The 72,089-nt window shown below is 40.9% G+C and overlaps 3 protein-coding genes across 12 annotated transcripts; 2 read left to right on the top strand and 1 right to left on the bottom strand.

Moving 5' to 3' along the window:
- Positions 1–23,238: 23,238 nt before the first annotated feature.
- LOC135549043 (homeobox protein Dlx6a-like) lies at positions 23,239–25,704 on the top strand. The gene is made up of 3 exons (XM_064979113.1): positions 23,239–23,836; positions 24,502–24,695; positions 24,946–25,704. The coding sequence occupies exons 1-3, from the start codon at positions 23,524–23,526 to the stop codon at positions 25,186–25,188; spliced, it is 750 nt and encodes a 249-aa protein (XP_064835185.1). The 5' UTR covers positions 23,239–23,523; the 3' UTR covers positions 25,189–25,704.
- Positions 25,705–29,881: 4,177 nt separating this feature from the next.
- On the bottom strand, positions 29,882–31,897 carry LOC135549645 (homeobox protein Dlx5a-like). Its single transcript, XM_064979806.1, has 3 exons — positions 31,184–31,897; positions 30,611–30,795; positions 29,882–30,358 (listed from the first exon to the last, which is right to left on the bottom strand). Exons 1-3 carry the CDS (start codon positions 31,545–31,547, stop codon positions 30,047–30,049), a joined length of 861 nt encoding a protein of 286 aa, XP_064835878.1. The 5' UTR covers positions 31,548–31,897; the 3' UTR covers positions 29,882–30,046.
- Positions 31,898–42,286: 10,389 nt separating this feature from the next.
- Positions 42,287–63,579, top strand: LOC135549643 (protein argonaute-2). 10 transcript variants are annotated; one of them, XM_064979803.1, is made up of 20 exons: positions 42,287–42,556; positions 44,112–44,154; positions 49,426–49,626; positions 52,406–52,526; positions 52,772–52,953; positions 53,308–53,444; positions 53,775–53,909; positions 54,158–54,245; positions 54,489–54,636; positions 54,853–54,972; positions 55,200–55,322; positions 56,383–56,516; positions 56,734–56,918; positions 57,152–57,311; positions 57,806–57,896; positions 58,310–58,504; positions 58,826–58,960; positions 59,067–59,168; positions 59,491–59,690; positions 59,901–63,579. In XM_064979803.1, exons 1-20 carry the CDS (start codon positions 42,532–42,534, stop codon positions 60,007–60,009), a joined length of 2,634 nt encoding a protein of 877 aa, XP_064835875.1. In that variant the 5' UTR covers positions 42,287–42,531; the 3' UTR covers positions 60,010–63,579. The 10 variants fall into 10 exon arrangements, with proteins under 10 accessions (XP_064835875.1, XP_064835873.1, XP_064835872.1 ...); XM_064979801.1 differs by having other exon boundaries at positions 58,310–58,516; XM_064979800.1 differs by having other exon boundaries at positions 56,380–56,516; positions 58,310–58,516.
- Positions 63,580–72,089: the final 8,510 nt, after the last annotated feature.

The following is a 72,089-nucleotide window of genomic DNA, read 5'->3' as shown; positions in this document are numbered from 1 at the left end:
CACACACACACACACACACACACACACACACACACACACACACACACACACACATGATGCACACACACACACACAATGCACACAGGCATGCTTTCTCTATCTCTCTCTCTCCCTCTGTCTCTCTCTCACACACACACACACACGATGCACACACACACACGATGCACACACACACACGATGCACACACACACACACACACACACACACACACACACACACACACACGATGCACACACACACAATGCACACAGGCATGCTTTCTCTATCTCTCTCTCTCACACACACACACACACACACACACACACACGATGCACACACACACGATGCACACACACACAAACACACACACACACACACACGCACACACAATGCACACAGGCATGCTTTCTCTATCTCTCTCTCTCCCTCTCTCTCTCACACACACACACACACACACACACACAATCACACAATGCACACACACACACACACACACGATGCACACAGGCATGCTTTCTCTATCTCTCTCTCTCTCCTCTCTCTCTCTCTCTCTCACACACACACACACACACACATACACACACACACACACACACACACACACACGCACACACGCATACAAGTGGAGCCCTGCAACACATACACAATTTCTACACCACTCACATACACAGCATTTCATATGCAATAGGCCATGTTTAATCAGAAAGGTACCCAGGTTTCAGAGATAGGTAAAACATAACATTATCCCTGCGAAGGGAGAGGCTAGGCTTGAATTGGAATGCATTTGAGTGTCTTTCTGGTTCACACTGTAAACGTTATTTATATTTCAAAACTGTATTCTTACAGCATAACCTGTAAACCTGATTAGATTTAGGGCTGCACTCATCTTGCTCATAACTATGTATTTGCACAATATAAAGGGAAAACAAGTCCTTGACTTGAGTTTTCTGAACACATCTCCAAAACAGAAGCATCCTTGACAAGTGAATATTCCTCCTCCTATTCTAACGTCTTCCAGACATGAAGAAGACCAACATAAAAGGGGATGCATTAGAATATACAGTGTATAGTGATTTATTGATGTGTTACTAATGGTTACCTGTCAGAATATGGCAATTGATTTTACATCTAGTCTTCCCGCCCCTTTAAGACTTTATGTATTGGTCCCACTGCAAACCAACAACAACTTAGTTTTTATGAAGCCTTAATAAACCCTTCAAAAGACCTTCATAGATGCTACACAACTCATTTATAAGTAAATGTCATACTACATAGAGGGTGGAAAAGTTTTTTTCTGGAAATGTCACATTGAGCTGTGTTATATGAATACATGAGTGTGTAGAATTTTGCTCCTGTGTTAGTGACCGTTGAGTGAGTGCCACAATTCCCAGATATTATCCAGACACTCTAATGCCTCCATAAACCGAGACATAGAAAGCTGCTACTGGTATGTATATAAGACCACTTAAATAAACAACTTTTCACACATTATGTACAATTTGTCACCGAGAGACTCAAAGTCATGAATTAACTCAATACTAAAGTCATGCATTAACTCAATACTAAAGTCATGAATTAACTCAATACTAAAGTCATGAATTAACTCAATATTAAGTCATGAATTAACTCAATACTAAAGTCATGCATTAACTCAATACTAAAGTCATGATTTAACTCAATACTAAAGTCATGCATTAACTCAATACTAAAGTCATGAATTAACTCAATATTAAGTCATTAATTAACTCAATACTAAAGTCATGCATTAACTCAATACTAAAGTCATGAATTAACTCAATATTAAAGTCATGCATTAACTCAATACTAAAGTCACGATGTAACTCAATACTAAAGTCATGAATTAACTCAATACTAAAGTCATGAATTAACTCAATATTAAGTCATTAATTAACTCAATACTAAAGTAATGCATTAACTCAATACTAAACTCATGAATTAACTCAATACTAAAGTCATGCATTAACTCAATACTAAAGTCATGATTTAACTCAATACTAAAGTCATGAATTAACTAAATACTTAAGCTGTAAATGTGTTTCATTGCTATATAAGCCTACACGTTATCACTATATTGGATGCCAATATACCAAGAACGGTCATGGACACTATTAGGAAAAAAAAGGTGCTATCTAGAACATGAAAGGATCCTTGGCTGTCCCCTTAGGAGAACCTTTTGAATAACCATTTTTGGTTCCAGTTAGAACCATTTTGGTTCCAGGTAGAAACCTTTCTGGTTCCAAGTAAAACCCTTTTGGTTGCAGGTAGACCCTTTCCACAGGGGGTTCTACATGGAACCCAAAGGGGTTCTACCTGGAACCAAAAAGGGTTCTCCTACGGGGAAAGATGAATAACCCATTTGGAACCATTTTTTCTAAGAGTGTGGTCTTTAGACAAACCGTGGCACTTGTGACCAAGTTACCGTGCATCCATTCCATTCAAATAGCTTCTTCTACTTGAGTTTCAAGTTTATTTTAAGATACTATGACATAATGGTTTAATATTAGTAACATTGTTGTCATCAGCACAGTGCCGTGGCCTTCAAAGCACATAAAGCACATATTTTCCACACAGTGTTAATGAGTGTAAATGCATAAATGTCATCATGGCAAAAGCAGCATGATTACCTTCAGTATATACAGTACATACAAATTAGAAAAGGCTCTATTACGTTATTAAATGTATGGCTTTTCTTAGCTTTTTATGAGCCACAGTATAATGCAGCCACAGCTCAATTTAAATCTCCACCCAGCTATATGTCCTAAAGCTCTCTTCATTTAGAATAAATAATTAGCTGCTGACTGCTGCAAACTTTACTGGAGACATTTGAGCGATGAAAAAAATAATTATTCTTAAAGGGCTCCGTCTGTGTTGGTCAATAATCCTAACAGAAATCCATAAAAACAGAATTCCTCACACAGTCTAAAATATGATTTATGACACTTCGCCACCTAAAGCCTCAGACCCTTCGTCTTTAAGTTGAATTAGCAAGAGCCGGTAGCTTGAAAGTTCTCTGCGCAGCAGAAATGGTAGCCTTGCGGCCTTGCGCTCCTTCTATTTGTTTTGAGTGTCAAAAAGAGTGTTGTCGTTGATGCCAGACCCTGAGACATGGAGAAGAAGGGCTTGACCAAACCATAACATGGACCTGCCCACTAATCACAGGGTGCTAAACCAGTTCTTGATAGCTGCTGTATTTATGAACAGGCCAAATCAGCAGGGGACTTAGAAAATAGTCTGCTACCAACTAAGGCCGTCATGCCTATTGTGCTTCCCTTGGTTAACATAAGGCTTCATGGTTTTCTCTCTGTTTCTTGGACTTGTTTTTGGAAGTTGCATTAAAAAAATACTGTATGTCACTCTCATGGTCTGATGTTTCTCCTGACCGTGTGATCAGACCAAGAAAGACTCATGGCTTTAGTTATAGCCTTTAACTGGAGTTTTTCTTAGTCAGGTCAAGTGGCCAGGACATTCCCAGACCCCGATTCATTCTCATTGGTCCGATTTCTACACTCTATTGTCTACCATGGGTGAATGGGTGTGCATTAAATTAAGTTTAGATATTTCAAATGTCTCTTGCATTAAATCCAGATGAAACTGATACTGGTGCATTAACACAGAGCTTTCTCTCACAGCACTTTGCACTCTATTAGTGCACTCTGCCGCTCCAGGCCTGGAAACAACTGTTAAACATTCTTTTGGCTGGCTACTGTCTCTTTCTTTACACACGTTTTCAGTCCAGACTAGACCACTACCCAAGCGGCTCCTCCCATTGCAGCGCTCACCGCTCTGAGGTAAAGTTTCCTCTTCGTACAGTTCTAGGATCAGCTTCCCCTCCCCCAATCCTAACTGATGACCTTATTATCCCCTTCTGTCTGGGCTCCAGTCAGGTGAGTGTGGAGTGGGATGAAGTTGCTCCTAGATCCTAATATTGGGTCAGTTTTGCATTTCCTCCACAAATGGTTATGGTTTGGTTCGGGGGAAATGCAAAACTGATCCAAGATCAGCAACTTAATCCCACTCCTCACTCACCTGCCTGGAGCCCAGTCAGAAGGGGACAATAAGGTTATCCAGAGAGAAAGAGAGATGAGAGAGAGACAAAAAGAGAGTGATAAGAAGATGGACTAAGGAGAAATATAGGACAGAAGGCAGCCAGAATCATCATAATTAGTAGTCAGTGCCCCTCAACCCCTGGTCCTTGGACTACCTCTGGTCCTTGGACTACCTCTGGTCCTTGGACTACCTCTGGTCCTTGGACTACCTCTGGTCCTTGGACTACCCCTGGTCTTCTGACTACCTCTGGTCCTTGGACTACCTCTGGTCCTTGGACTACCTCTGGTCCTTGGACTACCTCTGGTCTTTTGACTACCTCTGGTCCTTGGACTACCCCTGGTCTTTTGACTACCTCTGGTCCTTGGACTACCTCTGGTCCTTGGACTACCTCTGGTCCTTGGACTACCTCTGGTCCTTGGACTACCTCTAGTCTTTTGACTACCTCTGGTCCTTGGACTACCTCTGGTCCTTGGACTACCTCTGGTCCTTGGACTACCTCTGGTCTTTTGACTACCTCTGGTCCTTGGACTACCTCTGGTCCTTGGACTACCTCTGGTCTTTTGACTACCTCTGGTCCTTGGACTACCTCTGGTCCTTGGACTACCTCTGGTCCTTGGACTACCTCTGGTCCTTGGACTACCTCTGGTCTTTTGACTACCTCTGGTCCTTGGACTACCTCTGGTCCTTGGACTACCTCTGGTCCTTGGACTACCTCTGGTCTTTTGACTACCTCTGGTCCTTGGACTACCTCTGGTCCTTGGACTACCTCTGGTCTTTTGACTACCTCTGGTCCTTGGACTACCTCTGGTCCTTGGACTACCTCTGGTCCTTGGACTACCTCTGGTCCCTTAGATGTTGCTGATTAGTCCCTCAGGAGGCTAGCTGTCACCAGTTGATCCAGTTCTCAAGTACTAGTTTTAATCCAAGCTGTTATCAGAACAGTACAGTATGTACTCAGCTACTGTATCTTACAACTATTAACACTGTTCCTGTCTGGCAGCAACTCCAGAAGAAGTATTATGGTCGGGCTCCAAAATGAAACACTCCCAACTCCAGTACTTCATCAATGGATTTGATTGATGGTCAACTCTACATCAAACAAAGATTCAGTCTGCAGGTTTATGAAGCATCTGATTCTGATAGGATGCGGGTGAACCCTCCCCCTCCTCTGGGTCTTTTGTTGATTAATTAATACCACAAGTGCAGCAGGCCACGCTTCAGTAGATTTATTCAGCACAGAAGGCTAATAAACATATTATTGAGAAGACAAGGTTGACAAATGGCAAAGGGACACATCAGGTTTGTTTTGGCCTGGGTGGCGCTTGTTCCATTCTCCAGAGAGCTGCAGATTACTGGTCTACCGGCCGCCCTTTATTGACTATTCAATGTGGGGGGGGAAATGGCTTTCTATAATAACTAACCAACCCTATGGCGGAAAGAAATGTTGGCTGCTGTTTTTGTGCAGAACATAAAAAGAGAGAGAGAAAGACAGAAATAGAGAGAGAGAAAATGTTTCTGACCGCAACTCATAAACTTCACTTAATTTAGACTGACTCGTACACATGATTTGTTCACAGGGAAAGCTTTCTGTCTCAGGGAAATATGTTCCAGCGTTTTCAGTTATCTCAGTGGGGGAGGCGAGGGGTAGTAGGGGGGTGGAGGAGGAGAAGTGAAGGGGTTGGTTGGATGAACTCTTACCAGGTGTTGTTGCCATGGCATTCCATTAGGTGACTCCATAGAGCCTCATCAATAGCTGAATGCCAGAGGGAGGGTTCTGAGGAGGGACTGAGTGGTTCTAGAACATTCATCCTCATCTTCTGGAGCAGTGCATCATGACATGTGATGGCTGGATGAGGCATCAGCCACTGGAGGGTTGGCTTCTCACTGATGTTAGGTGTGTCTCTGTCGATTCTCCACATGCTTAGGAGGATGTGCTGCTGAATGATGCTTGTGTTTGATTGGGTTTGAGCGTCTCAATTAGATCAATTATGCACTGTGTGATGGATTGTGGGTAGGATTGTCTGGATGTATAGGGCCAAGGCCATGAAAGTGAAAGGTAGTATGGATTTAGCTTTTTATGTCATATTTTTTTGGGGTGCAGCATTATTACATGTTTGGCAGGATCTATTTTACATAAAGCCTATGCCTCAAATTCAAAATATCAGTTTCACTTTGTTTTAATAATTTCATTACCATGCATGATACGCTAAAACATTATCCAGATGAAGATTCAGATTATCAAACCCTTAGTCATCAACAGTATCTCCATAGTCTTCAAGTTTGGGGCATATCATGATAATTAGAAAATTATGTGAAATTGTCACGAATGTGATGATAATTGATATACAAAACAGACATATTAGTTCTATCCACCTATTTATACTTCCTCAGGTGATATAGCAATAACTGTGCATATTACAAAAACTGAATAAGCCTCTCTCATAGCTAGTCTTAGCAACTGTTGCTACGTGTAACATTGTTGACCTCCATCTCTCCCTCACACTTCAAATGAGGAGGACAAGCCCATCGTGTAACGCTGTTGAAAGCTTTTCCGCCGCCAGGCCTCTGGAGCCAAGCGATGACCTCTGACCCTCTTCTCCATGTTTCCTCATTACTTTTTAATATATCCACACTTACTTTAGCTACCTTCCACACTATTCTCCCTGCCTGGTTGCCTAGATCTTAATGGGAGGAAGCACCTCGCTGTTCTTCCTTTGCACAGGGCCTACAAGCAACACACAATTTGTGCTTCATTTTTATTAACCAAAACAGCTCGCTTCTGGTCTGCGCTGCCAAAGCTCACCCCAGGCAGACTGCCGCCCACCCTATTTCCTGCCTGGTGATGACAGAATAAGCCCCTGCAACAGTAGGAGACCAGGATGCCTCAGAGGCCCTGGGAAATGCTGCTGTCGTGTGTGAGTGCATGCGTGTGTGTGTGTGCGTGTGGTCTGTGAGATAAGGAGTGTCGTCTCACCAGCGGTGGTGTTTTGAGCTCTCTGAAATGCATTCACTATCATAGCGACGTCGTGTTTACCGCAGTGGGAGGCAAACACGGAGTCACAGAGGAGAGCCGGGGAAATGTGAGGCACAGTAAAACGAGCAAAATACATACATTAAGACTCTCTGTATTCACTCCAGCACACAACAGAGATAAAACTAATTTCAATATAAATGGAAGACATGTGTGGCTTTTATGTCGGCTTTTTGAACATTTCTTATGCTCACCAAGGAAATCTCAACTAGCAGAAGCTTAGTTTTGCTTGGAAGTCAGGATGTCAATGTTAATTCTCTCCCCGTTGCTAAGGAGACACTCTCTGAGAGGGCGATGATTTCCTCCCCCTGGTCACCGAAGCTTTCAGTCAAAGGACCCTTTCTGTGGACAGTGTTCTCAGTGATGCAGAAATCTCTGTCTCTGTGTTGTGCAATCAGATACAGAGGAACATCTCCAAATCAGGGGTTCTCTCTGTAGGCATTGAGACCCGACACAGAAGGCCGCTATTGATTTTCTAATGGTGGAAAACGTCCCCCCTGCAAGCCTATTTAGGGTAGTTACTTTACGGAGTGCCTTCTCACTGGGACAAGCCTATTTAGGGTAGTTACTTTACGGAGTGCCTTCTCACCGGGATTATCATGCCGGTGTAACTATGGTAGGCTATAGTTATCGTTTCCCCTTACATACAGTAAGCAACGGCTCAGTTTCTTTAAGTTATCGGTATCAAAATGCTGACAAGGAGAGAGACACATCAGCGGGGAAATTGTCAACTTCAAGACAAGTTGCTAGGGAGCTATTGTAAACACTAAACATTTCAGGCTGTCAAACGTTCAAAGGTGGAAATCAGTGACACAAATAGCTGTTATGCACTGCCTTCAAATGAGCCCTCAGTACTTCACCTCTCTGACTGCCCCGAGCTGCCACTGAACATTCTGTAAAGGTCGGAGTTTGGGGAGGCTGGAAATTACACATGGCATAGCACGCATACTTCCACTCTCATGAATATCAAGAGAGTTGTTCTCCCTCTACAGGGATAGAGGAAGTCATATACAGTAGATCTCCATCTTTGTGTGTACCTGATATTGATCTATCTTCGTTGTTATGTCTCTACCATTGGTATGCATAATGTTTGGTACCTTTGGAGTTGTCCTTTGTTCCAGTCAAGAGTCCTCAGTCTGCTTCCATTGCCCCACTGTTGTCTTTGTTCACGTATAGAACCACAGAACACACGGACCCAACATGCCCAGTCTTAGTAAAGAGAACTGAGTATCACATTATTTTCTGAACTATTTATTTAGATTTAATACTATTAGATTGAAATATTAAATATTACATTCAATGCATTTCAGGAGATGTAATATTATTAAAAGAAAAAGCATGTCTGAAAATAGTGTGTCTTCATTCTACACAGACCTACACAAATAGATTGAAAGTATATGTGGTAGTAGAATAGACGCAATATTGCATTCAAATGTGTACTGAAATAAGGATATTTGTTACTCGTTATTCATGGATTCAATACTTATCCTTTCACTGTGCAAATCATTTTATTTTTTACTAAAATGTTCATTTTTACAAAGAATAGCATTGCACCTAACCCAGGAAGTACTGGAAGCAAAACAGCATATAAGACGAGACCTCAAGTGATGTCAGCTAAGTCCATATGCAAGTGACAGAGAATTGAGAAAGAGAGTGCGGCTAAGCAAAGGACAAGACAGAAATGACAGGGAATTTTGCGCCTGAATCCTTTTAGTAGCCCAGTGACACATGAATGAGTGGAGAAAGAAAGAGAGAGAGGAAGGACGGAGAGGCAGAGAGAGAATAAGTGAGAGAAAAAAAGTAGACAACCAATTTGGGAGTAATGCAACTAAAAACAGACAAGTGTAATTTCATCCATCTGGGCTGATGTGTAAAAGCGCTGCTCCGAACATTCCCCATGATTCCCCCTGATTGATCTCCTCCCGGATTGAAACGCCTATTATTAGCCACGAGCCTAATAGCATCAGGATGGCCCGCCGCTCTCCGAAGGGCCAATTCTCTGGTCGGTCATCTCTCCCCTCACTCTCTGCAGCTGTGGAAACCAACAAGAGAGAGGGGGGGTGGGGGATGGAGTGAGAGAGCGAGAGAGGGAGTGAGGGGCGAGGAGGTCTGGGTGAGAGTGGGAGAGAGAAAGAGGGGGCAAGGTGAGGAGGAGGAGATGGAGAGGGGGGTGAGGGGGTGGTTGGAAGAGAAATAGGATGGAGATGGGAGAAAAGAGAGGGATAGGAGGATTGGGTGATGAAGAGAAAGAGAAATATAGGGTTGGGAGTGTGACAGGCAGTGGTGGTGGTAGTGGGGTAGAACTAATTATAAACATTCCGGGGTTGAAACGGAGAGAAGAGAGAGTGGAGAGATGGTGAAACAACAATGAGGAGAGGGAAATGCAATACAAACAGTTAATCATACAATTTGATTGAAGTATTTGCCATTTATCTTCTTATGTCATGATATTGAAACAACAAAATGTCTTTGTTCCATTTCAATCATTGAATTTCCTGTAACGATTTCACCCCTCATTGTTCTTGTTCAAATTCAAGTGGAGTTGTGCTCAATATTTATTTTGTAAAACGGTCAATTCATTTAAGAAAATGTGAAAACACTCTGACTTCTAAAGATTTCATGATTGAAGCTGCAATTGGACGTGATTGCCATCATGATGACAGAACTCACGTGACAGGAAAAACAACCAGCCCTAATAAATGTGGTTAGACATTGCTTACTCCTACTCCATATCAAAAGTTGGCTGGCTTTCTTTACATCTAGCTGGACTGGTATTAGCTTTAAAGGTTATATAATACAGTATACCCCACTCTGAATACAAGGACAAATGGTCACCAATTTGTTGAATGCAGCAGGATAGTATCTAGTTTGCAGGTTGATCCAATGCAACCACTCATGTTTCAACCCAATGGAGACCAATGGTGTCATAGCTACATGTATGTAGTATTGAAATATTTGATATGAGAGAGGTGTGTGAGTCATTTTTGGTTGTTGTTGCATCATTGACTTTTGGGTAATTGTAGTCATGATTTAAGGTCTTTGGTCCTTAGTTGAGCACCCATTCAGTCTCTTTTGAGTATTTTGAATTAGCCCTTTGGTGAGGTTTGTTGCATTTCAAAGCACACTGATCACAATGATTGGCTAGTTGGGTCAAATGGCCAGAAGTCTAAAAGTCTAAAGCCCTCAACTTGAAAATGGCAGTTGGAACTAATGGAAATATGAGCTTGGGTACTAAGGCAATGCATTAATAACTAAATTATTAATACAATACAAATTATGTTCCAGAGTGACCATAAAACTAATGCTCTCCTTGTTCTGTGATCCAGAGCTCCGAAAGTCAAATGTAGTTTATAATGGTTCAATCAGTAGTAAGGCTGGTTGGAATGGCTAGCTCGCTTTAACTTCATACAGTAAGGCAGGTCTGAATGGCTAGCTCGCTTTAACTTCATACAGTAAGGCTGGTCTGAATGGCTAGCTCGCTTTAACTTCATACAGTAAGGCTGGTCGGAATGACTAGCTCGCTTTAACTTCATTCAGTAAGGCTGGTCTGAATGGCTAGCTCACTGTAACTTCATACAGTAAGGCTAGTCTGAATGGCTAGCTCGCTTTAACTTCATACAGTAAGGCTGGTCAGAGTGGCTAGCTCGCTTTAACTTCATACAGTAAGGCTGGTCTGAATGGCTAGCTCGCTTTAACTTCATACAGTAAGGCTGGTTTGAATGGCTAGCTCACTGTAACTTCATACAGTAAGGCAGGTCTGAATGGCTAGCTCGCTTTAACTTCATTCAGTAAGGCTGGTCTGAATGGCTAGCTCACTTTAACTTCATACAGTAAGGCTGGTCTGAATGGCTAGCTCGCTTTAACTTCATACAGTAAGGCAGGTCTGAATGGCTAGCTCGCTTTAACTTCATTCAGTAAGGCTGGTCTGAATGGCTAGCTCACTGTAACTTCATACAGTAAGGCAGGTCTGAATGGCTAGCTCGCTTTAACTTCATACAGTTAGGCTGGTCTGAATGGCTAGCTCGCTTTAACTTCATACAGTAAGGCTGGTCTGAATAGCTAGCTCGCTTAAACTTCATACAGTAAGGCTGGTCTGAATGGCTAGCTGGCTTTAACTTCATACAGTAAGGCTGGTCTGAATGGCTAGCTCGCTTTAACTTCATACAGTAATCATCGAATAGTCCCCGCGAAAGCATCGAATAGTCCCCGCGATATGCAACTGTTCAGGGAAGTCAGGAACCAATACACGCAGTCAGTCAGGAAAGCTAAGGCCAGCTTCTTCAGGCAGAAGTTTGCATCCTGTAGCTCCAACTCCAAAAGGTTCTGGGATACTGTGAAGTCCATGGAGAACAAGAGCACCTCCTCCCAGCTGCCCACTGCACTGAGGCTAGGTAACACGGTCACCACCAATAAATCCATGATTATCGAAGACTTCAACAAGCATTTCTCAATGGCTGGCCATGCCTTCCGCCTGGCTACTCCAACCTCGGCCAACAGCTCCGCCCCCTCCGCAGCTCCTCGCCCAAGCCCTTCCAGGTTCTCCTTTACCCAAATCCAGATAGCAGATGTTCTGAAAGAGCTGCAAAACCTGGACCCGTACAAATCAGCTGGGCTTGACAATCTGGACCCTCTATTTCTGAAACTATCCGCCGCCATTGTCGCAACCCCTATTACCAGCCTGTTCAACCACTCTTTCATATCGTCTGAGATCCCCAAGGATTGGAAAGCTGCCGCAGTCATCCCCCTCTTCGAAGGGGGAGACACCCTGGACCCAAACTGTTACAGACCTATATCCATCCTGCCCTGCCTATCTAAGGTCTTCGAAAGCCAAGTCAACAAACAGGTCACTGACCATCTCGAATCCCACCGTACCTTCTCCGCTGTGCAATCTGGTTTCCGAGCCGGTCACGGGTGCACCTCAGCCACACTCAAGGTACTAAACGATATCATAACCGCCATCGACAAAAGACAGTACTGTGCAGCCGTCTTCATCGACCTTGCCAAGGCTTTCGACTCTGTCAATCACCATATTCTTATCGGCAGACTCAGTAGCCTCGGTTTTTCGGATGACTGCCTTGCCTGGTTCACCAATTACTTTGCAGACAGAGTTCAGTGTGTCAAATCGGAGGGCATGCTGTCCGGTCCTCTGGCAGTCTCTATGGGGGTGCCACAGGGTTCAATTCTCGGGCCGACTCTTTTCTCTGTATATATCAATGATGTTGCTCTTGCTGCGGGCGATTCCCTGATCCACCTCTACGCAGACGACACCATTCTATATACTTCTGGCCCGTCCTTGGACACTGTGCTATCTAACCTCCAAACGAGCTTCAATGCCATACAACACTCCTTCCGTGGCCTCCAACTGTGGCCTCCAACTTAAACGCTAGTAAAACCAAATGCATGCTTTTCAACCGATCGCTGCCTGCACCCGCATGCCTGACGAGCATCATCACCCTGGATGGTTCCGACCTTGAATATGTGGACATCTATAAGTACCTAGGTGTCTGGCTAGACTGTAAACTCTCCTTCCAGACTCATATCAAACATCTCTAATCGAAAATCAAATCAAGAGTCGGCTTTCTATTCCGCAACAATCTCACTGATCATCGCTAAAGCCAACACCTCATTTGGCCGCCTTTCGTTCCAGTACTCTGCTGCCTGTGACTGGAACGAATTGCAAAAATCCCTGAAGTTGGAGACTTTTATCTCCCTCACCAACTTCAAACATCTGCTATCTGAGCAGCTAACCGATCGCTGCAGCTGTACATAGTCTATTGGTAAATAGCCCACCCATTTTCACCTACCTCATCCCCATACTGTTTTTATTTATTTACTTTTCTGCTCTTTTGCACACCAGTATCTCTACCTGTACATGACCATCTGATCATTTATCACTCCAGTGTTAATCTGCAAAATTGTAATTATTCTCCTACCTCCTCATGCCTTTTGCACACAATGTATATAGACTCCCCTTTTTTTTCTACTGTGTTATTGACTTGTTAATTGTTTACTCCATGTGTAACTCTGTGTTGTCTGTTCACACTGCTATGCTTTATCTTGGCCTGGTCGCAGTTGCAAATGAACACTTGTTCTCAACTAGCCTACCTGGTTAAATAAAGGTGAAATAAAAATAAATAAATAAAAAAAGGCATAATATAATGAACATAGTTTCCTATTCTACAGGCATTGTGGCATACATAAGTACATAAGTGTTTACAAACGTTATCATCTGCATAGCATCAAGTCTCTCTTCCTCTTTCAATATTAGCCACGTGCAGAATGTCATTCACATATAATACCTTATATACCCTATAAGCAAGGCACAATAATGCACATTCCTCACACTTGCTGTTTAACCAATGGTCACACTTTTGCAATTATCACCTTTCTCTCTGTCGACCAATGGGCATACATCTTGGAATGTATTTATATGTCAAATTTACCCATGTTTTCTTACTTGCTGCATTACAGGAAAAGTTACCCTCCACCTCCCCACCACCATCACCATCTAAGGCCCATCACTGGAACTCCTTTCTCCCAGCGCGGGGGGATTCGATGCCAGCTGCCCCTCATAGGACGACCTGCCATAACAGCATCTGGCTCCGAGCTCAGAGATGAGTCCAATCCCCAAACTATTTCATACTGCATTTTGCCTCTGTTGTTCATTCAGTTAATGAACGACAAAACCTTAATCTCGATTGAACATGTTTTCTCCAGATCATGTTTAGTCCAGTTAACCCACCTCTATAAAGATGAATATTAGGCTGTATATTAATGTATTGTTACCTCCATCCATTTAGTTGTGGCTTATGTCTTTTAGGAAAATGTATATTTAGCATTTTACTGTAACATTGGGATATGGACAAATAAGACTATTTCTCCTAGAATGTGCGTGAAAACAATAAATGCATTTTGCAATCAAAGCTATGGTAACTTTAATTCAGCTTACAAAACATTGGCCATGAGTAAACCCCTTGTTCAAAATGCAGTTTCAGGTAGGTGTTTTAGGGGGCGGTGTAGACAATAGTTAGGAAATATAATCTGACAACTCCTGCATTGTGGTTTTTATGAGAACCATGGCAGCCCAGTGAATGAGTTGGGCTGTCAGTCACAGTGCACATGACCAGGTGTGAATTTTTTTTCTTTGCTTTTTTCCGCCTCAGGTCACTCTGTGCTCTTAAATTACATGCTCCTTTTGTTATAGGCATAAATGCATTGTGTGTGCCACTTCCTCAATGGTTCCCACTTTAGTCAGTGCAAGTTCTCTTGTTTAAGCAAATGTAGGTCAATTTGCTCAAATTTGATTGTGAATTGTGTTTTCTGCTATGTGCAACTCCTGTTCTGTCTGTTGCATAAAGGACTTAAATTTCCCTCAATTTTGTTGAAATATTTTTAATTTTCAAATGTAAGCCTTTCCCAACCACAGGAATATTCCTTATTTTACTTTTTAGAAGCGCATTGTGAGCTCCTTTTTTTCTGAAAATGTACAGAAATGCGATTCTCATAGTAATTTTGCATAACGGTCTGTTAGCCGTTATCCTCTCTACTGAATAGTGTAATATGTTTATGTTCCGTACTGTGTGCCACATATGTCATTAGGTCTGAGGTTTTTTACATTACATCCGTTCACTTATCCCTTCCAGTGGTTACAGCGTGATGTAGGTTACTTCACCCACAACAGCGTGGTGCAGGCTAGAGGATTTTACCCATCAGCCGACATGCATGCACAAGCAACTCAGTCATATCAACATTTAGCTAAATTATGAATATGATGAAAAACTGATTATGATAACTTTCTAGTAAGAATTTAAAGGTTTTAAATGTTTTTGTTGTTGTTGTTTTTTACCTGCCCAGCGACTGTGAATTGGGCCTAGTTGTTTAAAAAAAAACTACAGCACACTGATGTGAAAACTGAAATGTTGATTTATTTATGTGCACTATCCCAGTCCCCATCAACTAAATTGCATAAATACGTTTCATAGTTTTCCATATCGCTCTTCCGAAAGTTTGTTACCCATTCGTTTGTTTTGAATTTACTAAAAATGTAATTACTTCGATTTTCTGAGATGAGGACAGCAGACCTTACTTTATCAAACCCTAAAGTGTGCACTGATCTATCTATCTCGTGAATTACCAGCTCATGACCCCAATTTAGCATCCCATGATTTGTCATAGAAGTATTGTCTCTCGCACCATGAGCCATGCTGCACAGTGTATTAACTATTAATACACTCCAGTGATTGTAATTTACATCGCAGTATGGAGTAGAGATGGCATTGCGGACAACTTTATAATAATACTCTGTTGGAGTTATAGCCACCTGCCTGTTCAGACTCAAATGTGCACAATAACTCCTCTTCATTGGAAGGCCACGCCGCGGGATCTCCGAGATGAATATGTCGATGTTTTTGTTTTATAGTTGGAGATCAAAGGTGCAGTATCGTAGTCTGCGCGGATTAAAGGGTTCTTCAAATATGATCAGTTGCAGTACCATATTAGCCTAAATTCAAACCAGAAAAACGTTTACACGGGGAGCCTACATGCAAATAGGCCTGTTATTGTCACATGACTTCTGCTTTGTCACCTGTGTCGGTGTGTGTGCGTGTGAATGTGTGTGCGTGTGTGCGTGCGTGTGCGTTTGCGTGCGGGGTCTAACAACTATCATATGTAATAATGTCATAATACAGTGTAATTATTCTGATGTAATCTTATGTATAAAATAATTAGCCTATATTAATAATAGCAAATAATGTATTCGATAGCAATTCTATGTGAATATATGTGAAATTGTGAATATGTATATATTGTTTTGGGCTGTAGACTACAACAGTGATAACACTATTGAGGCATTACAAAATGAATGTAGCCGTGACTTTTAGGGCACCATTGACATTTCTAGGATTTTCGCACACATGGGATCCCCCCCCAAATATGTCATTTGGCCTCTGCACGCCTAAACAACAGTGGCCTCTATGTGCGAGATGACATGCCAACCTATCATTCAACTCCACTGCATGTTTCATCTGACAAATTGTGCCAATGCAGACCAAAGCCAGAAGCTGCAGTTTTGAGATGTTGCTCATCATTCAGCTGAGTTATATTATGATGTATCTATTTTAAAAGTTAGTGTCTACAGGCCTATACGTGATTGTGTCCATATTTTGCATTTATTGTTGACATTTTTAAGTTGCACATACTAGGCTACATGCTTACTATTCTTCAAGAATGGCAAAGAAACGTCTATTTACAGTATGGATATAGAGGATAAAAGACATATAACACCAATTATATTTCAGGAGGTTTGAAGATAATTTAGCTATTGCCTTTGAAGTATATTAGAAGGATATGTGATTTGCAAGTGTTAAACTGAAGGCCTTGCCGCTGTGGCTGCAAACGAAAAAATTACGAAATGAAAAAATGGCTCACGGCAAGAAAAGGAAACTTTGTTTGTCCCCCTTTGTTTACCAGGAGGACTTCTTCCTCCCATTTTACTAATTCATTTTAATGGCTTTCAAACTGGAAAATGGAAATGTTGCTCTTGCCCTCTATTTCGACAGCAGCGTCCTGGCAACATAACACTTTTCTATCATCAGGGATAAACGGCATCGAACAGTACATTCTGATAAAAAAAAATACATGATTGCTGGCCTTCCTGTCTGTCATCTCTCGGGGAAATCCTCTCCTTCAAACCCGAGCTGTGTGCTGTCAGACCTAATAATGCCGCGCATTAAATCGAGAGAGAGAAAACGCACCAAGAGGGAAGCCACAGTGTTCTTATTTGTCCCCGTCGAAGATAAAAGGTGTTCGGCTCAGCCAGCAGCTTAATTACGATTAATTGCTGCGTAGACATCTTGGTGGAATAAATCGTCCAATTTGTAAATTAGTGATAGGCCTGACTCATTATGCTCTTCCTGTAAAAAAACACTATGCAAATAACGTTAGGCCATATTGTGAGATGGGTTTGTATTCGCATAACCAATATGACCATTACAATAAGTAAACGTTTATCCTCAGTATAGGCTATGTTTTTACTGTTAGATAGACATTTACTTGATATAAACCATCAGGGAGAAAGTCAACCTCATGATAAATGAATTTGATAAAAATGCTTGTTTGTTAGGTGTTGGGTTGGCACCTAACAAATGGTGTTCATGTAGTGACCACTTTCTCATATTGACCATGAATAACCTCAACAAAACAATGTATTCGGAGTGTTTCGGTCATTCACAATTTGGAGAAAATTCTCAGAAAATCGCTTTAATGGTGTTTCTTAGTTGTTCGTTCGTTGTTTCCAAAGATCGGTCTTAGCTTCAGGCTGTTTCAGTCAACGGAGTAATCATTAAAAAAGTAAACATCGAGTGGTTCCAGAGATGGCGAGAAGAAGAAACAGGCGAGCTTAATTAAAAAATGTGGTTTGTGTGTGTGAGTCACCTTTAAGTGCAGTAGTTTGGACTGTGTTGAATAAAATCAATTTGACTATAGAGGGTAATGGTGCAGCTCCTTGTTAATGTTTAATAATTGAGGCCAAAACGAGTTTTTTTTCGACCACACTAATTGCCAGTCAGTCCATAGTTGTAGCCTACACCTTCAACTACCTATCCTGTTGTTATGCTCTTATAGAAATCGTAATGTTTGGGTTGAGTCTTCCTTGTATTATATGACTGATGATTGAGAAAGATCCCTTGGCTTCAATTGAAATGAGTCAGATCAGTGAGTGTAACACAGGGATGGGCAACTTTGATGGGGTTGGAGGACACAAAAATATCTGAACTCATGAGGGGCCGCAGTTGCCCAAAATATTAAAGTTGTAGAGTTAATTTCATGCATATCTACACATTTTGCCATTAAGTGTAGAAAAACGTTGCTGTTTTAACGCTAGTTTGGTGTAGCCTATTCATTTTAACATGTAAATAAACAGCAATGTTTTGTTATTGTGACCGTAATACTGTATACTCTATATGGATGCCTGGATGATTTACGTTCCAAGCTTTTACCAGAGTCGTTGTGCGTAAAAGTGCGTAGGTTTTGGTGAAGGGTTAGCCTAGCTCTGCTATGAGCAAACAAGGAACGCCGTCTGGTGATGTTTGGGGGACTGCGGATGCTCATTGCTCTCCTTCTGATTGATATTACAGTTGTTAGACAGCTGTGTTTCGGTGACCCATTTTAGACAGCTGCGTGTGGTATCTATCTGCGTTCGCTTTCCCCTCGCCACTTCCCTCACAAAGTAGTGGTGGAAATCCATCGACGCATGTAAGTCTGTGAAGAGCCTATGGGTTTGAGTTCTGGAGAAGAGAGACACTTTTAAATGCTTCTGCTGGACTAGACTGGCAAGTCCCCACGTCCCAAACGTTTATGAAAACAGAGCTCTACAATCAAGGAGGTGACTCTGCAGAGATATGAATGTGTTTTCTGCGGGCTACATGTTAACGCTCAATTACGATTAAACATATGTCGATATGTTCAACACAGAGAAAATCGTCACAAACACATGTGACACAAAGACATAGAGACACACACACACGCGCAGACACACACAGATGCGACAGGCTAGCATAAAGACAGGCAGCCATAGTCATACACACATGTACGCATTCACACACACACAGTTCCTTTTCGAAGAGACTTATAAGGCAATAGGCCTTTACCTCAGTAATAATGGTTGATAGCAACCACTGTTATCATTATTATTAGTCTTAGTGGTAGTATTAATATTTGTAGTATTAGTATCATTATTAGTAGGCTATAGTATTCATTTTAAAATGTGTTGTATAGGCTATTCATATTGTGCATTATGTTTCTCTAAAAGGCAGACTTTTTGTGCAAGTAACTCATAGCCCATGCAGTTCCAGTTTAGGAATCCATGCCTATTCCCAGTGGTTTGACGTTTGAGTGATTTTAGAGAATGATCTATTACCGTTTGTAGGACAGCTTGAATTAAAGACCACTTCTGTAAATCAACACAACCATTGATTTCAAGCTGAAGTTCAATCACCTACTACTCAGGCCAAAGCTAAAATAGTTTTTCATAACTGCCATTTGATCATTATAATATAAACATTTGGTCAATTTGAGGCATAATCTCCCCTGAATTAGGCCCCAAAATAGAAATAGCTATAGCCATTTAGGTATTGAAAAGAGAGCAACATATGTAATTGGCCTATGTATTTTGTACATGTTTGTATGTGTGTATGTAGCTGTGTACGTATGAATGTATGTGTGCTCTCACAGTCTCATGTCAGAATTAGAAATTCATCCATGTTTCTCAAACTTCAAATTTCAAATTTGTTCCAAATGTCAAATTTCGAAGTGTTTTATTTGAAGCTTAGGCATTGACTCAAAATGTTGGAATCAGAGGCAGATGCTTGTGCCCATTCACCATCCCAGTCCACAAGGCCCTAGCAAAACCGAACCCTACTTGAAGGTAACAGCACTCGCTGTTGCCCCTAGTGGCCGGTTTCCACGTCATCGCCCGAGGTCCTAAGACATGGATGGACGTCGAATACTGACTTGTATAACGGGTGATCTAGCTGCGTATGTATGTACAGGACCAGTCAAAAGTTTGGACACACCTAATCATTCAAGGGTTTTTCTTTATTTTACTATTTTCTACATTATAGAATAATAGTGAAGACATCAGATATAACGCATGTGGAATCATCTAGTAACCAAAAAAGTGATAAACAAATCAAAATATAAAATATATTTTAGATTCTTCGAAGTAGCCACCCTTTGCCTTGATGGCAGCTTTGCACACTCTTGGCATTTTCTCAACCAGCTTCACGAGATAATCACCTTGGATGCATTTCAATGAACAGGAGTGCCTTGTTAAAAGTTTATTTGTGGAATTTCTTTCCTTCTTAATGCTTTGAGCCAATATGTTGTGTTGTGACAAGGTAGGTGTGGTATACAGAAGATAGGCCTATTTGGTTAAATACCAAGTCCATATTATGGCGAGAACAGCTCAAACAAGCAAAGTGAATTGACAGTCCATCAATCCAGAACATTTCAAGAACTTTGAATGTTTCTTCAAGTACAGTCCCAAAAATCGGCAAGCGAGGACCGCCACAGGAAAGGAAGACCCAGAGTTACCTCTGCTGCAGAGGATAAGTTCATTAGAGTTACCAGCCTCAGATTGCAGCCCAAATAAATGCTTCACAGAGTTCAAGTAACACAAGTAACACATCTCAACATCAACTTTTCAGAGGAGACTTGCTGAATCAGGCTGAATTGCTGAAAAGAAACCACTACTAAAGGACAATAATAATAAGAAGACATTTTATTGGGACAAGAAACACGAGCAATGGACATTAGACCGGTGGGAATCTGTCCTTTGGTCTGATGAATCCAAATTTGATTCCAACCGCCGTGTCTTTGTAAGACGCAGAGTATGTGAACGGATGATCTGCATATGTGTGGTTCCCACCGTGAAGCATGGAGGAGCAGGTGTGATGGTGTGGGGGAGCTTTTCTGGTGACACTGTGATTTATTTAGAATTCAAGGCACACTTAACCAGCATGGCATCCACAGCATCCTGCAGCAATACGCCATCCCATCTGGTTTGCGCTTAGTGGGACTATCATTTATTTTTCAACAGGACAATGATCCAACACACCTTCAGGCTGTGACCAAATAGGAGGATGATGGACTCTTGCATCAGCTGACCTGGCCTCCACAATCACCCAACCTCAACCCAGTTGAGATGGTTTGGTAAGAGTTGGACCGCTGAGTGAAGCAAAAGCAGCCAACAAGTGCTCAGCATATGTTTGAAATCCTTCAAGACTGTTGGAATAGCATTACAGGTGAAGCTGGTTAAGAGAATGCCAAGAGTGTGCAAAGCTGCCATCAAGGCAAAGGGTGGCTCCTTTGAAGAATCTAAAATATATTTTGATTTTTTTAAACACTTTTTTAGTGAATGCATGATTTCACATGTGCTATGTCATAGTTATGATGTCTTCACTATTATTCTACAAAGTAGAACATTTTAAAAATAAAGAAAAAATCTTGAATTAATAGGTGACTGGTACTGTATGAATGTATGTATGTATACTTTATGAAATTGTTCAGTATCAATATAAGCATATATACTTAATCTGAAAACAATGATGATTATAGCAATTGTATACATTAAATTTATAGCTTACTATTTAGAAGTATAATTGCACCACATCATCATATTTGAAATGTTATGTTTCCCCCCAAAAAACTATAGCCTACCTCCAAGCAAAAAATTCCAGTGATCTTTCATTATTTTCATCACCTCAATAAGCTCTGCTGGTGTACAGCTTCCTATCACGCCTGCGGGACACTCACTATACGTTACATTTCCACATTTCACAGAAAACATGTTCGGAGGTCATACAACTGTCACGGTAGGTAGGTGATGCTTCGGTCTCTCCAAAAGGTAATGAATTATAATGTCTTAACTAATAAAGTATACAGAGATAGTGAAGCAACAGCACGGGGAAGCCACTCAATGTTTGGCTTGTGCCATTCAAATCCGATTAGATAAGGTATGGATCTGGTTTCTGTCCTGCGTGTTGAGGTGAAACTCGGGATGAGGCATTAAGGGGTGGCGACGTCTAGGCTGTTATATCTCTGGTAAAGCCTGTTCTAATTCCCTTATTTACGTTACTAAGAATTGCATTGATTCCTACCTGATTTAATTTATCTGAATAAATACATAAATTCCCATATAGCCTTTACCAAGAAAAATACGAAAAATTGTCAAATCTATCATGCAGAAGACATGTCTTTCTCTGGGGTCTCTTACCGATATGATGTCCATATAGAGGTATCCTAAAACGTCTCGTTTTTTTAATGAAGGCCTTGGTTTAAAATCCAGTATCAAAAGGCATTTCATATATTTCATCTCTAACAACTGTCTCTGTGCTTCTCGCTTGGTCCACTGCTGGAAAATGATTATCCGGCTGGGTTGTGCACTTTTTAAATGCCACAAAGTAAATAACAAGCCTGGCAATAATAGCAAGGTACCAAGTTCTTGTTATAGAAATGGAGAAAATTGAAACTAAACGCTGCATTTAGACAACCATTTTTGATAAGAGGATAATTGAGGGCGACACTGGCGTATAATTAGGGGATAATTTATGCTATATACAGTTTTATTCCACCTTCCCAAAATAAACCCAGTCCATAATCATTACAGGCGAATTGTTCTTAATTTTATAGCTCCAATTTGAATGATGTGGGGTGTTTAATCAAAGAGGTTTTGGTTTTAAATGATTGCGACAATAATAGCTTTTTCATCACCATTTTGAAATAAATGAATGCCACACTTTGGGAAAAAACGTGTTGACGATAATGAAAAAATAAATAATGTGCCTATGTGAAAGTAAATTTAAAGACCGTTTTATTGCATTTGCATTGATAGTTTATATTGCAACAGATTTTGCCAAACCGCAAACTGTATAATTTGCATGTATTTTATACACTCTTAGAAATAACTGAATTGAAATATATGAATTGAACCCACAAAAGGTTCTATGCTTGTTTCATATATGGCACCCCTTTAGGTTATATATAGAACCGAAATTGGTTCCGTATAGAACCCTATATGGAATCCAAGGGTTCTATGTGGAAGCAATTTTGGTTCAGTGAAGAAGAACACATGAGGTTCTATATCGAACATTTAGGGGTGCCATATATGAAGCAAGGAATAGAATCCGTTTTGGTTCTATCCAGAACCTTTTTTTCTAAGAGTGTAGGCCTACTGAATAAAGGATACAATCGGTTAACCACGACATCCACTTTTCCTGCAATAGAATTGCATCGTTGTTGTCATCTTGTTGATTTGTTGCATGTCATTTTCTTTGAATAACCTAATCATTACGACAGTATGGAAATTGTGTCAGTATATTTCCAGGGTGGTGATATGGTGTGTTCAAAATTATATTCGTTCGTTAGGCTAAATCAAACCGTGGGCTGTGCGTAATTTTGGGTTGAGGATTAATCCTTAAACAAATTGACTATTCCAAAGGGCTTCTATAATTATTATACAAGCTTCTTGCGTTTGACTATTGTCAGTAGGAATTAGGTTATCCTAGTTGTGGCTGCGGTGGGAGTTGGTAAGGTGGGTTAACTTGCGATGAAGTCTCCGTGAAGCACACAACTGATGACGTTGGGTTGAATGACCAATCGGAAGGCGCTGCCCTTTGGAGACAAACCATTTTACTTGTAGTGTCTGCATCAAGTCTGGAAGCAAGGATTCAATTTTAACAGAATCCACCTTAAATCTCTGCCTTAACTTATGCCCACTTTGCGCCATACCGAGCGAGAAAATCAGAGGAGGAAAAAAATCGAAGAAACTGAGAAATTCAGGTGTTAATGGGACAATATCTGTCCGTTGAGAAGAGAGAGACAACAACACAGCGAGAAAACCCATTTGGACTTGAGAGAGGGGGTGAGTGCTCTCAAGGTAGAAAATTTGATGATGACCATGACTACGATGGCTGACGGTCTGGAGGCTCAAGACTCGTCAAAGTCAGCTTTCATGGAGTTTGGTCAGCAGTCTCACTCACAACAGAGCTCTCCGTCCATGGCCGCCAGCCACTACCCGCTGCACTGTCTCCATTCCGGGTCGCACCCAGCTCACCATCAGCACGATAACTCTTCGTACTCCGGCACCAATTCCTACAACAGGTCGCTACCGTACTCCTACGTGAGCCACCCCCACCACAGCCCGTACCTGCCGTCCTACCACAATAACACATCTGGCGGCCAGGCAAGGTTAGACGGCACAGGTAAGATGCTTTCCTCCTACTCACGTAGGAGTACCGTAGCGAAATATGCTGTATGTCGTTTTCATGAACAGCGATAAAAATGCGAATGCCTATTTATTTCTTATCAAATCGGCCAAGAACGAGATAAAGCCAAATAAACGTCCAGCAGATCATTGAATTTCGAATTAATTTTGAAATTGTGTCTGAATTACATGTTATCTGTTGACTCGTTTTTTTTTCTACATCGATGTTTATTTCATGGTGTCTCTTGCTTTAGAACACTCCCCCAGATTCCATTCTATGGCCATGCTTTGCACGGGGTATAATGACAAAAGAGGAATCCTCACGAATTATTCTTGGAATTAGGCGGTCTACTCGCTTTGAAAGTTGTAATTAGCATTTAATTGACATGTCATTATGAGCAATATCCTAAATATGACAGAGGATTTAAGGATGATTACAATCAGATTGAGCAAATGTGACATGTGAATATGTATGAGTGGTCTGGATTTAATATAACTAAATGTATCATATTGTCCTTATTATATAGGCCTATTTAGCCATTTACATTGGAACCTATTATAATCTACGAAATGAAAAAAACATGATTTGGGTATTCTTAACAATTTGTTGTGTAATATTGTTGGTGTTATGTAGTGGACTAACATTGCCCTTTTTTGTTGCAGAGCAGCAAAAAACAACAGTCATTGAAAACGGAGAAATTCGTTTCAACGGGAAAGGCAAGAAGATTCGCAAACCTCGGACGATTTATTCTAGTTTGCAGCTTCAAGCTTTAAATCATCGTTTTCAGCAAACACAATACCTCGCCCTGCCAGAACGCGCTGAGCTGGCTGCTTCTCTCGGACTAACACAGACACAGGTACTTTCAACACAGGAATGATTATACAGAAGGGTATACATTATGGTATTATAATTAGCCAATTATTATCATGTATTACTCGTATTATTATTAGGCATATTATTAGCATGTATTATTATTATTACTAACCAACAATTGCTCTGGGATCTTGTAGATGTTCAAATAATATGAATACAATGAATACATATATTAATGATTGTAACATTATCTGTTATCTGGTCTTCCGTTGCCTTCCTGTTATCTCGTGCAGGTAAAGATATGGTTCCAGAATAAAAGGTCAAAGTTCAAGAAGCTGCTGAAGGCAGGTGGCAACCCGCACGAGAGCGACCCTACTATGCCTAGTTCCATCGGCCTGTCTCCCCGCTCTCCAGCAATTCCTCCCATATGGGACGTTTCAGCGTCCAGCAAAGGAGTAAACATGGCGGCCAACGGCTACATGCCGGGTTATTCTCACTGGTACTCCTCCCCACATCAAGAGACAATGCAGAGATAGACTGCGCAAAGGGCGGGGAGGCCCGAGGCCTGACTCGAGACTTTCGAACCTTCATAGTTTTACCTGCACAATTGATTTCCATCAGCCTCGAGACAAAAGTGTTGTCCCGATCGAACAGAGAGATTCCTTGACGAAAGGGTCGGCTGCTTGTGAAGGCTACTTGGGGACAAAGTCTCTGTGATATGACACACGATAAAGGAACTAACCGTATTAACTTACCAATGACTGTTCAGTGGGATTGCCTTTGTTATGCTTTCATTCATGTCAACATCTGACTGTCAATATACCAAATATAGGCAATCACTGACATTTAGCCCAACACTTGGGCACGGAATGGACTACACTTGCGGGTTGAACATTATGCCATCTTATATTGTTGAAATCTAAAATTCACTTTGACTGAGTGTTTTTCTCGAACATGCAAAACAAAGCATTCTCTCTGTATATATATTCATCAATTTTAGTTGTACATACACTTTTTATGTTTTGTCTTTCATAAATGGAGTAAACCTTGAGTTAAAACAAAGTTTCGTGTTTTGTACTGAAAGATAACATGATTGATTTATATCATACATGACTGATGAGCCATTCCTTGTCGAGGTCCTATGGACGTTCTAAAATGTAGGTCCCATAGGTTTTTCATTCAAATATTACAGGCTATCCATCATAACACTATGTTTCCTCTTCGTAAAATATAAATGTCCAATGCACTGCAAACGAACAAAATAGTCTATAGTCAAATACATTAAACAACACTTGAGGAAATGAACTTACCCTGTTCCCGCTTTATCAATTTATCCCGCAAAAGATGGTCGCTCCATGTCCAGTTCATCTTGTGATTTTCTGCCTCAATTATTAGAAGTATTGACAAAATGTTTTTCTCCTCTCTGCCTGTCCTAAAGCAAGACGCTAAATGCCAAGCTCCACGGGATCGATCTTGAACAAAGCATCCAGCTGCAGTTCCGTTCAATATGAAGGAGATATTTGGGACAATTTATGTGTTTTATCCAAGTGAGGCTTTTTTTCCATTCTCATAAATGCAGGCATAATTAGGGTAATTTTTGATGCAAGCCCGCTGATTACAACGTTTTTACCGTCAAAGATAATTACCTGTAATTTTCTACCACTTTTAATACTAAAAGGCATCTTTATTTGGATTTGAGGTAGCACAGACGGAACAAAAGAGGGAAATTATTAGGTTATTCATATACAAATTGCTGAGAGCAGTGAACGTTTGGGATATTATCTGAAATTACAATGTTGAAAAGAAGAATGTGAAAGTGTCTGCAGCTGTCAAATCGTGGATGCCCCACTGGCACACAGTTTACCTGCATGGGCCCCACTTAACTAAAACCTACAGGCCCTATCACCACCATATCTATATGCCTATATTTGCAAATATATATATATATATAGTCTGATTTATTGCCCAAACTCTCGTAAACAACCTTTCACTTAAAAAGTTCCTATATTTACCGAGAGTAACTCGTAAAGCAGAAAAGTGCGTGGTGTGCGGAATTTCTCTACCAAAGTATTTTCACACCCAAAGGACTGCCCGCAAATCACTAGCTTTTACAATAAATAAGCTTATATCGTCATAAATCTGTCATGCATTTTAAAGGCTATTTTGAAAATCGTTGCAATGGGAAGAGTTAATATGCACCAGAACTATGAAAATGCTCAAACAATGCACAGGTTTAATATTATGTAACTCAATTGATTCAAATTATATGAACAAAAATATAGAGCTCAGATATAAAGCGGCTGGAAGTGACAAAGGGAACAGAAGACACAATGAGAAAATCAGAACTAGAGCTAGAAAGAGTGGGGGGGGGGGGGGGGGGGGTAAGGGAGGGAGGGAGGGCGATGACAACACTCCTGTGTGGTTTTCTAGCCAAGATATAGATTGATGCAATATGTTCCAGGATAATCTGATCATATTTGATCAGTTTGGCTTCTTGATTGCAATTGATTATGAAATCTGAATTGGCAAAGGTTCTCTTTGCATATAGGCCTATGGAAATAACAACAAGACAATGTTATTTCCATATGCCTATATGCAAAGAGAGTCTTTGCCAATTCAGATGTCATAATCAATTGCAATCAAGAACGCCTGACAAATACATCGGCTAGAATGAAAGTCAAAGTCAATATTTACGGGCTCGTGTTGAATGCATGCTTCTCAGATTTCATCCATTTTCGTTGTTTTATTTAGCGCGTAAAACATGGATTATTTATAACCTAAAATAAGGTAGGTTAAAGCCTTTAGCCTAGGCTATACAAAACAAATGCAATCGGTATTTAAAAATTCTAAAACGAAAGTATCCAACAATCTTTCATCAAGTGATTCACAGAGAAAAAACCGCCTTACCTTCATATGATTCTTTAGCCTACAATAGTGTTAGCAGTGGTCTAAAAGGTTGGACTTCGAATGGGAACACTGTCTGCAACAGTACACGGTTCTAGTGCTCGTGGTTGAGTAAGCATATCCAGGTGTGAAAGTGCTTGAACACCCGGGTACCTCTTATATATTGCCTGCAAAATTAGCTGTTATTACTGTCACTGTTTAGTGATGGTGAGCTAGAAAAAAAGCATTCTGCAATCAAGAAGCAAGCGCATCTTTGCAAATTATAGATAATTGTCAATGTCCAGATTATGATAATGGAGGCCTAATCCTGGAGTATAATTATTTTTGAGTGTTACGGTTGAAGCTGTCCAGTAAAGCTAACTGTCATTATTTAGACTCGATTTGTAGGGGAGTGGAACATGTTCAGTTGGAATTTAACGGGGCTCTTGATATAATGGCATGGTGCGTGTGTGCGTGTGCGGGCGTGTGTGTGCGCGCGCGTGAGTGTGTGTGTGTTGGGGGACGGGGGCGGAGGGGGCATAAACAGTAATATGAAAATCAAACGTAGAGTTCTCGAGCACTGGCAGTGTAATTATGGGACCACGTGCACTACGTCGAGGTTTCGGATTAGCGTTCAGCAAACCATGTTACTTTTTGCACAATGATTTCAGCTGAACATTCCCAAGTGCATTAGTTGTTTGCTACGGCTATATTCAGCCAGGACAGTCGGGTCCATGGGAAAATCAGAGGATACGGGCATTCAGTTGCATGCACACCATGTTAACATTGGTGTATTGTGTATTATGCATTGATATCCTTAGGTCAGATGCTTCGCAACATTATTTTGTTTCCAGGCCAGATGTAGTTTGTGGTAAACGTGTCCTCTCCCTGTGTGTTTATGTGTGTGTGTGTGTGTGTGTGTGTGTGTGTGTGTGTGTGTGTGTGTGTGTGTGTGTGTGTGTGTGTGTGTGTGTGTGTGTGTGTGTGTGTGTGTGTGTGTGTGTGTGTGTGTGTGTGTGTGTGTGTGTGTGTGTGTGTGAGTGTGTGTGTGTGTGTGTGTGATTGTTTCTTGGTTGATTCGTTTATATATGCATAATGATAACATGTTTTATGTAAAGTCTGGAACAAGAACCCAATTACAACACATGCATAGGCCTTGATTTTCGCTTCAGTGGAGTATAGTTTGTTTAGTGATATTCAGTGGCAACACTCGTTGTAGGAGGCCAACTGCTGGTAGCTAATGATATGTTCAAATGTTGAAGATTTTATTTTACCCGGAAGGTCTGACGGAGGTGGGCTGTGGCCGGGAGTGGCAGAGCTCTGGAGCCGGTTTGCCCCCACAGGAATGTAAATTGTCTCAGATCTTCGTACCGCCCATTCGCCTCCTCTCTGCCAGTCAAAGCAGCTAATTCTAGGGGACAAAAAGAGAGCACGACTGCAGACTGTCTCCCAGACGGACACCCATATTCTTTGGGGGAGGTTGGAATCCAGATGCAACTCCAAAACCCGAGACTGAAATGTGCTAACATGATTAAAATAATAGGCATAATAATAATACATGTATAATATAACTAACCTGCAAGAAAATAGTATCAACAACAATGTCTGTATCTTTACAATAATCTGATTTAAATCGAGTGAATTATTGATTATTTTGTTTGGTTTACATCTCGATCACCACGGACAACAAGAAAAAACTAAATAATATGTTTTGTTATGACTGTTTAATAAAGTAGTAACAACAGCATACCAGTCCTTGAATATTTGTCTTTCAGAGGAACATCAATAGGCCTTTACCTGCAATCAATTCATCCACATTTAACTGGATGTCAAAACCAATTGACACTCATAAACTATGATGCTCTCTTCGATACGGTTCTGTTTTAGTCCGTTATGGATCCGCTCAAAACATAATGTACTCCGGGCATGTAATATGCGCATAACCATAAAACAGGTTGTAGTACTAAACATGAAAAACTACATAACATGACACAAAACAAATCTAGCCTAACCTTTTGGCATACCAGCAGGTAACTCCCCCTGAGAATTCCGGCTTGTTGAAAATGAAAAATAGCCTAATTGTAGGCCTATAGCTTAAGGTCAGTATACCCATCTTCGTGTTGATAGTTTTGTCCCCAAATTAATATTAAAATCAATCACAAATGTGCACAACTGACCAAATATGTCACGCAGACAGCCCAGGCAATTTATCTCGAGTTTGATCTGCACATGTATTTAAAGTGTCTCAGAATGTGGGCAAATTTTGTAATATTACGGTGTCATCAGCAATTGTTTTTTGTCTAAGTCATAATTCAGGAGGGTGTAATTAAAAGTCTCTGGGTTGCATTGTCGGTTTAAAACGTTTAATTTGTCTTCCAAAATGCAATAAATTACATGCACACATTTACACATTATACACGTTCTTCTATGACTGTCATCAATACATTGCATATTCCTCTGGACATTTTAAACACGAGTCCCATACAATGTAAATATTTGTTGAACTGGGTTTCAGTATAACGTCCCAGATCCAAGAACCAAAGAGTGCTGTATCGAGTTGGGGGCCTGGAGGTGAGAATTCATGGCACCAGCCGTGGAGTACCAAGATGCGGAGTTTTCCAAAAAGGTGGAGGCCGCGGGGTTGATGTTCTGCGCCTGGTGGCTGTGAGGCCTGGACGGGCCATGCGTGTCCCAGACGGCGGGGGACTGCGGAGAGTTGCATGCCATAGGGTCGCTGGAGCTCGGGCTGTGTTCCGGGGGAAGCTCACCATTCTTCATAATTTTCTTCAGTTTCGACCTTTTGTTCTGGAACCAGATTTTGACCTGGGGATGGATGAGAAATATGTCAAAGTGAGTTAATAAATAACATCATATTAACATCCCAAAATGCCATTATACAAAAGTATGCATTTGAATTTAGCTTTCAATAATTGTTCAAGAATTCATTACGTACACTTTACGCATTACATGTATATTGTAAACACAATGCAAATTTGAACTGATAATTTTGATTTAAAAAACTAAAACAGAATGAAACTGAACACTCAATGACATTTAGAAAAGTAACCTATTTACCTGCGTTTGCGTGAGTCCCAACGAAGCCGCGAGCTCTGCTCTCTCTGGCAGCGCGAGGTACTGTGTGTTCTGAAATCTCCGCTGCAGGGCAGCTAGCTGAAAACTGGAGTAGATTGTCCGTGGTTTTCTGACTTTCTTGGGCTTTCCGTTTACCATCCTCACTTCAGGTTCTGCTACTTCTTTTTCTGAAAGAAAGAAATCAATTGCTTTATATGTGGTGTACTAACAAAGTATTTGCATAACACAGTCATATTTCCTGGGTATTGCATCTATTTCAGAGCGATCAACTCAAGAGGACATCTGTCGACTTATAGGCGGATATTGAAGCTAATGCGTCTCGCAAATAATCTAACTGGTAAAGGAAAAGTACGTCCTTTTTACAGAATAACTTCGGTGAAAACTTTGTGCCCCTTTACCAAATTTGATTTAAAGAATTTTACCATGATGGAAAAATAGCCTACCCCAGTTTGAAATACACGCATGTAAAAATCATGTGAGGTCGAACACAACACAAATTTGATTCAATAATAACAATAGCCTAATACAAATACAATAAAAACATTGTGTAATTACCTTGCGGACTTAATGGTTGTGGTTGTACTCTGCTATAAGTTCCAGCATATTGGTGGTAAGCAGAGGCTGTGTATGCGCTGTAGTCTGGGTATGTTTTTGCAGGGTAATTTCCCGCAGATCCGTTTACGCCGTGGTACTGGTATTGATAGGCATTGAGAGGTTTCCCATACGAGGTGGAATTAGGCGAACAATAGCCATGGTGCACTGCTCCAGCCGGGCTATAGTAGCCAGAATCCGTGGCCGTAGACTCGGGTAGCGTAGGGGATTCCTGAGACGGGTGGTGCATTGTGGTGGAAACCTGAAAAGGGTTCTGGAAGTCGGCAGGTTTGAAACTCGGAATCCTTCGGTCGAATACTCCAGTCATAGTTCGAAAGCAGCAACGTTAAGTGGCAGTCTATCTCCAATGAGACGTCTGAAGACTGACTGAAGACTACACTGGCATTGTGTGATATGTGCTTACACCGACGGGGTCTCTCGAACTTCTGCCAGCCCCTCAGCAAAGACTTGGTTAAATCCTAAATTGCGCTCTTACGCACTGCAGGGAGGATCTGGTTCCATTGGCCAAGGCGCGCAGACAGCATACACCCCAACTCGCTCGACCAGTTTGCCATGGGCGATATACGACTCAGGCTACTTTGTTGTGTTTTTACTATCAATCAAAACGGGCAATTAAACTGGGTGTCATGTCATCGATTGACATTTTAGGGTGGTAAATTGCAGTTTCCAAAACGTCTACAAGAATATATCAGTCTATCATTAGCTTCAGCATTAAAACATTACGACTGTTGTGTTGCCTTCCATTAATAATTCCGTTTTCGACAAGAAACGAAACAAAAAAATGAAATTACTACAGTATTTATCTTAAAATGTCTCATGATTGGACTTAATGCAGAGACAGAAATTAAACAGTTTCGATTGCCACAACATAGAATGCAGGAGATGCAACGAACAGATAAAACTAGATCTGTGTTTTACTTGCATATTTATAAATGAAGAAGAAACAAGTGGTTTTGTGTGATTTTACCCCATATTGTCAGCCCAAAGGCCTATACGCCCATTCATTTGTAGGCCTATGTTCATTTTAACGTCACAGCAAGGTCTACCTCATCCTCATAAAGATGAACATTTCTGCAGAAAATGCATTATTAGGCTATATCACACATTTCTCTTACCACGGTGAAAATCTATGGAAACTACCTCATTAACCTCGATTATTTGTTCCTCAACAACGGCCACGTTTAACAACACCGAAAATGCATTGAAACAACGGAAACAGACAACATTTATTTATTTTAGCACTGTTGTTCACTTTGCTCTGTGGATGTTGCACGCAACTGAACAAAGTGCGTATTGTAGTAAAATGGCGCCGCTCGGTGGTGAATGAGGGAACGTATCATTACTTGGTGCGACGCAGTGGAATCAGCGTCAGCCACACGCGACAAGACATCCCAAGACAATATTTGGGGACCGGGCATCATTCGTAGCCGGATACTCAACGTAGTAGGCTATTGTTGCATACTGTATGTAATCAATCAATAAAGACAAAAAATTGCCAAATTCAAAATAATGAAGTTCTTTAATTGTTTATAGATCTATTAATTGAATACCAACTCCATCCAGCATTTTGGATTTGAGATCAAACGTTTCATATGAGGCGACGGTACCGAATGTTAACTTTATTTGAGGGTATTTTTCATACATAACTGTTTTACCGTTCAGAAATGTTGCCCAATATTAACTGAATGGTGAATGATGACGAGTAATTTTCTTTTTAAGTCTGTAATAAAGATGTTTCTGAACATTTCTACATGACTCCTGATAATGTCATGAAAAATGAATAGGCCTAATGAGTGAGATGCCATTCAGAGGCTACAACAAAACATGCAAACTTTTCACCATTACCTAACAGTGGAGATTAGCATTAACCACTAGGCAGGGCAGGGTAGCCCTGCCCACTAGGGTAGCCTAGTGGTTAGAGTGTTGGACTAGTAATCAAAAGGTTGCAAATTCAAATTCCTGAGCTGACAAGGTACAAATCTGTCGTTCTGCCCCTGAACAGGCAGTTAACCCACTGTTCCTAGGCCGTAATTGAAAATAAGAATTTGTTCTTAACTGACTTGCCTAGTTAAACAAAATAAAATAATATAAAATAAAAATTGGAGGAGGGGGGGTATAATCTTTGTGCCTCTGTAGCCTTCTCACTCATCATTACTCATGATTTTCCATAATCATGGTAGCATCCACATTAATGTATACTGAACTAAAATATAAATGTAATATGTAAAGTGTTGGTCCCATGTTTCATGAGCTGAAATAAAAGATCCCAGAAATTTTCCAAATGCACAAAAAGCTTTATCTCAATTTTTGTGCACAAATTTGTTTACATTCCTGTTAGTTAGCATTTATTCTTTGCCAAGATAATCCATCCACCTGACAAGTGTGGCATATTAAGAAGCTGATTAAACAGCATTATCATTACACAGGTGCACCTTATGCTGGGGGCAATAAAAGGTCACTCTAAAATGTGCAGTTTTGGCTCACAACACAATGCCACAGATGTCTCAAGTTTTGAGGGAGCGTAAAATTAGCATGTTGACTGCAAAAATGTCCACCAGAGCTATGGCCAGAGATTGGAATGTTCATTTCTCTACCATAAGCCACCACAAACGTTGTTTTGGAGAATTTGGCAGTATGTCCAAACGGCCTCACAACCGCAGACCAAGTGTAACCACACAAACCCAGGACCTCCACATCAAGCTTCTTCACCTGCGGGATCATCTGAGACCAGACAGCCGGGCAGCTGATGAAACTGAGGAGTAATTCTGTCTGTAGTAAAGCCCTTTGTGGGGAAAACCTCATTCTGATTGACTGGGCTTGGCTCCCCAGTGGGTGGGCTTGGCTCCCCAGTGGGTGGGCCTGGCTCCCAAGGACACCTACAGCACCCAATGTCCCAATGTCACAGGAAGGCCAAAAAGATCATCAGGGACAACAACCACCATAGCCACTGCCTGTTCACTCCGCAATCATCCAGGGCTCCGGGCAGCCGAGCGGAAATGGAGGAAAACTCGCCTCCCTGCGGACCTGGCATCCTTTCACTCCCTCCTCTCTACATTTTCCTCCTCTGTCTCTGCTGCTAAAGCCACTTTCTACCACTCTAAATTCCAAGCATCTGCCTCTAACCCTAGGAAGCTCTTTGCCACCTTCTCCTCCCTCCTGAATCCTCCCCCCTCCTCCCTCTCCGCAGATGACTTCGTCAACCATTTTGAAAAGAAGGTCGACGACATCCGATCCTCGTTTGCTAAGTCAAACGACACCGCTGGTTCTGCTCACACTGCCCTACCCTGTGCTCTGACCTCTTTCTCCCTCTCTCTCCAGATGAAATATCGCTTCTTGTGACGGCCGGCCGCCCAACAACCTGCCCGCTTGACCCTATCCCCTCCTCTCTTCTCCAGACCATTTCCGGAGACCTTCTCCCTTACCTCACCTCGCTCATCAACTCATCCCTGACCGCTGGCTACGTCCCTTCCGTCTTCAAGAGAGCGAGAGTTGCACCCCTTCTGAAAAAACCTACACTCGATCCCTCCGATGTCAACAACTACAGACCAGTATCCCTTCTTTCTTTTCTCTCCAAAACTCTTGAACGTGCCGTCCTTGGCCAGCTCTCCCGCTATCTCTCTCAGAATGACCTTCTTGATCCAAATCAGTCAGGTTTCAAGACTAGTCATTCAACTGAGACTGCTCTTCTCTGTATCACGGAGGCGCTCCACACTGCTAAAGCTAACTCTCTCTCCTCTGCTCTCATCCTTCTAGACCTATCGGCTGCCTTCGATACTGTGAACCATCAGATCCTCCTCTCCACCCTCTCCGAGTTGGGCATCTCCGGCGCGGCCCACGCTTGGATTGCATCCTACCTGACAGGTCGCTCCTACCAGGTGGCGTGGCGAGAATCTGTCTCCTCACCACGCGCTCTCACCACTGGTGTCCCCCAGGACTCTGTTCTAGGCCCTCTCCTATTCTCGCTATACACCAAGTCACTTGGCTCTGTCATAACCTCACATGGTCTCTCCTATCATTGCTATGCAGACGACACACAACTAATCTTCTCCTTTCCCCCTTCTGATGACCAGGTGGCGAATCGCATCTCTGCATGTCTGGCAGACATATCAGTGTGGATGACGGATCACCACCTCAAGCTGAACCTCGGCAAGACGGAGCTGCTCTTCCTCCCGGGGAAGGACTGCCCGTTCCATGATCTCGCCATCACGGTTGACAACTCCATTGTGTCCTCCTCCCAGAGCGCTAAGAAACTTGGCGTGATCCTGGACAACACCCTGTCGTTCTCAACTAACATCAAGGCGGTGGCCCGTTCCTGTAGGTTCATGCTCTACAACATCCGCAGAGTACGACCCTGCCTCACACAGGAAGCGGCGCAGGTCCTAATCCAGGCACTTGTCATCTCCCGTCTGGATTACTGCAACTCGCTGTTGGCTGGGCTCCCTGCCTGTGCCATTAAACCCCTACAACTCATCCAGAATGCCGCAGCCCGTCTGGTGTTCAACCTTCCCAAGTTCTCCCACGTCACCCCGCTCCTCCGCTCTCTCCACTGGCTTCCAGTTGAAGCTCGCATCCGCTACAAGACCATGGTGCTTGCCTACGGAGCTGTGAGGGGAACGGCACCGCAGTACCTCCAGGCTCTGATCAGGCCCTACACCCAAACAAGGGCACTGCGTTCATCCACCTCTGGCCTGCTCGCCTCCCTACCACTGAGGAAGTACAGTTCCCGCTCAGCCCAGTCAAAACTGTTCGCTGCTCTGGCCCCCAATGGTGGAACAAACTCCCTCACGACGCCAGGACAGCGGAGTCAATCACCACCTTCCGGAGACACCTGAAACCCCACCTCTTTAAGGAATACCTAGGATAGGATAAAGTAATCCTTCTCACCCCCCCTTAAATGATTTAGATGCACTATTGTAAAGTGGCTGTTCCACTGGATGTCATAAGGTGAATTCACCAATTTGTAAGTCGCTCTGGATAAGAGCGTCTGCCAAATGACTTAAATGTAATGTAAATGTCATCCAGAAGGTGAGGTCAGTACAGGTGCATCAAAGCTGAGACCGAGATGCCATCAGACTGTTAAATAGCCATCCCTAGCACCTTAGAGGCTGCTGCACTATATACATAGATTTGAAATCACATGCCACTTTTATAATGGAATGCTAGTCACTTTAATAATGTTTACTTATTTTACATTACTCATCCCATATGTATGTACTGTATTCTATTCTACTGTAATTTAGTCTATGCTGCTCCGATATTGCTCGTCAAAATATTTATATACTCTTTATTCTATTCCTTTACTTTAGATGTGTGTATTGTTGTGAAATTGTTAGATATTACTTGTTAGATATTACTGCACTATTGGAGCGAGAAACACAAGCATTTCACTACACCTACAATAACATCAGCAAAACATGTGCATGTGACCAATACAATCTGATTTGAAGTGGGTGGGGCTATCTCCTCCCAGGCCCACCCATGGCTGTACCCCTGCCCAGTCATTTAATATCCATAGATTAGGGCCTATTAATTTATTTAAATTGACTGATTTCCTAATATAAACTTCAATTTTGTTCAGTATAGAAGTGTTCAAAAACATATTCTAAACTCAGCAAAAAAAGAAATGTCCCTTTTTCAGGACCTTGTCATTCGAAGATAATTCGGTGTTAAAGGAATTTTTATCAATGATGACTAATTATGTATACATTTCAATCAGGACTGACTAATCCGAATACTATTATGTTACTGTACATGTATGAATTTTCTCTCTTGCTCCCAGTATTGACTATAATGTAGTCAAGAGTTTAGAACAATGACAGTCTGTTCCTTGATACAAATGAATGAACTATCTCCAGATGGCAGGGACGGACTATCTCCAGACTGTCTAGAATGCTTATCTACACTGACTGACCTTGGCTCTAGGCGAGGAGGGAAGGCTTGAGATCTATAGAGCCTTTCTACCAGTGTCAAGAAGAGACGGAACATTTAGAAAACGCTGACGTCATTTTCAGTTTATAACCTGTGGTAAAATGTGTATGAACTCAGTACTCTCTTGATTAAAGGCTGTTACTTGACTTAGAGACCGGAACTCTGTCCATTCCTATAAAATAAGGGTCATACAAATCCTTATGCATTGACAGAGTGTTTAATTTTGATTGGGAATTAAAACAGAGGAATTAAATTCCTTCAACATTCGTAAAAATCCAAATAACTTCACAGATCTTCATTGTAAAGGGTTTAAACATTTCCCATGCTTGTTCAATGAACCATAAACAATAAACATGCACCTGTGGAACGTTCGTTAAGACACTAACAGCTTACAGACGGGAGGCAATTAAGGTCACAGTTATTAAAAAATAGGACAATAAAGAGGCCTTTCTACTGACTCTGAAAAACACCAAAAGAAAGATGCCCAGGTTTCCTGCTCATCTGCGTGAACGTGCCTTAGGCATGCTGCAAGGAGGCATGAGGACTGCGGATGTGGCCAGGGTAATAAATTGCAATGTCCTTACTGTGAGACGCCTAAGACAATGCTACGGTGAGACAGGATGGACTGCTGATCGTCCTTGCAGTGGCAGACCACGTGTAACAACAATTGCACCGGATCGGTACATCCGAACATCACACCTGCGGGACAGATACAGGATGGCACCTAAACTGCCCGAGTTACACCAGCAACACACAATCCATCCATCAGTGCTCAGACTGTCCGCAATAGACTGAGAGAGGCTGGATTGAGGGCTTGTAGGGCTGTTGTATGGCAGGTCCTCACCAGATATCACCGGCAACAACATCGCCTATGGGCACAAACCCACCGTCGCTGGACCAGACAGGACTGGAAAAAGTGCTCTTCACTGATGAGTCACGGTTTTGTCTCACCAGGGGTGATGGTCGGATTCGCATTTATCATCATAGGAATGAGCGTTACACCGAGGCCTGTACTCTGGAGTGGGATCGATTTGGAGGTGGAGGGTCCGTCATGGTCTGCGGCGGTGAGTCACAGCATCATTGGACTGAGCTTGTTGTCATTGCAGATAATCTCAACGCTGTGCATTACAGGGACGACATCCTCCTCCCTCATGTGGTATACTTCCTGCAGGCTCATTCTGACATGACACTCCAGCATGGCAATGCCACCAGTCATACTACTCATTCTGTGCGTGATTTCCTGCAAGACAGGAATGTCAGTGTCCTGCAATGGCCAGCGTAGAGCCCGGATCTCAATCCCATTGAGCAAGTCTCGGACCTGTTGGATTGGAGGGTGAGGTCTAGGGTCATTCCCCCCAGAAATGTCCTGGAACTTGCAGATGCCTTGGTGGAAGAGTGGGGTAACATCTCACAGCAAGAACTGGCAAATCTGGTGCAGTCCATGAGGAGGAGAAACACTGCAGTACTTAATGCAGCTGGTGGCCACACCAGATACTGACTGTTACTTTTTCTGTTAGTCACATATCTGTGGAACTTGTTCAGTTTATGTCTCATTTGTTGAATCTTGCTATGTTCACACAAATATTTACACATGTTAAGTTTTCTGAAAATAAACACAGTTGACAGTAAGAGGACGTTTCTTTTTTTGCTGAGTTTTTTCTTACTTACAATAAAACGGGTACCAAATTGGCACAGGACATTATTCTGTTCCTATTGGGCAAAACATAATCCAAAGCATAATCAACTGCAAATGCCATTGCTTGCTAGGAATATGGGACTAAACACTTCAAATGTTGACCCCTTAAAACACAATAAGTTAATTTATTCAAATACATGTCCTCTAAACCTTCAAGCTTCATACTGGACCCTATTCCAACTAAACTACTGAAAAAGCTGCTTCCTGTGCTCGGCCCTCCTATGTTGAACATAATAAACGGCTCTCTATCCACCGGATGTGTACCAAACTCACTAAAAGTGGCAGTAATAAAGCCTCTCCTGAAAAAGCCAAACCTTGACCCAGAAAATATAAAAAACTATCGGCCTATATTGAATCTTCCATTCCTCTCAAAAGTTTTAGAAAAGGCTGTTGCGCAGCAACTCACTGCCTTCCTGAAGACAAACAACGTATACGAAATGCTTCAGTCTGGTTTTAGACCCCATCATAGCACTGAGACTGCACTTGTGAAGGTGGTAAATGACCTTTTAATGGCATCAGACCAAGGCTCTGCATCTGTCCTTGTGCTCCTAGACCTTAGTGCTGCTTTTGATACCATCGATCACCACATTTTTTTGGAGAGATTGGAAACCAAAATTGGTCTACACGGACAAATTCTGGCCTGGATTAGATCTTATCTGTCAGAAAGATATCAGTTTGTCTCTGTGAATGGTTTGTCCTCTGACAAATCAACTGTAAATGTTGGTGTTCCTCAAGGTTCCATTTTAGGACCACTATTGTTTTCACTATATATTTTACCTCTTGGGGATGTCATTCGAAAACATAATGTTAACTTTCACTGCTATGCGGATGACACACAGCTGTACATTTCAATGAAACATGGTGAAGCCCCAAAATTGCCCTCGCTAGAAGCCTGTGTTTCAGACATAAGGAAGTGGATGACTGCAAACTTTCTACTTTTAAACTCGGACAAAACAGAGATGCTTGTTCTAGGTCTCAAGAAACAAAGAGATCTTCTGTTGAATCTGACAATTCATCTTAGTGGTTGTACAGTCGCCTCAAATAAAACTGTGAAGGACCTCTGCATTACTCTGGACCCTGATCTCTCTTTTGACGAACATATCAAGACTGTTTCAAGGACAGCTTTTTTCCATCTACGTAACATTGCAAAAATCAGAAACGTTCTGTCCAAAAATGACGCAGAAAAATAAATTCATGCTTTTGTTACTTCTAGGTTAGACTACTGCAATGCTCTACTTTCCAGCTACCCGGATAAAGCACTAAATAAACTTCAGTAGGTGTTAAATATGGCTGCTAGAATCCTGACTAGAACACAAAAATGTGATCATATTACTCCAGTGCTAGCCTCCCTACACTGGCTTCCTGTCAAGGCAAGGGCTGATTTCAAGGTTTTACTGCTAACCTACAAAGCATGACATGGGCTTGCTCCTACCTATCTCTCTGATTTGGTCCAGCCGTACATACCTACACGTACGCTACGGTCACAAGACGCAGGCCTCCTAATTGTCCCTAGAATTTCTAAGCAAACAGCTGGAGGCAGGGCCTTCTCCCATAGAGCTCCATTTTTATGGAATGGTCTGCCTACCAATGTGAGAGACGCAAACTCGGTCTCAACCTTTAAGTCTTTACTGAAGACTCATCTCTTCTGTGGGTCATATGATTGAGTGTAGTCTGGCCCAGGAGTGTGAAGGTGAACGGAAAGGCTCTGGAGCAACGAACCGCCCTTGCTGTCTCTGCCTGGCCGGTTCCCCTCTTTCCACTGGGATTATTTGCCTCTAACCCTATTACAGGTACTGAAGAAGAGGACTGGCCACCCCACATCGCCTGGTTCCTCTCTAGGTTTCTTCCTTGGTTTTGGCCTTTCTAGGGAGTTTTTCCTAGCCAATGTGCTTCTACACCTGCATTGCTTGCTGTTTGGGGTTTTAGGCTGGGTTTCTGTACAGCACTTTGAGATATCAGCTGATGTACGAAGGGCTATATAAATACATTTGATTTTGATTTGAAATACTTCAAATGGGGAGACTAGATACATAAAGTGCTTTCATTTCTAAATGGTAAAACAGATGGGAAAGGGGGATACCTAGTCAGTAGTAAAACTGAATGCATTCAACTGAAATGTGTCTTCCGCATTTAACCCAACCCCTCTGAATCAGAGAGTTGCGGGGGGCTGCCATAATCAACATCCACGTCTTCGGCACATACTATATGTATGAAAATACCCTCAAACAAAAGGTGATATTCTGTACTGTCACCTAATATGAAACATTCTAGCTCAAATCTAAAATGCTGGAGTATAGAGTGAGATAACAAAATGTAACTTCACTGAAATAGGCCTATGAGGTAGTCTAATGATTGGATTTGTTAGTTCATATTGACCTAATAAGTTAATGGGATGAGTCCTCTGAATAGAATTGAATGGATTAATGTCCATTTTGTGAAATACAGAAATATGTTTATCTCAACCCCACCAAATACATACCCTTGGAGAGGCACAGGTTCGGTTAGACACCAGGGAGTAGCACGCCTGGAACAAGAGCCGTTTAAGGCGGTTAAGTGCCTTGCTCAATGGCACAATGGCAGGAAATGGTGCCAAGGGTAAAATGCAGCAGCCCACAGCAGGTTGCAAGTTCAGTTCTGTATTTTTTCAGAAATTTCTGGCTACTGGTTTGTCTCTCCAACCTAGGCCACCTGCCACTCCATTGATGTTGATCTCTTTTTGGTTGGCCTAAGTTTACAAATGGAAGTGAATTTTTTGAGTAGTTGGCTGGGCCCCTAATCTCTAAAGGCCCCTAAATGTTAGGCTGCCCCTACTGGTCAAGACACAGTTGTTATTTATTTAACTAGGCAAGTTGGTTAAGAACAAATTCTTATTTACAATGACAGCCTTCACAGCCTGGATATACAGCCTCTATTTGAACCAGGGTGTCTGTGGTGACACCTATAACAATGAGATGCAGTGCCTTAGTCCACTGCACCACTCGGGAGCCCATATTTGAGGAGGATAAGTAAGGGGGACATAGGACATATGGCATGAGAAGGCTGGGCTGCTTTGGCCTACTAGCTACACCAATACAAAATCATCCAGTAACAATAATGAATGTTAAGCTAGTTCGCAGGACTTTTTTGGAATCCACGAGATGGGTTTATCAGTGAGCATTTATTTCAAATACAACATGCCCCGAAAATGACTGCTGTTTCTTCTTCCAGTGAATTCGGCAGTGGCCAAATTAAGTAAAATGACACATTCGGTTGGTAACGTTACAGCTATTTTAATATTGTAGTTTTACAGGGACCAAATTAAATACATTCACTGCACTTTGGTTGATTCATCTTCCTCTGAATTTCGCAATGTTGTAAAATGAACACGATCTAAGGAAAGACCGCGCGGGGATAAGAGAGAGGACTGTGTGACATCACACAGATCCTTCCCTAGCCTCTCTCGGCATAGCTCCCGTTTGTGTTTGGGGGATGGTGCCGTGCCGAGGATGATAAAGCTCTCGTGGTGTTGTAATTTACTGCTTGGCTAAAACCTTCCACTTCCTAACCGAGCCACCCACATTGTTTTATATATATATAGTACCCATTTACGTATGTATTTTGGCGACGTTTAAGAAAAGTGGAGTACCCGTAAGTACGACCACAGAGTGCACGCTGAACAACCGATAAAATGTATTCCAGTGGAGCAGCTGGAGGTAAGTTTAGCATTTTGCTAGTTAGCAAGACGGATAGCGAATAAATGTGCTGCTAGTGATAGTTTGGCTTTTGGGGACTCTAATCATTTACACGGTTTTATTTTCATTTTGTAACATTGTTCGCCAAGCTCAGTTGAACATTTTGTCCCTAAGTAACTAGCTAGATCTCGCGTTAGCAAGCCTTGACACCGTTTGCATGGCCTGTTGTTGTTAGCTAGTTAACTAATGTTAGCTAAGCCTGTTGACCTGGCTAACGATAGTTGGAAGTCGATTAACTTCAATCTTGTTCAAGTCCAATCCTAAAGCAGGAGACATTTTGTGCAAATATATATATTTTTATATTTAAAATAATAGCTGGTTGGCCAGTAGCAAGCTACCGAGCTAGCTCAGAGGAACTCCTTTTTAGTAAACTAGCTAACGTTAGCCTGCTAACGGGCAGTCGCCTTGTTATCCAACGGCGGCTTGTTAACCTTTTCAAATGTTAGCTAGCTAACTTGGTTTGCGTTCTAATGAATTAGTTAGCTACCTGTTAACCATTGCTTGTTGTCTAACTTGCTAGCTGACTAACCCGCTACATTTCGGAGCCTGTGTGCACCGAGTTATTCTCTTTGCAGTTAGCTACCATTATGGAGACCAGTCAGTTTGCTATATATTGAGCTAGCAACAATACTTAAGTTGTGCATCATTCGCTAGCTACATTTAACTAGATATTAAGTTGAAATTGAGAATGGGGAACTAATTGTTTGATCACTAACAAAATGCCATTAAGTTAAGGCCAATTAAAGAAAATATCCTCTCCTAACATGCTGTTTTGCAGGTGGGAACATGGCCTGGTATTTAGGTTGGGGAAAAGCATCGATGGTGACGAGTAGCGTTAGCCAACAGATATTTTATGCTATACTACTAGTGGGTAATTTTTCATTACTCTTAAGTTGTTCAAAGTGGAGCCAGTTATGTGAAAATGAATATTTGCTATAAAATAAGGTTGCACCACTGATACACTGGTTGACTATATCCAGTTAATTATTTCCAATCCTTCACTTACTGAGAATGATGGTGACCAGTTTCAGGAAGATGGTTGGTTTTAGGAGTGGTCAGATTGCCAGGTTGCTGAGCTGCTGGTGTGTACTTGTTGATAAGGGAGCTGAAAAATTGGCTCAGCAGTTGTACATGATTCTGTTCTAAGGCTGATAAGAGGGTGAGGCATTTGGAAATGGGTAGTCGGTGTGCCAGAAGATGCAAGCAGGTACGATGGATGGGTTGGAAAACCTACCTCAATGCAGGGATGAGGGATTCCACTGTAGTCCAAATTGTACCTTTATCCACACTACTCCATCAAGTAAACAAGCGTACTGGTATGGTCTGTAGTTGCTATCTATGCAGCAATAAACTATAGGGCATGAAAATGAACATGGAGAATGAAGTGACAAGGTTTTATTTGGGCATTATGAATAGGAGGAAGTTCTAAGAATATTACAGAACATTTTGTGATCCATGCAGCCTTCATTTTAATCATTGTGAGTCATGTCAATTGACAAACGTTTTTCTCTTCTAGCTGCTGAGATGCTTGAACCACCTCACTCCTCGGGGTCAATTGGCTCTGGTAAGCTTCTTTCACACCAATCTTAGGGTACTTTAACACTAAATTAGTTTGGAGTGACTTTTCAGAACTGTGGTATGTTTTCCCCCCTTTAGTTCGGTTTGTTTGGACTGGTGTGAACCAGGGCTGTAACGATACCAGTATCGCAATATTTTTTTCCATGGCAAAAATGAAAACACAAAGCAGAACAAGCTCTTTGGTCCTTTAGTAATCTGCTGTTTGTAAAATATTGTGTGCTATAGCTAGTGTTGAGCGACTAGTGCATTTTGAGGTTTATGTTGGATTATAAAAATAAATAACAAATCGGGGTGTATTTTTTTATAACATTAATTACGTTGTGGGTTGAATGCTGTAACACAGAATAAAACAATTGAAGTCCCATGATGGTAGTGACTGCCAATTTACTTGTCACTTGTTAACCATAATTTATTCACTTGAATAAAATATTTAAATTGTGTATATTAGATTTGTTTTATTTGACTTTATTTCATTCCAAGTCAGCATCTCATCTCTAGAGCTTCTTGCCTATGCTGTCTGGCAAAATCACAATTTTGTATACTGAACAAAAATATAAATGTAACGATTTTACTGAGTTACAGTTCATATAAGGAATTCAATCAATTGAAAACATTTCATTGGGCCCTAATCTAGGGATTTCACATGACTGGCCAGGAGTGCAACCATGGGTGGGCCTGGGAGGGCACAGGCCCACCTACTTGGGAGCCAAGCCAATCAGAATGAGTTTTTCCCCTACAAAGGCTTTATTAAAGACAAATACTCATCAATGTCCGGGAGGCTGGTCTCAGACAATCCCGCAGGTGAAGAAGTCTGATGTGGTGGTCCTGGGCTGGTGTGGTTACACGTGATTTGCGGTTATGATGCCGGTTGGACGTACTGCCTAATTCTCTAAAATGATATTGGGGGTGGCTTATGGTAGAGAAAGGAACATTCAGTTATCTGGCAACAGCCCTGGTGGACATTTCTGCAGTCAGCATGCCAATTTTATTTTTACCTTTATTTAACTAGGCAAGGACAAATTCTTATTTTCAATGATGGCCTAGGAACAGTGGGTTTACTGCCTGTTCAGGGGTAGAACGGCAGATTTGTACCTCAGCTCGGGGATTTGAACTTGCAACCTTCCGATTACTAGTCCAACGCTCTAACCACTAGGCTACCCTGCAGCCCCACACTCCCTCAACTTGAAACATCTGTGGCATTGTGTTGTGTGCCAAAACTGAACATTTAAGTGGCCTTTTCTTCCCAGCACAAGTTGCACCTGTGTAATGATCATGCTGTTTAATCCGTGTCATGATATGCCACACCTGTCAGGTGGATGGATTATCTTTACAAAAGAGAAATGTTCACTAATAGGGGTGTAAACAAATTTGTGCCCAAAATTTGAGATAAATCAGCTTGTTTGTGTATTGAAAAATTCTGGCGTCTTTCATTTCAGCTCATTAAACAACACTTTACTGAACAAAAACGCAACATGTAAAGTAAATAAGTCGTACTTTTATGTCTGCTGAATAACAGCTGCTCTTATCACCTCACGATTGAGCATTGTTCTATTCCGTGATGGTCAATAAAAACGCAGATTGGACAAGTACCCTAATAAATATTATATATTTTATACAAAAGTATTATGGACACCTGTTCAAATTAGTGGCTATTTCAGCCACACCTGTTGCTTGACAGGGTTATAAAATTGAGCACACCGCCATGCAATCTCCATAGACAAACATTGGCAGTAGAAAGGCCTTGCTGAAGAGCTTAGTGACTTTCAAGGCTGTTATAGCATCAAAGTGGGGAACAACTCCATATTTTTGCCCATGATTTTAGAATGAGATGTTCGATGAGCAGGTGTCCACATACTCTTGGTCATGTAATGTAGATGCACAATGGATTATGGTTGTAGTTATTTACCAAGTTTTAGGTGCTTAAATTGGTAGACTATTGGCCTGTTGGAAACTACAACTCCCTACTACATCGCACAGTTCAGGCCGGATCTGATTTATCTCTAGAGAAACTGCAATGTGTGCATTGAGCTCACAGAGAAACACATGGAATTAAAATAATTGAACTGACACCAGTCCGTCCATTAGGGGAAAAAAAAAAAAAGGGAAATAACCACAGTTTCAGTTAATCGCTCAGCACTGGCTATAGCCTGGAAAATAAATAAATGTGACTGGATGACAATGTTGGAAAAAAAAAATCCTTCAACATTAGGGCTGTTTTCCTAAAGAATTTAAATCTGTTTGGTTTCCTTTCTACAATGCTAACGAGTATCTTGATACTGGTGTTGTCCCAACCCTAATGTGAATATACTATATGCACTTGGGAATGCACAAAATGACACAACGTGGGTCGCTCAAAGGGTGGAGCTATAGGCTACTGAATTTAGCCTACTCGCGTCGTAAGATGGAGCTGCTATTGCGCTGTTTCCTCCCGCAGGTTGTTGGAATACCAAAGAGAAAGTAATATGACGTTTGGGACACAAGTTATGCTGATTAATGATAATACATGGATTTAATGTGAGAGTTTTCTCTAAACAAATGACTGATATGAACATGATTTTGTTAAGCCATTTTAGTTTGACATTTGGCAATGTGAAACCAACCGCACCCCAAAAAATTAACAAATAATCACTGATTCAACTATTGCTCAGAACTACAGTACCAGTCAAGTTTGATACCTACTCATTCCAGGGTTTTTCTTTTATTTTTACGATTTTCTACATTGTAGAATATTAGTGAAGATGATGACAACACTATGAAATAACACACATGGAATTATGTAGTAAACACATGTTAAACAAATCAAAATATATATTTGAGATTCTTCAAAGTATCCACCCTTTGCCTTGACAGCTTTGCACATTCTTGGCATTCTCTTAACCAGCTTCATGAGGTAGTCACCTGGAATGCATTTCAATTAGGGTAGGGGACCTTGTATATACAGAAGAGTGCCCTATTTGGTAAAAGACCAAGTCCATATTATGGCAAGAACAGCTCAAATAAGCAAAGAGTAACAACAGTCCATTACTTTAAGACCTGGTCAGTCAAGAACTTTGCATGTTTCTTCAAGGGCATTCCAAAAAATAAGCTAATTAGTTACCAGACTCAGAAATTGCAGACCAAATAAATTCTTCAGAGTTCAAGTAACAGACGCATCTCAACATCAACTGTTCAAAGGAGACTGCGTGAATCAGGCCTTCATGGTCAAATTGCTGCAAATAAACCACTACTAAAGGACACCAATGATAAGAAACTCGCTTGGACCAAGAAATGCAAGCAATGGACATTAGACTGGTGGAAATCTGTTCTTTTGGTCTGAGTCCAAATTTGAGATTTTTGGTTCCAACCGCCGTGTCTTTGTGAGACGCAGTGGGTGAACAGGGGGTCTCTGCATGTGTGGTTCCCACTGAAGCGTGGGGGTGCTTTGCTGGTGACACTGATTTATTTAGAATTCAAGGCATACTTCCACATGGCTTCCACAGTATTCTGCAGCAATACACCATCCCATCTGGTTTGCATGTAGTGGGACTATCATTTGTTTTTCAACAGGACAATGACCCAACACACTTCCAGGCTGTGTAAGGGCTATTTGACCAAGAAGGAGAGTGATGGAGTGCTGCATCAGATGCTCTGGCCTCCACAATCACCTGACCTCAACCAAATTGAGATGGTTTGGGATGAGCTGGACCACAGAGTGGTTACTACACTATTCCATGTGTTATTTCATAGTTTTGATGCCTTCACTATTATACAATGTGGAAAATAATGTAAAAAATAAACCCTTGAATGAGTAGGTGTGTCCAAACCTTTGACTGATACTGTATGTGTGAAAACACTCTTAAGGTTACTACAAGCTTCATTCCGTTGATCTACTCACTTGCGTTCCCAGGGGTGGAGTGGGATTTTTGGAGCAGCAGACAGCTTTTGGTAACATGATGTCCCACTACCATTTACAAGGGGGTGCTGGCAAAACATTTGCAATTTTTTGTTTCATTTTGTGAAAGCAAGGAATAGTTGCTTGCCCGTGCTAGCCTTTTAGAGCTTCCCACATCTTTAAATGTCTTGATTCTGGCAGGCAAAGGACATTGGATATAAAATAGGGCAAGTATAACTGTAGGAATCAATTAGGTAGTGTTTACCGGCAAGAAACACTGGACAACAGCTGACTGCACTGGAGCACATCGGCCATGTCCGAAATCTGTCTTGCCTGCTACTTACTAAAACGACATACTCTGTACTAATTTTACTGCGTCCTATTAAGAACTAATGCAGTAGGTAACATCAAGATACTAGGCTCACCCATCCTGAGGATGCGTAATGTAATGCCCAACTGTGTCGATTCCTACCATTCATTCATTTAGGTACAGGGCGTCCACTTATCTGATTATCAGCTGTTGTCAAACAGACTCAGGAATAACGTTTCTCTTCAAAAGTGTGCAGTGAATTCTAATAGATGACAAGCCAAAATGAGTAGAACAGCGAGGCATTTAAAGCACACTCGATTTTAAAGATTCACATACTATAAAACATTTTTTGCATTCGCAAAATGCCTACTATTTAGAAGTCAAGTCAGGTCGTGTCCAAATAACCATTATTATCCAAAGGGACTTGTTTTACATCATATGTCCTGAATTTCAGGGGTCTGATATCCCCTTCTCTACCTATTACAACAAAGCTGGTTATCACGTGGGATGCCAGTTATTCTTAGACATGCTGATTAGAAGTTGAAAATTTGACCCTCTCGTCATAGCTAAGCTTCTCTGAGGAAACACATAATCCCTAGGCTTAACAGACCACTAAAGAAAAGACTGACTTTGAACCAGTTTTGCCAAGGCAGCAGCTAGTCTTCTTGGGGTCCAGCTAAATTAAGGCTGTTATATACAATACATAACTTCACAACACATTAAGTGTGTGCTCTCAGGCCATTACTCCAACACGAAATCCATGTGTGTGTGTGTGTGTGTCGCTTCACAGTCCTTGGTGTTCAATAAGGTGTCCAAACTTGGTCAGGGCTCACCAACCAAATAGTACAAGCATGGCAGTCAAATGCTTTGAACATCCAACTATTCACATTCTAAAAATAATATTCTAGAACAATCTTGTGCGTTAGCGCAAACAGACCTGGGACCAGGCTAGAACAGTGTGTCTTGCTAACTTGTGATAATGAACATAGGAGTTGGAAAAACACATCGGAGACTAGGCAAAATCCATTCCATCTGTACAGTTATTAACTTGTTCCTTTGTTTGCTTCCTACCCCTGACCCCTCTGATCCAGATCCCCCGTCTCCCCCAGTGCCAGAGTATGTGTTCAAACCCCCCTCGCGGCCGGACTTTGGCACCATGGGCAGGACAATCAAACTGCAGGCCAACTTCTTTGAGATGGAGATCCCCAAACTGGAGGTCTACCACTACGACATTGACATTAAGCCAGAGAAATGCCCCAGAAGAGTCAACCGGTATGGAACCATTTTATTTGGTTTACAGGCTTTCACCTGAGTATTCAATTATCTTGTTAGAAGTTGCCAAAGTTCAAGAGTATATCAAAGTATTTTTTTTAACCTCCCGCTTTGGGCTGGTGGTGTTAATGTGTAGTTCATAAAACCATAATCTATGAGCAGAATTACTTGTTTTACCACAATTAACCACGAAATCCCTAGTTTGAAAAATACTGTTTTTCTGGAAGCTGTGCTGCGCCATTTCCCCCATGTGAGCTAGGGATGGGCATGAGTAATCGAGTACTTGAACAGACGTCAAAACTTTACCTTTAACCAGAGATGATGAGATATATATATATATAAATATATATATATATAAATATATAAAAAAAAAAGCTGTGTATTTTTCTTGAAGGCTACGTTCATTTGCTTTTACTCTAGAGTTCCATTTGTACATACGCATTTGGGTGACACATAAAAAAGAAGCCAAGTATCAAAGAATTCTGCTCCTTAAATTCCCTTACCCTTCCATGTCTCACTTACTCAATTGTGTTCCAACTGCTTCCTCCACAAATGCTTGCTGAGTGGACTTAGATACGTTTTAATAGGCATTTATTTCTCTAACTAATGGGATACACAAGCTACATTCCTTGGCAAATGACAAGTTTCATCACAAATTCAAAATGGACTTGCTGGCTGAAGGTGGGAAATATGTGTTCAAATAATGAGCTGAAATTATGGAACAGTTGCATCATTTTCTGCTTGGGGTCTTAGCGGTTGTCACTAGTTACCACAGCCACAAAGTCGATCGCTATATGTGACCGATTCAGTCCTATGTAGCAAAATTTGAAATTGTATTTACAAGTAGAGACTTGGCTAGAAAATGGTATGTCACACTACAGTTGAGGAACAATTGAAAAGTAATTCTGCTTTGAAAGTTGATCAACTTGTAACCCCACTTTTGAGAAAAGGGCCCTTGAATGTCTTGGTACACCTACTGGAGAGCTCTTTGTCTACACTCATTCTGCATAATTCACACCCTTAAGCCTTAGCCCCACTCAACATTTTAAGGATTCACATGTGAGGCCATGTGCTAAACAGTGAGTACGGTCATGAACTAAACCACCAAAGCTTTCATAGCTTACGGTTGTGAGTGGCCAAATAGAAGCAGGGCATTTTACCAGATAATTTTAGAACTTGGACACTGTCTCGTTGGCTTAATGTTATATCGTAATTTGACTTTGGTGCTGGTCATTATGTTCACATTTAGTCTCTGGTAAACACATTATCAAATCCCAAGTTTATTTGTCACATACACAGGATACAGAAGGTGAAAATGGTACAGTGAAATGGCTACTTGCATAATGGAGTTAAAAAAAATTGTGTAGCTAGCTAAATAATGAACCATAATCCCAACTCATAACGTTACCACCCTGCGTGAATCTACAGGTAGCTAAATGCTAACCAACTAGGTTCAATGTTAGCTAGTTAACATTAGGCTATTGCTAGCAATGCAAATGTCTTTGAGATACAAATAATATACATACACGTAACATTAGCCAACGTTGGCTGGCTCTCTCGCTAGCTATATAACTGTATGCTTTAACTTGCAATGAGAACTACTTTTGGACAAAATTAGAAATGTATCATATATTAAATTGTAGCTAGCTAGACTCTTACACGTATACACAAATGAATGCTTCTCCCTCTGTCATGGTTGCCCTTCGTTTGAAGACGTAATCCAGAGATGTTTTATACAACAGCTTTCTGTGTTCTCTTTCAACTCCCTTATAATCAAATGCCTACATTTCTCTCCTTAGCTATCATACTCTTGCATTCTACTGATTTCAAAACTCGGTCCTCCAGAAAGTGGAGAGCTATCGTTCAAAATCTGCGTTAGAAAGGATTACCTACACGTATTAAGTAGCTCATTATAGACCGACGCGTGCTACATGGCAGACCAATCCGAACTCATCTTGGCATGTCCAATCAATTATCTCAGCCAATCATGGAAAGCGGGAAGGTTCCTGTTTTCTCTGTGGCTAAACCAACTAGGCTCGTAATTTAATAATTGTATTCGTATTTACAGATGGCATACAAGTTTGTTAATAAGGCACATGAAATTTCACGTGTTCCAGAAGGCATTTCTGCCCCAAAACACATTGTCAAAAAAAAATGTTAATGCTCAAATGCCTCTCCTGTGAAGTAGTGATGCGCAACATTCACCGAAAGGAAAATCTGTCTTAGTATAAGGTTAGCAGTGTGGTTAAAGGTTAGGTTTAACATCTGATTTTTAAGAATCGAAATTGTAGAAACAGTTGGTTTATGACTTTGTGGCTGTGGTAACCAGTGACGACCCTAGTCTGCGAACTGCTAGTGCCATTTACAATTGATTAGCCTAGGCTATAAACCCCCTAAATATAGAAAGGTTCCAGACTGAAAATATGAAAAAAACGTTTCATATTTGATACAGACTAAATGCATTAAGCATAGGTATAATCACCAAACAGATGTCGTGGCCATAATTCATCCACGTGGAATTGTTTAATCCGTTTAGAAAACTTGAAAGAACAGAATAAACTAAATCAAACATCTATATCGGAAAGACAAAAATATTTTTTTTGTAACCCTGGAATGTCCAACTCTCCAAATGATCACTCTTTGAGAATAACTGTTCCAGATGCACATCACTTCTGTTATATGACATAGTTGTTATGCTATAAAATAGGTGTCTTGGCTGTGATAAGGACTGTGTACTGTGTTGATAACGTCTCATATGCTCCATTTTTGTTCTTCTCAGTGAAATTGTGGAGCACATGGTACAGCACTTTAAAACGCAGATCTTTGGGGATCGAAAGCCAGTGTATGACGGGAGGAAGAATCTCTACACAGCCATGCCCTTACCCATAGGGAGGGAAAAAGTATGTCTCCCCATCTTACCTGAGGTGTCAGTGATGTAATTGTGATATTATGGGACTATCGATGTGATTACATGCAATGTGATACTATATTAATGACATCATGATATTGGATGGAGAGTGGTTTTACCTTGTGTATAGGCTACATATTCCATGTAAGGTCTTGACTTGCCTGGTGATATGAACTTTGACTGGGTAGTCATGCCAATTTTAAACACACTAAAACACCTGTACACGCACACTGACAGGTGGAGCTGGAAGTGACCATCCCAGGCGAGGGGAAGGACAGGAGCTTCAAAGTGGCCATAAAGTGGGTGTCCTGCGTCAGTTTGCAAGCTCTTCAAGAAGCCCTGTCGGGACGACTGCCAAACATCCCCTTCGAGACCATCCAGGCCCTGGATGTGGTCATGAGACATTTGCCCTCTATGAGGTCAGTCTTTTCCCCTTGAAAACAACCAGTATATTTTCGCTAAGTAATATTGGTATTTAATGGTGGTATTTATAGTTTCATACAATGTTCTCAGACAAAATGTGCAAATAGGCTTAGCATTACCATGTCTGCTGTAATACATTGGTTCACATACTTAATGACCCTCAAGTCATTTCTTCAATCTTTCCCTCAAATTTGTTCATAAACCACTGTTTTCTCTATACCTATGCACACACCATTTACATCTAGTGTATTTGGCCCTGTTTATTCAAATTCCTCTGTCAGGCTCCTTGTGAAGCCAGATTCTGTTGAGACTGAGGTGAATCACATTGTCTTCACACCCTCTTCCACCAGGTACACCCCCGTCGGACGTTCTTTCTTCACCCCTTCAGAGGGGTGCTCGAACCCCCTTGGCGGGGGCAGGGAGGTCTGGTTTGGGTTCCACCAATCAGTCAGGCCTTCCCTGTGGAAGATGATGCTAAACATTGACGGTAGGTTTCACACAGGAAATGTCTGCATCCCAAATTGCACCCTATTCCCTAAATAGTAGGGAGTATGTCTCTGTGTTGGGTGTGTGACTGGAAGGAGGATAGAATCTCATTACATGGTATGTTTCAGGCAGTAAATAGATTTAATTCTTCCTAAAGTGCTGATTGGGTGGGGCTTGTACTTTTGAGGTGATGCCATTGGTCCTAAAAAGGTAAACCCAACCAACTATCCTCAATCAAGTGCAACCTACATAATCGTAAGTTACAGTATGTATTTGGAAGCCGGAGGATAGGTCTGTGAATCTCATCGCTGTGTTTGGTGTGTTGTTCCAGTGTCTGCCACCGCGTTCTACAAGGCTCAGCCTGTAATTGAGTTCATGTGTGAGGTTTTGGATTTCAAAAGCATTGAAGAACAACAGAAGCCCTTAACCGACTCCCAGAGAGTAAAGTTTACCAAGGAAATCAAAGGTAATCATTCATTACCAGGTAATCAATAGTTGCGTTGGGTTGTTTTTTTTGTCTGTCTGAGTGGAAATGCTTTAATACTCATACCCAACAATTCTGTATTATTATAATAATAAATATTAATATCTATTTGTGTATTGAAGTAAAATCTGATTTGAACTCTGCTATTTCAAAGTAGAATGTGATAAAATAGGAAAATGTTATTGTTCAGTGTGTGAATCCGACCATTGTTTTGCCGTTGTGATTCTCAGGTCTGAAGGTTGAGATCACTCACTGTGGTCAGATGAAAAGGAAGTACAGAGTATGTAATGTTACCAGACGACCAGCCAGCCACCAGACGTAAGAAAGAACACCATAAAAGATTCACAACTACTGCCTCAATTCCTTTATTATCTTATGATATAACCAGGAATGGTTTGCATAGGGATGTAAAACAAAAAAAACTGCTTAACACATCTTTCATGCACAGATTTAAGAGCAGATACCAACCAAGACAAACAGAAATCCCCACTTGGGATCTTGAATCCCTTTGAAAATCCAATCAAACATTATTTTCTTTATTTCTCATCTGTTTGACCTCAGGTTTCCTCTGCAGCAGGAGAATGGCCAGACCATAGAATGCACAGTAGCACAGTACTTCAAAGACAAGTACAAACTCATACTACGCTACCCCCACCTCCCATGTCTACAGGTTGGACAGGAGCAGAAACACACCTACCTCCCCCTTGAGGTCAGTCTGCAGTCTCCCCTCACAACCTCAGATGGTTTACTGCTGGGTTCAAATTGTTACAAAGAATGAGGTCCCTGGTGGTATTATAGAAACTCCAGTTTGCCATTGAAACAGTGAAAATGCCTTGTATCTCTAGGGTATGGGAGATTAATCTCCTGGTCGATGATGCCTTCTTAATGTGTCCCTGGGGGTATTAATAAAGTTGTTTGTGTCCAGGTATGCAACATAGTAGCTGGCCAGCGGTGCATCAAGAAGCTGACAGACAATCAGACGTCCACTATGATCCGTGCCACAGCCCGATCGGCACCCGACCGCCAGGAAGAGATCAGCAAACTGGTAAAGTTACAGTTACTGGAATGAACTCAAGCACTGAGTGTCTTGAAAGCTGCGTTTTATGCACTTAAAGTATGTATTTGGTTTTAACTGAATGTACAATGACTGAACTGCTGTTATTGAACCATTGGTGGCCTGACCATATGCAAATGTTTTCTTTCAGTCTTTCTGAAGTCCTAGTGTATAATAGCTCCTCTGAATTATTACTGCTGAACTTTTACCTTTTTCAGATGAGAAGTGCCAACTTTAACAATGATCCTTACGTGCGTGAGTTTGGGGTGATGGTGAGGGATGAGATGACCGAGGTGAATGGCCGAGTCCTCCAGGCCCCATCTATCCTCTACGGAGGGCGGGTAGGTTTCTGCCATTTAAGCTGGATTGTTTGACTGATTTAGATCATTCTAAACCACTTGTTGTTGCCTCTGATGCGTAAGAACAGTGCACTGATGAACCACAGTTCTGTAGGTATATTATGCAAAAATAAACTTGGTACTGAGCTTTTTGGAGTGTTAATGTTATCATTTGTGTTTTGAATGCGAGACATATCCCAGTTGGGTGGAATCGTCTTCATTTTTTATTTTTATTGCTTAACCTGTGTAGACTTTTTAAATTTCTTTTACCACAAGCTAGGTTTCCATCCAATTTGCAACAGATTTTCATGCAAATATTTTTAACATTGCATTTTCCCACCAGAGATGTTTCAACCAAACTGACTTTTTGCAGATAAAAGGCTATGGATGATGAAGAATGGCACATAAAAATAACTTTTGCTATTAAATTCCCATGTACCAATTGATAATTGCAAGTTAAATTGGTTTCCATCGCAATTTCAACTCTCCTGATGGTTTTGTTACAAACTGTTGGCACATGCGCTGTAGCCAACAGCTGGCAGATACAGTGTGGGTAGGCTACCTACATTTGTATTTGTCAAACAACAGCCAAGCATCGATCATCATGTCACCAGAATAAGACCCTCAATATTTATTGGAAAGGAGCATCAAGCTCATCACCTTGCACTTTTATCACCCTGTGAAGTTCATCATAACTTGTTTAATTTGTAGCCTAATAATTAATAAACTGCATGCTTTCCTTAGTTGTAGTGGGAGGACCACAGAACATATCATTGTGTGACTCCAAGTTCGCTTCGTTAGGATGGTTATTATATCAATATTTGCGCATAAAGGTGTTTCCACCTCCATTTCTTAGACACAAAAAGATCCCACCATGTCGAACTAACAAATTATCTTGACGGCAGTTATAAAATTGTACCGGTATTTTATGTTTCCATTAGTTTAGTCGTGACTTTTTTTCATGCGTCAGGTAATTCATCCGCATGAAATGGTTGGCTGGAAGAGTGGTTACAGACAACTATTTGTTTCTGACCCTTACCTCTTCTCCCTTTTACTCAAGCAGAATAAAGCAATAGCAACTCCCATCCAGGGAGTGTGGGACATGAGGAACAAGCAGTTCCACACTGGCATAGAGATCAAGGTGTGGGCCATCGCCTGCTTCGCCCCACAGAGACAGTGTACTGAACTTCTGCTCAAGTAAGAACTGCATCTGCAAGGATGGGGATCTATTATCAAGTTATTGTTGCAGAAATCTTGATAGTATTAAAAAACATTAATTTCTTCTACCAATTCCTCAATGGTATTAAGAACATTCATTACTTCTACATATTCCTTGCATGTTTGCCCTTTATGATTTCCATATTTTAGGACTATTATTTCCCCATCTAACCCCTGATAAACCTGTTTCTCTCAGGGCGTTTACAGACCAGCTGCGTAAGATTTCTCGTGACGCGGGCATGCCCATCCAGGGCCAACCCTGTTTCTGTAAGTACGCCCAGGGGGCGGACAGCGTGGAGCCCATGTTCAAACATCTCAAGTACACCTATCAAGGCTTGCAACTGGTGGTGGTCATCCTGCCTGGGAAGACGCCCGTCTATGGTGAGGAAAGTTCCTAAGTGAATGGCTGTCTCCTGTGTTTATAGATTAACCTGTAAATCCTCTTGGTTCAGCTAGAACACTGTGCTCTAAAAGGGTTTTTGGTATGTTTCCTGGATTATCTTTCCAACTGTATCAAATCTCATATGTAGACTTTCTAACACACACACACACCGCTAGCTGTATATCTCTCCTGTTGCGCTGACATGACCTGTCTCCCTCCCTGTGTGGTGTAGCTGAGGTGAAGCGTGTTGGTGACACGGTGCTGGGCATGGCCACCCAGTGTGTCCAGGTGAAGAACGTTCAGAAGACCACTCCCCAGACCCTCTCTAATCTCTGCCTGAAGATCAACGTCAAGCTGGGCGGGGTCAACAACATCCTCCTCCCACAGGGCAGGTCCGTGTAGAACCTCTCTCATTAACATGGGCTGGTTGTTGTTATCAATCAAATGGAGTGTTGTACATTTGTTCAAAATGTATAAACTGGTATACATTTGTCCATGACATCTGAGACTGGTGGCTTGTTTCAACATGCTCATTCACCTATACATCCAGATGCAGGGCTCAAAGCTTCTTTTTTTTTTTTACAAGGAACACGTGTGCCTAAATTGAAAAAGAAAGGAATTTAGAAGCACAGTGAAAAAATATTTGCGGTAATAATGTTAGAATCCTTAAGTGTTCTAGGCGCACTGGTGCTCCTAAATATAAATTACAGGTTGCACTGCAAAAGATTTTGGCGCCTATGCAAGTGAAATGGTTGCACTGTAGAGCCATGACATGCCGTAAATGAGATTAATTTGTTTAAACTATCATGTTTCCGTCTATTCTTCTGTTCACACTTCGTCTATAAGGATGGCTCTGGTTAACCTTGTGGGTGTCTATTCTTTCCAGGCCCCTGGTGTTCCAGCAGCCAGTTATCTTCCTGGGTGCTGACGTCACTCACCCTCCTGCTGGAGACGGGAAGAAGCCTTCCATCGCGGCAGTAAGTCAGACGGACCAGACTCTTCATAGGGCCTTGTGTCAACTACCTGTGAATGTAGGGGTGCACAGTAGTTTATTTTACTATACACACAACCATGTTCTGCTAGGGAGGCAGAGTGCATCTCAATAGTCTACTGTGGTTTATTTGACTATGTCCAACATCTAAAATGGAGAGGACTAAGGAGAACTATAGTCTACCACTCCACCTAGCTCACTGATGGGCTTCCACCTGACTTGCAAAAAATCTAAGTGTGCCCTGTGCTTCCTCAGAGATGTGATTCTTCATGATTAATCAGCAATTCCTGCTTATCTAGCCATCCTCCATTCACATATAATTGAGATTGACCTATGCCCCTAGCCAAAATCCCTGATGTGTAATATTGTCCTGATCACATCACTGTGCCTATTTTCTAGGTGGTGGGGAGCATGGATGCCCACCCCAGCCGCTACTGTGCCACAGTGCGGGTACAGCAGCATCGCCAGGACATCATCCAGGACCTGGCCACAATGGTCAGAGAGCTGCTCATCCAGTTCTACAAGTCCACCCGCTTCAAGCCCACCCGGATCATCTACTACCGCGACGGCATATCTGAGGGCCAGTTCAACCAGGTTAGACTTGAGGTAGACTTGAGGAAATAGGATTTCAATTCAATTGCATGATCTGTAATTGTACTGTACAAACTGTGGGGCATGAGTAGAAAAATATATATTTTTAGTCTTTGTTTTTGTATTGGTTTCTGTTTATTGGTTACTGTTCCAATTTAATTCTGACTGCCCGGTCTTTGTCTTTACTGAGATCAAATCAAGATATTTTCGTTGTTTGGGAGTTTCCTTTTTGGTTTGCCCTGCTGTATTTCTATTGGTTACTGTTCTGACTCCTTGTTTTGAACTGGTATAAATGGACATGCTGTCGTTTTGGGGTTTATCCAGGTGCTCCAACATGAGTTACTGGCTATCCGTGAGGCCTGCATCAAACTGGAGAAAGACTACCAGCCCGGTATCACCTTCGTGGTGGTGCAGAAGAGACACCACACTCGACTTTTCTGCATGGACAGAAACGAGAGGGTTCGTAATCTCTTCAATTCATACGGACCACTATTACTGTAAAATAAATGTGCATATTAAATGCCTACATTGGGATATTATATGATTCCTAATGTGTTTTGTTCAGGTTGGTAAGAGTGGCAACATCCCTGCCGGCACCACAGTGGACACCAAAATCACTCACCCATCGGAGTTTGACTTCTATCTGTGTAGCCATGCTGGCATTCAGGTAGGAACCAGCCAGCGTCCAGGGGTGCATCCCAAATGGCACCCTATTCCCTATGTAGGGTACTACTTTGTGTGCACTATATGGGAATAGGGCACAATGTCTGACACAACCCAGGACACTATAGAGCTAAGTCGTGGAGAATGGACCCACCGCAAGCTTTACTAATATTATGTGCTTTTGAGAGAATCTAATTGTAGTTTTTCTGCTCAAAACGTTTTTATAATTTGGACTTTTCAAATTTCTAGATGTTGGTTATAGAGCCAAAAAGTAACTGACTAATCCATTTTCAATAAACATTTATATCATTTGTAATTCCCCTCAGGGGACCAGCCGACCATCCCACTACCACGTGCTGTGGGACGACAACCATTTCACCTCAGACGAGCTGCAGGTACTCACCTACCAGCTGTGCCACACCTACGTGCGCTGCACCCGCTCCGTGTCCATCCCAGCGCCGGCCTACTACGCCCACCTGGTGGCATTCCGTGCTCGCTACCACCTGGTGGACAAGGAGCACGACAGGTAAGAGACATCACCATGTCTGCTGTAGACCATGGCCCTGTTCTGATATCAGTTACTTTAATAGGGTATTTCCATCACTGCACCATTCAAATTGTGGTAGATGAGTGATTACCAGAAGGTGATGAAGGGTCTTAAATGTTTTTTTTTTGTTTGTTTTTTTAGAATTCAGACTGAAGAATTCACTAACTCTTTCCCCTGTGATCATTCCAGTGCGGAGGGCAGTCACACGTCGGGACAGAGCAATGGGCGTGACCAGCAGGCCTTGGCCAAGGCAGTTCAGATTCACCAGGACACACTGCGCACAATGTACTTCGCCTGAAGCTCCAAGCCTGGGCACCGGGGTCGGCAGGGGTGAGACAGACCCCACAGGGAAGAAGCCTTCACTCCTCCCACCTAACCCCCTTACTGTGCCAGGTGTGGGCATCGGTGGGTTTGTGCCGTCTATTGTCTCTCCTCACCAGTAAGGGGGAACGAGAAGTGTCATCCCAAACAAATTGGAATGGTTTCTTTTCCAAAATGTCCACAATTGTTTTCAAACCCACACATGCAAAACCACTTTCTTCCCCTCTCCCTGGCCTAACCCTGGTCATTATTAGGCAGTAGTATGTAAAATGATTCCTCAGAAATCGGTTGTGGTGGGGTGGACTCATTTATTTGACATGTTGTACATTTTGTTTGTATTTGTAAATTAGTAGTTTACAGAGTTTGAGCAAAGGAAACTTTTATTAGGAAATACTTCTATCAAAAACTAGAGGGCAGTATCCTCACACTTTGTTTAGAATCTAGACAGAAGGTCACACTAAACTGTTTTCTCCATAGTTAAACTTTTTTTTTTTTAATAGGGTGAAAGGGAGGTGGGCATATCGAAGATAAGGGCCCGATGGAAGGTTTATAATCATTCTTTCTTTTCACAACTTCATTATTTATCAGCCAATCAAAGCAAAGTGCACTGACCAGATGGATACTTTGACCAGGACACAAGTACTTAACATGTTGTCTTTTCATTTGTATGTACAGCTATGAATTGAACAGGCCTGTGTACAGTACCAGCCGCAGAGTATTTGTCCATCAACACTGGTGACCAACAAATGTTTTTATGCTGCATCTGATGACAGCAAGCATTAGATTTTCATTAGACTTTGAAACTGTTCACACTTATTTTTAATCAAGACCTATACAAATTAATAATATGAAATCTAAACTGTCGGCAATTGTTGCTCTCTTGCCTTTTTTTACTTGGACTGAGTCGTTTTGTCAATCTATGGTCGGTGTTGCATGAGAAACTTACTAATAGAATGGGACTGGTTCCTAACAGACACATTTTTATGTTCTCTGAGCCTCGTTACATGTTAAGACATCTACATTAGGGGGGAGATCAAGTCTCTTCAAATTACATTTTTGTATCCCCTTTCATGTTGTCTTTCTAAAAAAAAAAAAAAAAAAAAATGTAAAAATTAATTTGTGTGTAGATGACTCACACATTCGATTTGGATATGTTAAGCCTATCTGTAGTTTTGATCTTTTTAAAATGGTTTCAATCATGGTTTTCTCCTTGCTGGGGGGGCAAGTTGTGTTGCTGGCATCTTGTAGTACAGGCGTTGGTGTATGAATCGGTACAGTAGAGTGAGCCTATACTCCAAGTGTCACACAGCTTAGGGACTGAAGAATGGGGCGGGGTTCTATTGGGCGGAAAGGGATTCCAGAGACGGATATGTTCTCTTCATTATTGCTCAGCAAAAAAGGGGGGCAATTATTCGTAGTCAAAGGTTTTGTTTTTTAATTGTGGTTCTTTGTAGCATAGCCTTGAGGGACATAAGGTATATTTTGAATAAGCTTTTAGAAGAGACTGTTAAAATTATAATAGAAGCATTTTTTTTTTATTGGCCCATATGTAGTTGAATTAAACTAAGTCAAATTGGCTTTATTTGTATACGCAGAACTTTCATGCAAAAAAAATGTCATGCCTTCCAAAACTGAAATTATACTGATCTTTAGTATATTTATTTTTATTCCCTTTTCTGTTCTCCCGAATAATTAGATTTTAGCAGGGAATTCTTCATGTAGCCTAGATGGGCTAGCTTTTATCCCTCTTTTCTAACTATGCATTGTTTTTAACCAAGAAATTTTTAGCAGTGATGTTTCTCTAATATGAATTTAGGGTATTTTTAGAGTAGTAACTTTTGTTTTTTTGCTTGGTGCATTTAATAGCGTTTGTTGTGCTTCTTTCCTATACCTTTGTAATGGTATGGGGGATTGTATTTAATTTGTATTGTATGTTTGCTAGCACAAATTCGGTTTATACTTTGTTTTACAATCTCTCTTCTTAGCCAAACAAGATTACACATTTTGTACATTGATGCACAAAAGGACAGCTTAATTACAGGTGCTAGATGTTTTCTCCTTCACTGTAATGTCACCTTAAATCTGCGATGGACTTCACTTGCCGTAAATATGGTAATAGATGAAGCATTTTAGAACATCTTTTTTTCTTTCTCCCTTAGCGATATTCATTACTTTAATTTCTAATTCCCTGTAAAGTAATCCAAAATCTGACTGTTTGTTGGGCATTCTTAGAAATCAAGTACTTGATATTTACTGTTATGTCAATATTATTATTTGGTGCTGGTCTTGCGACTTGTAAATTTGGATGCACTTTTCATAGAAGTCAACTTGGTATGAATTCCATTGATTGGTCGAGCCAAGCAGGAAACTCTAACGTACATTATGAGTCTGGTGCAATTGTGTTGAAATGGCTGTGTGTTCTACCTCTTGTTACCTGTTCAAGTGTTATGGTAACGTCACACTGCTGGTCATTTCTTCATAATTACACAGGCTATTATATCTGGTAGGCATCATTTGAATCTTACATTGTCACGAAATGGAATGATTTTGAGCGTTTGTCATGTGACAGTCGGTGAACCTGCGTTCTGTAATCATAGTTCTTGTGCACGATCCTAAAGCTTTTTTTTAAAAGTGGTTAGAGAGCTACATGATCTTTAGTGTTGAGCTGAAATTATGTTGGTCCAACCAAGCTTTTGACTTGTCCTTTTTTTTTCTATGCGCCCATGGAACAGCATTCATTTAGCGCCTTTTTTATTTGTGGTAAAATGTTTTAAACCAGCCAATGCAAAACATACAGAAATATATCACAATAACTTCATTGCATATCTTTGGAGATGGATGGTATGTTACCTAACTGACTGCTGGGAAACATGTTGGTCATGGCTAACAATTATAGCTGCTCACCCACAATTTGATGATTTACTATTGTAGCCTATGTCATCTGTCTTTTAAACTATTAGCTTGATACTGAATATGCAACATGTACTGCTGTGCTCCCATAGATACACATGGGGTACATGGAAAGGCATCTCCCATGTTGCTTTAATTGGGTCATTGAATGTAGCTGTTCAATGAAATAATAACATTTTTGTTTTGGAATGCATAGTCTAAGCTCTGCCTCAAGTTTATTCAGGGTATTGTTTGCTACAGTCAATCGTACAGAGGGCAGAAACACGTAGTCAAGTGGACTTGATGTTATTGATAGCTTGAGTTTGTTTTTTTTGCTATGGAAACTATGATACAAGATGTGTGCTTGTCCATTGAAATGTGAATATTTCCCTTTCAATGTGGATAATGCTCAATGCTTCATACTACCATTTTTTTTCAATCAGTTTTCCCAACCTGAAGTTGGCCCCACCCTTTGTTCATCCTAAACTTGTTTCTTGGGAGATGTGGTCTTGTTTTTACTGCTTATACGTGTTTTAAGTTACCTATTTATACACAGCACCTTAGATTATATCGGACCTGTACAGTATTGCTTTTCCTGAAAATATCCAAAACATTTAATAATGTTCTTTTTTGCACTAAAATAAAAAAATCTTTTGGAGCTGTTGTCTAGTGTAGTCACTAGTGTTGTCTCAGACGGATTGAGAGATCAGCTGGTTCGATTCATCATGATGCTTACATTGTTTAATACTAGGCTAGTTTGTCAGGGGAGACCATTAACTCATTGCATTGACAACTGGTCTGAGATAAACACACGTGCACCTCGAAGTCAGATATTCAGGTGGTTACACCTAGGCCTATTTGTTGAGGGATTCTCCCAGCCAACCAGCATACAGTGGGTGATTCACTGAAAATAATGCCTTTTAACGTTTTTGTCAGATAAATAACTGCCACTGGGTTGTGATTGAAACTCCTCCCAGAAGAGGGTGCTATTCATGCATTTATTTGTTTTGAGCTTTTGTTTCTATGGCCATGAAAAAGCTTGAAGGTTGTGAGTGAGACAACAGCATATGCAAAGATGAAACTGACATCATACCATGTATTAGGATAATGGGTGGACTGAGTTGTGATTTTGTATATTGTACTGGTTGTGTAAATGTGTAGCTATAGTCTGATGCCAAAGTTTGTGTGTGTGGAAAGTGTTCTGCAAGTTGGTTGTTAAATATGTATTACTTGCGTTTATGGTCACCAGAAATACGACTTCCATAGAGAAATAACATGCATCAACGAATGTGGTAGAATGAGTGTCATATCAGTATGTAGGAGTTATCTGCAAACCTTAAGCTTTTTTTGTCAACCTACATGTAACTGCCAAAATAATGGTAACATTTCAGGGGGTTTTCTGGGTCAAAATGGGGCTTGGGTGGTTGAGTGGCAACCGAAAATGTTAGAGGCCCTCCTTGTTGGCCGCAGTAACAATGTTGCTGTTTTAGGCACATTTTCTGCATTTCTACACATTTTGCCATGGCTTATGCTATCCGAGTGACTCAAACATAGCACAATCAATGGGGGCCTCATGCCATGACAAATACTCCTGAAAGCATAATTTTGGGGATTTTAGATTCTCCTCGACTGTAGCTTTTTATTTTGGTGATTTGTTTGTTCTCAAAGAAATTATATTAAAAAAAAAAAAAAAACTTTTAAAAGTGTATGGGATACCTAGTCAGTTATACAACTGAAATGTGTCTTCTGCATTTAACCCAACCCCTCGGTCTGTTTTCTGCATACTTTATCTGGTTTTAGTCATTTTATGTTTACACTTTTTTTTTCTTTTTTTTTTACTGTTTGGACATAGGCAGCCTGAAAAACACTTCTGTGCAGAGAACTCTGCACTTGAGTAAATGAGGGATACAAAGTATAGTGAAAGCAGCTGCTTCCACATGGGTGTGGTTCCTGAGTAAATTAAGAAATTAACATCCCATCATGCTTAGGGTCATGTATAAAGATTCTGGGAAGGCCATTATTTTGGCTACCAAGGCTATGCCTCCATAGGATGACAATGTCTCTATCCACAGGGCACGAATGGTTTGATGGAAATTATGTAAACCATATGCCATGGCTGTCTCACCAGATCTCAACCCAATTGAACACGTATGGGAAATTCTGAGGCGGTCCCTGAGACGGCGTTTTCCAATACCAAATGGTCGAATTTCTCATTTGAAGAATGGTGTCACATCCCTCCGATAGAGGTCCAGACACTTGTAGAATCTATGCCAAGGTGCATCGAAGCTGTACTGGCCCAACGCCCTATTAAGACGCTACGTTGGTGTTTTCTTTATTTTGGCCGTTCCCTGTAGTTATATAGATATTTAGTCTTTTTGAGCCAAATCAGGAATGTACACAAGTGAGATACAATTGCCATAGGGAACTCAACAGTTCATGGGTATGTTTGTGTGGTGTTGTACCAAAAAGTACACTAGTGGCTAGATTGAGTGAACTGAAAAATGGCAGGCCCAAGTAAATAATGATGCAAAATAACATTTTAAACTGTGCACCTACCATCTCCGGTTCTTAATTATTACCTGAAATCTCAAGATGCATATTGATCTCCGCCGAGCGCTTTTCTGGGGAAAAGACCACATTTACATACACACAGTATTCCAGATAATAGTTCATATCCCGCTTAAGCTCTTATTCGGGATAAGCTGTTTACAGGCACCTTTTGATATCCCGCTCACGAGTATCACTGTGTCCATGAATAAATGGAATATTCCTTTAAGTTCCGAGGTTAAATTGAATAGTAAGTGGAATATGGACACTGAATGTAGGCCTATAACCTCTCACATGCAGAGTAATATAGTAAGTTCTGCAGAATGGTGCATTTTTTGCAGTAAAATTATAGAACAAATGTTAATTTGTCTCGGGAACAGATGTGGAGAAATTTGAGTTCTTACGGCATCTCTTGACAAAAATGTGACTGCATGTGTAATCTTTGATACTGTACTGCAAACAGACAGTATATGCACCACAAAATATGTACCCAAGACAAAATTGTTTAATTGTTTTCTCAGCTTTTCTTTTCCTTTAAAACCGGTCAATCTTATGACATTAGTCCTGTGCAAAATGTACAAATCTTTCCACCTTTTTGAAGTTAGTGCGTTTTTCTCCCAGGTCCCTGAACTAAATAGACAACTTTATCGGTGTTAACTAGATTACTAATGCATTAATTCTAAGACATTTATTCTGGTGAGCTCTACTTTATTTAGTCTTCTGGGACAACAAGTTATGACTGAAGAGAAGCTGCATGTATCTAACTATAGTTGACAGACATATGACCTACCAAATGTTGAAAATTATAATTTGGCCTAAATGTCAGAAATTCTAAGCAGAAAGTTGGATTTGAAAGTAGCCAGTAGGCTATACGGTCCAGTACAGAGTATCAGCAAAATAAATTCTTATGGAGGATGGAACTGCACAGGTAGCCTACTTTTTTTTTTTTTTAAGTGATTTGTTTGACAATCAGATGAAAACAACATCACACAACACCCATGAGATTTAAAACTGAGCCTGTGCAGCCCAAGGGGGAAAAATGGTAAACTGGATAAGATTTTTTTACATGCCACAGTATCCCGTCTAAGATCAGTATATCCCAGGTATCTTATCTGGATTTTTCATAACCAGGATACAAGCTTTTCGGGTTATTGTAAACGGGATATGTTTGTCAACTCAAACTGAATACTTGAGTATCCCGAATAATAACGGAATATTGGTGTGCATGTAAACGTGGTCACTGACTAACAAGTATGTTGATGCGTTTTCTAGAATTAAGACATATCACGTCAATAGATCATTGGAATTGACCAGTACATTCTGACCATACATTCTAGTCCTAGGCCCTTGCAGAAAGAGGTGCTCTCCTTTTAAGGCTGGGACAACGAGTCTTATTGGACTGTCTTTGATTATAATTCAATATTGATATCAATATATTTTGATAAAAGTCAATGTTGAGCATTTGCCACCTGATTTGTACTGTCAGTATGAGTAGTTGAGGAACACAGATATTAATAAAGGTTGTGAATAATAATTGTTTCTCAGCCTAATACATAAAGATAAATATTGGATTGATTCTCATTTTATCATGCTTATTTGAGTTGTGTGTCCATGACATTTTCAAAGGTATTTGAGATGGTTTTAGTTTCTTCATTGCTTAGCGTTACCCCATAATAGTTTTTGCTTAAGTGATTGTATAGCTTTGATTTGTGCAGAACATAGTAGTATGGTATCCATTACTTTTCTATCTTATCCAAATACAGTAATGGCTCCTGCATCAAAGGTGATACATGCCTCTGTTGTCATTTACATCATCTGTATCTGTTTGCGCTATTGTATACTGTGGGCAAAATGAAACCTTTTAGAAAATATAAAATCAGACTTGTATATCCAGAAAGGCCTATCCCCTTTGCCTTTTCCTGTCTTCTCTTGAAGGTCTACAGTTGAAATACCATCCCGGTTTAGTAGAGTAGAACTTATTTTCTTAACTGATAGGTTATAATTTATGTACTTAAAGACAGTGTATGTCATTAAGAAATGTATCCACCTGTAATATGGTTGTATAAAATAATTGTTATGCATGCTCATTAACTTCAATCCACAAACTAGAAACTGATTGGCTACTGAAAGTGGGATGTGGTCAAGTCAGTCTTTGTTTTCCTAAGTTACTTATCCTTAGCATAGGCTAATGGCACATTGTCAAATCATTCATTCCACTTCAGTCATCAATTTCTTACTCGGGTGACTATTCAATATCATACTGTACATCTTATCGCTGGTCATCACAATGCAAAAGTTTTTTTTCTCATTTAATATCTTAACTTAGTTAACTTGAACATTTTATACTTCTATAAAACAAACGTTTTGGTTACATAAAGTATCACACAGGTGCAGTCGTGTTTTTTTCCTTTGTTTCTTGTGAGGTGCTGTAATATTAGTGATTTTGGCTTCTGCTTGTCTTAGTTATGTAATTCCACTACAGTACACACTAGATTAGGGGTATTCAACTCTTACCCTACAAGGTCTGGAGCCTGTTGGTTTTCTGTTCTACCTGATAATTAATTGCACACCTGGTGTCCCAAGTCTACATCAGCTCCTGATTAGAGGAGATCCAGGTCCAGAGTTGAGTTTGAAGGCACAAGAGACTAATGCTGCCTCAACCAACATTCATTTTTTTCTTATGACACAGATGACCTCTGACATGATGCTTCATGAGCAGCTGTTAGTGGTCTACAGAATATTCTATTGAAGTCATAGATGCAAACGTTGACGCTTTTCTTTTGTTTTCCTTTTTTGCTGGAAATATAACTTTGTTTTTAGGATTAGATGTATTTTCTTCCCACAAACTCTGTGACCGTTTCAGCATGCCCAGCTAGAAAAGTCCAATATCTCAGTCCTCTCTCCCCATTTAGAAGGTGGCACTGCTGTTTTTGAGTATTCTTTGGTTGAGCTGATTCCAAGCCCTAGCCCACGATAGTTATCATACTAAGCTTGACCCCCTATAACCCACAGCGATGCTGTCTTGAGATCCTATTTAAAAAGAGAATGGAGAACCTTCAGAGCTTCACCAAACGAATGCCATATAGCGGGATTTCGTGCATATAACATGCAAGACTGACATTGGGTATTTTGTATCCTACCAACTAAAGCCCTGTTTCCATTGGCATTTTGAAGTCAGCCTGGGTTGCGCTGACATTGGTGGGCTAGCTCGAATTGAGTTTCCTCTGCCTCCAGAAATGATCAATTATGTAATGTTGCTAGGTAGCCAATGTATAGCTGGCTTCGCTAATATTGCTAGCTAGCTATCACCATGTTGAAGAGTTCAATTCACCATGCTGTAACTAACATTACCCCATACCGTTGCCAGTGCCAGCCAGACTCAGTCATGTATTTAGCTTGATAAAGTTAACTATCTAAACAGTGGCATTGGCTATTAGCTAGCTAACCAAGCAAACCAGGTGACAGGATTGATATGATGTAGCTAGCTTTCAATACGACCTGGCCAGCAAAAATGCCTGCTAGCTTGTTTCAACTCTTGAGTTGCAAGCTAATGTTAGGTAGCCAGCATTCGAGGGCTGAGTGTTCTCAAAGTATTTTGTAGTGCAAAAATAAAGGATACAGCAATGGTGGTAGTGTGTAGTCTGACTACTGTAGTACTGCTTGTCCATGTGCTAGCTAACAGCAACAAGCCCATACAAGCTAGCTAAACGTGGTGTCAGCATTCTAATTGAGCTGGCACCAGCTGTGAAACTGCGCTGGCCCAGGTTTCCCTCGACCCAGCTTGAATTTCAGAATTCCATTTGAGCTCGAATGTGGCCCTAATTTGAAGTGCCAGTGGAAACGGGGCTTTAGTAAACTACCTCAGAACGGTCTCGGGTGCTACCCTTGTATATCCCTAATTTATGACGAAAACAAAGAATTTATACTGACCAAACAACACAAGTCAATACTGTGTATTATATAGACGTTATTATTTTACATTAAAAAACGAAACATCTACGGATGAACTTTGTTTTAGTATGTAAAGTTCAAGGGACCAAATTTTGTAATTGGAGTTAGTCTCAATGTTCTTACATGCATGTGAGTCCTCCCTTTTTAAAAAAATGTAGTGATAACAAAAACAACCAATGAACACGAACAAAATGAGTTGGGATTCGTTCATGTGGCTGTAGTCATGGCTGAATGATATATTGGAGTGCCAATGGAATGGCTTTTTAGATAGACGATTAATCGATATTCCTGCAATAGGTTTTTGGTAGTATTAAATAGAAATAGTGGACTGCAGATGGCGAGAAAGAAGCTTGTCAATGGGATGTTGTATGCAGAGCAATAACTGCTGAAGTCCAAACTAGGGTTGTGATTTGCTTGACTAGGTTTATTAGGGGGCCTAGTCAAGGTTTGGCAAGTCTCACCTAGTGAGCTACATGAAGCTTGGCTTGTGGTCTAGTGTGGCATCTTTCATTCAGCATTTAAGAGATCGCAAGTGGATGTCTGATAAATGGAATATACTTAACAAACCTACACTACCAAACAAATGGTCCACAGTTAAAGCCGAGTGTCTGACATGATCTGCATCTCGAAGTGATTTTATCCAGTATCGCAATAACCCAGAAAAATAAACTAAGCTACAAATGATCAACATTTGATAATGTTTTTGAAGATATTCTTTTTTGCATGCCACATTTTACAAAGGGAATCCAAATTTGAACTATTTGTATTGTATTGTACAATGTATTGTACATTGTGACATGAGAGACACACACACACACTGATGTAGCCTACTGGGATATTTCAGTCACTCAAGAAAAGGTACAAAAAAGGTTTAAATGTAATTTAAATTCTTCTGTCATTATGGTCATCTGAGCTAAAACCATCCTGTTTTATTGTTTTGTGTGTGCCTTTTTTAGAGTTCGTTTCCACCTCATGGGTTGCTTACACTTTTTGATTCACAGAGCCACAAAATACTTTCTACATGAATTATCATGCAACCTTGAGTGAACATGCTGCATAGAACGATCAGTATTTGTGTTTTGCACTTTCAAGGCAGCTTGTGGCTGGGCAGACAGAAAAATAAAGGTATTTTGTGCCATCAATAGGAACTATAAGGAATAATATGACTGAAGATCTTTTCCCAAACAAAAATGGAAAGATATAGATATATATTTATGAAGTACCTCATAAGCCTTATAAATGCTGCATGGACTTCTCATTTAATCTTTTTCTATTGTCCAGTAAAATGTCAATATCCCCCCCCCCCGGGAGGTTTGATTGCCACACAAGGCTGTGCATATGCCATGCAAAACCTGCTTTCTGACTCAATGGGTCTTGTAGGATGTTCTGCATGTTCACTGTCAGAAGTGAAAGGGTATTTTCTGAAACTGACGCCAAAAGAAATGGTTGTGTGTCTTGTATGCATTTTGTTAACAAAACATTTGATTGTCTGAATAGTTGCATACACACAGTTTCCACATTTTGCTTTTGTTAGGATGCTGTGAATGTCCATAGAACCTAAAACAATGGGTTCAGTCAATGAAGAATTCATGTAATTTTTCCATCAGCAAAACTATGGGAACGCAATGCTGTTCAATATGACTGACTCTGGTATTGCCATAAAAGGGCTGTATCTGCAACTGTTTTTCCTCCCTATCTTACTCTCCCACACCTTTGTCTTAAGAAAGCCTTAGAACTTCAAATGGGGTACATTCTTCTAGTATATTTGGCCTTAAGTACGAAATTATGCACTAGAATCCACAACTTGCAAAAAAGCTTGATTCCCATAGACACCTTGAAACCATGTCACGCCCCATTGTCATATCTACCTCCTATGAATGTAAGTGCCCTAAAGATGCAGTCACTTGATGAATGTATTTGTTCTGTTATTATTGCATAGACATTCATCCTCAAATTCTAATCAATTTACTTATTTTTTTTTAAAGACCAAAATGTCCGGTCTTATTTTTACAGTAAACAGAATTTTCAGGGTGCCGTTTTAACCCGTCATTGAGGATCTTTTTTGTTTCTTTAAATGTCAATGTCAATGTAAGCCACGGAGGAGCGAAGTGACCAAAGTTTATCTTCACAAAGTCAGCCCTGCACAGTCCTGTGAACTGAAACCTCCTCGCCTGTCATTTAGATTTTCAGTCTCTCTAACTTCTTTTACCACATGCCAAAACTGAATTTGCTGTCATTCCAATCATAGAGAAGTCTTTTTTTGTTGCTGGTTTATTTGTTCGGATCCACTGCAAAGCTCCTCGTTCTTGTTGTCGTAAAGTGTAAGTGAGCTTTGATTTCTATTTTACTTTGTTAACAATTATGATTACAAACACAAGCTATGCTGTAAACCCTGTTAGGAAATAATGTGAATACGTATTTACTTGATGTAGTTCACTTTGGCTTGACTGTAAATTGCATTAATTAATAAAAAGGTTTGAAGAAACTTGTCTATTTTACTATGCATATAACAATTTGCTTAAAATGTGAATGGTTTAATCTAGTCCCGTATGTATTGAATAACTAGTTATGGTTCTATATAGGTGGACATCATCATCATCGATTCTGCAAGTTATTCATTCAGTAATACACATTTTTGGCTTCTTGAACCACATCAAATGTCACCATCTT

The sequence above is a fragment of the Oncorhynchus masou genome, chromosome 12, assembly GCF_036934945.1.
Source record: "Oncorhynchus masou masou isolate Uvic2021 chromosome 12, UVic_Omas_1.1, whole genome shotgun sequence".
Taxonomy (NCBI): Eukaryota; Metazoa; Chordata; class Actinopteri; order Salmoniformes; family Salmonidae; genus Oncorhynchus; species Oncorhynchus masou.
The sequence above is the reverse complement of the archived record's forward strand: the minus strand, read 5'-3'. Positions and strand labels throughout refer to the sequence as shown.

Excerpts from the sequence above, each read along its gene's own strand:
- LOC135549043 (XM_064979113.1), top strand. The coding sequence starts at position 23,524 with ATGATGACCATGACTACGATGGCTGACGGTCTGGAGGCTCAAGACTCG. Across the intron at positions 23,837-24,501 it reads GGCAAGGTTAGACGGCACAG|AGCAGCAAAAAACAACAGTC; the intron begins GTAAGATGCTTT and ends TTTTTGTTGCAG. Across the intron at positions 24,696-24,945 it reads TCGGACTAACACAGACACAG|GTAAAGATATGGTTCCAGAA; the intron begins GTACTTTCAACA and ends TATCTCGTGCAG.
- LOC135549643 (XM_064979795.1), top strand. The coding sequence starts at position 42,532 with ATGTATTCCAGTGGAGCAGCTGGAG. Across the intron at positions 58,517-58,825 it reads TCAACCAGGTTAGACTTGAG|GTGCTCCAACATGAGTTACT; the intron begins GTAGACTTGAGG and ends GGGTTTATCCAG. Across the intron at positions 59,169-59,490 it reads GTAGCCATGCTGGCATTCAG|GGGACCAGCCGACCATCCCA; the intron begins GTAGGAACCAGC and ends AATTCCCCTCAG.
- LOC135549645 (XM_064979806.1), bottom strand. The coding sequence starts at position 31,547 with ATGACTGGAGTATTCGACCGAAGGATTCCGAGTTTCAAACCTGCCGAC. Across the intron at positions 30,796-31,183 it reads ACAACCATTAAGTCCGCAAG|AAAAAGAAGTAGCAGAACCT; the intron begins GTAATTACACAA and ends TCTTTCTTTCAG. Across the intron at positions 30,359-30,610 it reads TGGGACTCACGCAAACGCAG|GTCAAAATCTGGTTCCAGAA; the intron begins GTAAATAGGTTA and ends ATCCATCCCCAG.